This window comes from Trachypithecus francoisi, unplaced genomic scaffold (assembly GCF_009764315.1).
Source record: "Trachypithecus francoisi isolate TF-2019V2 unplaced genomic scaffold, Tfra_2.0 Lachesis_group16, whole genome shotgun sequence".
Taxonomy (NCBI): Eukaryota; Metazoa; Chordata; class Mammalia; order Primates; family Cercopithecidae; genus Trachypithecus; species Trachypithecus francoisi.
In genome coordinates, this window is record NW_022681461.1 from 3248921 (window position 1) to 3312544 (window position 63624).

Here is a 63624-nt window from a genome sequence, read left to right on the forward strand (position 1 = left end):
CCTGGCCAATATAACTTATATATATATATATATATATATATATATATTTTAATGGTTTAACTGGAAGTTGCTCCTAAGGGCATACAGCAAATCAAGAAATATTCAAGAAAGTCATGGTAAGAACAGCTAGAGTCTGTGGCACTTAAACCGGGGCACACTCTCTCCATCCCCTAACCCCAGCTCAGAGTTTTTGGTAGCTCCATTCTGGGTAGTTGTGGCCATGAAGACAGGGCCCCCTCTCCTTCAGCTCCTAATCAGGGGATATGGCGTATCATAGGAGGGACAGGTTTCCAGCATTCCTCATCCTCTTTCATTCCAAGTTGAAGAGACTAAATTCCTGGTGAGACTGAGACCTTCCCCTACTCAACACCTACTCCTAGGGTGGAAGCTCTACCCCAGCTGAACACACCAGAACAACTAGGCGGAATATCAACAATAGATGACTTAACTCTCACCAACTAGTTCTAACAGAACACTCCATCTTTAACAATGGAAAAATACACATTCTTCTCAAAAGCACATGAAACATTTTTTGGGATAGACCACATGTAAAGTAATCAAACAAGCCTCAGTAAAAAAGATTAAAACAAAGTATGTCTTTGACCATAATTAAGTAAAATTATAAATTAATAACAATGAAAAATTGGAAATTCACAAATATATAGAAATTTAAAAATACATTTTTAACCAATGGGAGAAATGAAAATGAAGCCACAACATACCAAAACTTAAGGGATGCAGCTAAAGCAGTGCTTAGATAGAATTTTTTTTTTTTTTTTTGAGATGGAGTTTCGCTCTTATTGCCCAGACTGGAGTGCAGTGGTGCGATCTCTGCTCGCTGCAACCTCCGCCTCTGGGGTTCAAGCAATTCTCCTGCCTCAGCCTCCCAAGTAGCTGGAACTACAGGAACCTGCCACCACGCCCAGCTAATTTTTTGTATTTTTAGTAGGGACGGGGTTTCACCATGTTGGCCAGGCTGGTCTCAAACTCCTGACCTCAGGTGATCCACCACCTCGGCCTCCCAAATACCAGGGATTACATGGGGGAGCCACTGCACCTGGTCTTAGATAGAAATTTATACCTGTAAATGCCTACTGCCGCGCGGTGGCTCACGCCTGTAATCCCAGCACTTTGGGAGGCCAAAGTGGGCGGATCACCAGGTCAGGAGATTGAGACCACCCTGGCTAACATGGTGAAACCCCGTCTCTACTAAAAATACAAAAAATACAAAAATTTAGTCGGTGTGGTGGCGGGCGCCTATAATCCCAGCTACTTGGGAGCCTGTGGCAGGAGAATGGCATGAACCTGGGAGGCGGAGTTTGTAGCCAGCCGAGATCCGGCCACTGCACTCCAACCTGGGCGACAGAGCAAAACTCCTTCTCAAAAAAAAAAAAAAAAATGAAGAAAGATACCAAATCAATAACCTAACCTTTCACAATAAGACACTGGAAAAAGAAGAGCAAACTAAAAGCAAGGAGAAGGAAGGAAATAATATAGTGTAGAGTTAAAATCATTGAAATAGTGATAGTAATAATAAAGAAAAGAAATGCAGTCTAAGTAGTTTATTTGAAAAGATCAAGGAAATTGACAAACATGTAGCTAGAATGAACAAACGAAAAAGATGAAACTAAGTAACTAAAATCAGAAATGACAAAGGGGACATTACTACCAACGTTAGGGAAGTAAAAATGATTAAAAGGAAATACTATAAAACTGTTTGCTAGGCCGGGCGCGGTGGCTCAAGCCTGTAATCCTAGCACTTTGGGAGGCCGAGACGGGCGGATCACGAGGTCAGGAGATCAAGACCATCCTGGCTAACACAGTGAAACCCCGTCTCTACTAAAAAAATACAAAAAACTAGCCGGGTGAGGTGGCGGGCGCCTGTAGTCCCAGCTACTTGGGAGGCTGAGGCAGGAGAATGCCGTAAACCCGGGAGGCGGAGCTTGCAGTGAGCTGAGATCCGGCCACTGCACTCCAGCCCGCGACAGAGCGAGACTCCGTCTCAACAACAACAACAACAACAACAACAACAAAAACTGTTTGCTAACAAATTAGACAACTTAGATGAAATGAACACGTTCTTGGAATGATAGAAATTACTGAATCTGACTAAGGAAGAAATAGAAAATCTGAACATACCGAAGTATCAGGCCGTTCTTGTGTTGTTGCAGGGGAATATCTGAGGCTGGGTAATTTGTAAAGAAAAGAAGTTTAATTGGCTCATATTTCTTCAGGGTATACAGGCACTGCACCAGCATATGCTTGGCTTCTGATGAGGCCTCAGAAAGCTGATAATCATTGTGAAGGCAAAGGGAGAGCGAGTGTGTCACATGGTAAGATTAGGAGAGAGAGGGGGAATGATACCATACAACCAAATCTGACATGAACTCAGAGCACAACTCACTTATCACCAAGGGGATGGTGCTACAGCATTCTTTATTATTATTATTATTATTATTATTATTTTATCATCATCATCATCATTATTGCAGGGAGCCAAAGGCCCACGGGACATGACCAACTCAGCATTCTGCTGGAGGTTATGTGATCAAACCACAAACTGTTTATCATGAATGCAGGATGTGGGCAAACTCACACTGCCCTGCCACCAAAAGGTTTGCTGAGAGACATTCCCTGGCGTGGGGTGCCTTGCAGTTACCTACTGAGAAAATTAGCGCCTATTGTTCAAAGGCTGCAGTCTCACAATCCTGCTGTGAACCAAAGCTGTCTGATAATTACCGAGCCACCGCCCCTGGCCTAGCCCGTTCTTGAGGGATCCGCCCCTGTGATCTGCTCACCTCCCACTAGGCCCCACTTCCAACATGTGGAATCACATTTCACCATGAGATCTGAGGGACAAACATGCAAACCATATCAACCTATAACAAGAAAATAGATAGAATTCATAATGAAAACACTGCCCACAAAGAGAAGCTCAGTCCCAGATGCCTTCACTGGTGAGCTCTACCAAACACTTAAAGATGAATTCAGGCCGGGTGCAGTGGCTCACGCCTGGAATCCCAGCACTTTGGGAGGCTGAGGCAGGTGGATCGTTAGGTCAGGAGTTCGAGACCAGCCTGACCAAGATGGTGAAACCCCGTCTCTACTAAAAATACAAAAATTAGTCGGGCATGGTGGCAGAAGCCTGTAATCCCAGCTACTCGGGAGGCTGAGGCAGGAGAATCGCTTGAACCCAGAAGGCGGAGGTTGCAGTGAGCCAAGATTGTGCCACTGCAGTCCAGCCTGGGTGACACAGTGAGATTCTGTCTCAAAAAAAAAAAAAAGAATCCATAGCAATTCTTCACAAATTCTTCTGAGAAACGAAAGAGGAGAAAACGCTTTCCAACTCATTTTTTGAAGCTAATATTGCTTCGATATTAAAATCAGAAAAAGACATCACGAGAAAACTACAAACCAATATCTCTTATGAAATAGGTGCAAATCCCTCAATTAAAAACTAGCAAGCTAAATCCAACAACATAAAAAAGGACTAAATACCACATTCGAGTGGAATTTATCCAAGAAATTCAAGATTAATTTAACATCCAAAAATCAATGTAATGCATCATATTGGTGGAACAAAGAACAAACCCCACAGGATTATCTTAATATTCAGAAAGAGCATTTGACAACATTTAAGTGGTTCTGTTCCACTTGAAGATTTATATCTTCAAGATGAAAACATTCAACAACAAACTAGGAGGAGAAGGTAACTTTATTGTGATGGTTAATTTTATCTGTCAGCTGAAGTAGGCTAAGGGATACCCAGCTAGTGGGTGAGACTTTATTAATGGCTCTGTCTGTCTGTGAGGCTGTTTCTGAAAGAGATCAGCATTTGAATCAGTAGATGGAGTGAAAAAATCACCCTCACCAGTGTGGGTGGGCTGCATCCAGTCCACTCAGGGCCCAAATAAAACATAAAAGTAGAGGAAGGGTGAATTCTTTTTTTTTTTTTTTTTTGAGACAGAGTCTTATTCTGTCCCCAGGCTGGAGTGCAGTGGCACAATCTTGGCTCACTGCAACCTCCGCCTCCCGGGTTCAAGCAATTCTCCTGCCTCAGCCTCCCAAGTAGCTGGGACTACAGGTGCCCGCCACCACGCCGAGCTAATTTTTGTGTTTTAGTGGAGACGGGGTTTCACCATGTGGGCCAGGATGGTTTCAGTCTCTTGACCTTGTGATAGGAAGAGTAAATTCTTTCTCTCTGCTTGAGCTTGGATGTCTGTCTTCTCCTGCCCTCAGATATTAATGCCCCTGATTCTTGGGCCATCAGGTTCAGGCCAGTACTTATATTATCAGCCTTCAGACTCAGATTGAATCATACCACTGGCTTTCCTGGTTCTCCAGCTTGTAGATAGTAGGTCATGGGACCTTTGAGCTTTCATAACCAGGTGAACCAATTCCCAAAGTAAATTTTCTTTTATGTGTTTTATATATGTACATATAAAATTGGTTCCGTTTCTCTGGAGAACCCTAATACAGATTTTAGTGCTGAGAGTGGTTTTAGTGGAACAGAATTTTTTTTTTTTTTTTTTTTTTTTTTTTTTTGTTGTTGAGACGGAGTCTCGCTCTGTCGCCCGGGCTGGAGTGCAGTGGCCGGATCTCAGCTCACTGCAAGCTCCGCCTCCCGGGTTTACGCCATTCTCTCGCCTCAGCCTCCCGAGTAGCTGGGACTACAGGCGCCCGCCATCTCGCCCGGCTAATTTTTTTGTATTTTTTTAGTAGAGACGGGGTTTCACCGTGTTAGCCAGGATGGTCTCCATCTCCTGACCTCGTGATCCGCCCATCTCGGCCTCCCAAAGTGCTGGGATTACAGGCTTGAGCCACCGCGCCCGGCCAGAATTTTTAAGATGAGTTTTCTGAATTGGTTCTGGAATTGGCTGTCCAGTATGAATTGATTTAAAGATGTTAATAATTCTATTTCCAGTGGTAAAGAGAGAGCACTGATAATCCGTGGCATGTTCATATAGATACACAAAATATCTACGTTGGATACTCTCAATCAACCACGTATAAGAAGCAAGGAGATAAGTGACTTTGTATATGATACTTTCAAACATTTTTGGAAAACTAAAGAATATAATGATGTTGGCTAATGCTAATGTCACCGGACAAAGTGGTGAAAGAAAAGGACACACTCAGGGATTTGAATTCCCAGGTCAAGTGCTGCAGACATGATCCAAGAGTTTCTAGGCGTACCCTGAAGGAGAGCCTTATGTCCTGCAGGCACAGGGCTGAAATTGCTGAAAAATCAAATGCAGAACCTCATTCTGTGATTGGCTGAATTACGGCGCAAGGTGAACTCCAAGCCACGTAGGTGTCTACTCTTAAAGTGAGGACATTGGAAAAGAATGGAGTTCTGTAAACCTGGATGACTTCAATAAGGCTAGAGACATTGAGCCTCCAAACTCTGATGAATCTTTCTGCCAGTGGAAGAGGTCTCCCCAAACCCAGTGGCGTTGGCCTCCAAACCTGCAGTGATGTTGGTCTTTCCACGTCTGCCTGAGGGGATTAACCTTGCATTGCCTGAGGAAGTGGTAAAGACCTATCCTGAGGCAGTTGTCTTGCAAGACACTGCTGGTTTTCCTCAAGACCCATATGCACCACCCCTTTTCATTTCTAAACCTATACCTAGACTGAAGTCCCAGCAGGTCCCTAAAGATGAGGTACAAAGTGTAACCCATGAGAAGGTATACTATATTCCAAAAGAACTGCTTGATTTTCTAGTTTAAACAAGCAGAAAGCAGGGAACATATTCAGGAATCAATATTAAGGGTGTGGGGTAACGGGGGAAGGAACAGAAAGTTGGATCAAGTCGAATTCATTAATATGAGCCCACTAAGCAGAGATTCTACACTTAATGTTTCAGCTCAGGACTTAGAAAGGGCTCTCACAGTTTGGTTGGTTGGCTGAAATATGGATCCAAAGATTGACCACTGTGAGTGAACTGGAAACATGCAACTTCCCTTTGTTTATTTGTTTTGTTTGCTTGTTTTTGAGACGGAGTCTTGCTCTGTCGCCCAGACGAGAGTGCAGTGGTGTGATCTCGGCTCACTGTAAACTCTGCCTCCTGGGTTCAAGCGATTCTCCTGCCTCAGTCTCCCAAGTAGCTGGGATTACAGGCGTGTGCCACCATGCCTGGATAATTTTTGTATTTTTAGTGGAGACTGGGTTTCACCATGTTGGCCAGGCTGGTCTCGAACTCCTGATCTCAGGTGATTTCCCCACCTCGGTCTTCCAAAGTGCTGGGATTCCAGGCGTGAGCCACTGTGCCCAGCCATCATCTGTTCATTATTCTTATTTTCCCTGCCCTCTTTTGAATTGACTATTTTTAATGATTTTATTTGTCTTTTGTTGGTTCATTGGGTATATGTTGGTTGTGTTATTTCAGTTATATCTTTGAGTTTATATTACACATCTTTAATTTACCACAATTTACCTTCAGTGGTATTATACTATTTACACAAAGTAGAACCTTACAACAGTGTGCTTCCATTTCAACCCTGGCCTTTGTGTTATCATAGCTATGCATTTTACTTCTATATATATCATAAACATCACAATACCTTCTTATTACTTTAAACAGTTTATTATGTATTAAAGCTATTTAAATAGAACCACAGCTTTTACATATTCTTTCTACTGTTTTTCATTTCTCTGTGTGGATCCCTATTTCCATCTAATATCCTTTTCCTTTTGATTGAAGGACATCCTGTTTTTTCACTGGGTAAAAAATTCTAAGTTGATACATTGGCTTTTTTTTTTTTTTTCAGTGCTTTAAAGATGTTGCTCCTTTTACCTTGCTTTTTTTTTTTTTTTTATTTTTAATTTTTGAGATGGAGTCTCACTCTGTTGCCCAGGCTGGAGTACAGTGGCACAATCTCGGCTCACTGCAACCTCCACCTCCTGGGTTCAAATGATTCTCCTGCCTCAGCCTCCTGAGTAGCTGGGATTACAGGCGCACACCACCACTCCCAGCTAATTTTTGTATTTTTAGTAGAGACAGTGTTTCACCATGTTGGTCAGGCTGGTCTCGTACTCCTGACCTCATGATCCGCCCGCCTTGGCCTCCCAAAGTGCTGGGATTACAGGTGTGAGCCACTGCGCCCGGCCACATTTTTTATTGAATGAAATCTGCCGTGATCTTTGTTCATCTGTACATAATATGTCTCCTCTTTCTGGCTTTTTAAAACAAGTTTCTTTATAGCTGCTTTTAAGCAGTTGTACCTTGGTGTCGTTATTTTCATGTTTCCTTTGTGTGGGCTTCACTGAGATGCTTTAATCTGTTGGCTTATAATTTTCATCAAATATTTTTCATAATAATAATTTTCATTTGAGTAATTTTATCCCTGTTTTACCTTGAATAGTTTCCCCTTCCATGTCTTCAGGCTAACTTGTTTTTCCCCTGAAATATCCAGTCTGCTGCAATACCAACTGTGTCAGTCAAGGTCCTCCAGAGAAATAGAACTAATAGGATATATATATGGATACATGTATACACAGGATATATAAAGAAAAAAGTAATAGGATAGGAAAAAACTAATAGGACATATGTGTGTGTGTGTGTATATACATATATATTCTATGTGTTCGTCTGTTTATCAAGAGGGAGAGAGGTACTGATTTATTTAAGGGATTGGCTCATACAATTGCAGGGCCTGGCAAGTCTGAAATCTGTAGGGCAGGCAGGCTGAAAATTCAGGTAAGAGTTGATATTGCAATCTTGAGTCTAAAATTCCTAGGGCAGGACAGCAGCCTAAAACATCAGGGAGGATTTCTGTTAAAGTCTTAAGGCAGAATTCCTTCTCTGGAAACCTTAGATTTTGCCGTTAAGGCCTTCAACTGATTAGATGAAACCCTCCCACATTATGGAATGCAATTTCCCTTAAAGTCAACGGACTGAAAATGTTAATCACACCTGTAAGATGTCTTCATGGTAGTATCTAGACAACTATTTGACCAAGTAATTGGTCATTATAGTGTAGCCAAGTTGACATGTAAAATTAATCATCATGCCATCCAGTATGGCATGATGTATAGAAAAACTCTTCTAAGCCTGTAATCCCAGCACTTTGGGAGGCCGAGACGGGCGGATCATGAGGTCAGGAGATCGAGACCATCCTGGTCTACACGGTGAAACCCCGTCTCTACTAAAAAAATACAAAAAACTAGCCGGGCGAGATGGCGGGCGCCTGTAGTCCCAGCTACTGGGGAGGCTGAGGCAGGAGAATGGCGGGAACCCGGGAGGCGGAGCGTGCAGTGAGCCGAGATCCCGCCACTGCACTCCAGCCTGGGCGACAGAGCGAGACTCCGTCTCAACAACAACAAAAAAAAAAAAAAGAAAAGAAAAACTCTTCTAGAAGTGTTTCCTGTAGTTTCTTGAAGTTGTAGTTATAATAAATGTTTTAATGCTCTTATCTTGGTTTTTCTTTTCTTTTCTTTTTTTTTTTGAGACGTAGTCTGGCTCTGTCGCCCAGGCTGGAGTGCAGTGGCACGATCTCGGCTCACTGCAAGCTCCGCCTCCTATTTTTTTCTTTTTTAGACAGGGTCTTGCTAGGTTGCCCAGGCTGGTCTGGAACCCCTAGGTTTAAGCAATCATCCCAATCGTTTTAAGCAGCCTCCTAAGTAGCTGCAACTACAGACACATGCCACTGTACCCACCTTGTGCCCTTACCTTTTCATTATATTTTCTGTGTCATTTCTATTGGTTGATTTTTCTCTTCATTTTGGGGAATGTGTTATTTGCATGCTAGCATTTTTTAAATTGGAATTCTAAAATCCAGGGTCTCGGGATGGAAGCAGGGCTAAGAATAGAAAAAAAAAAAAAATCCCCAGTTTTGCCTTATTGGATGCTGGATAGTTTTGTATTCTTTTAAATATTCTTGAGCTTTTTATCTGGGATGCAGTTAAGTTACTTGGGAACAATCTGATCCTTTCTAGTCTTGGATTTAAGCTCTATTGGGTGAGACCAGAGAAGCATTTAGGTTGATTTTTGCCCCACTAGAGGCAAAACCGTTCTGAGCACATGACTTGCTGCCGTGTGAATTCACGTTTCCACTCTGTCTGCTGGGAACAGGCGTGACAGTGTTGATGTTCTTTTTGAGCTCACAGTATTGCTCTCTAACCCTTTCTAGTGTTTTTTACCCCTAATTTTGAGGAGTTTCCTCACGTGTACATGCTGGTCAGCACTCAACTAATACCTGAGGAAGAGGACTCTGCACATCTCTGGCGTTCTCTCTCCCTTTCTGGACTCTGCTCTGTGAACTCTAGCTGCCTAGGCCTCCTCAGATTCCCAGTTCCATCTCCTCAAGTTGAACTCCGTGCTCCACTTGAGTTTCCCTTCTCCGTGCTATGACTTGGAAATTCTCTCCATCTGCGGGAAGTTTAAGGGCTCGCCTGCATCATTACCCACGTCTTGGAGATCACTGCTCTTCATTGTCTGATGTCAAATGTCTTCAAATGTTTCATATATTCTGTCCTTTTAAATGTTGATTAAGGTGAAAGGCTAAATCTGGTTCCTGTTATTTCATTTTGAGAAGAAGCAAATAGGAAGTAACTTAAAAATACCACTTTTATCAAATTCTTAGAAAAAGAGTATGTCTCATTTTGCAAAGACTTTGGTACGTTTCTGAGCATATTATTCTCTTACACCACATCTGTAGTGTCAGTTACTTAGGAGGCTGAGGTGGGTGGATCACTTGAGCCTGGGGAGGTCGAGGCTACAGTGAGCCGAGACTGCACCGCACTCCAGCCTGTGTGACAGAACAAGACCCTGTCTCAAAAAAAAAAGAAAAGAAAAGAAAAAAAGAGGCCGGGCGCGGTGGCTCAAGCCTGTAATCCCAGCACTTTGGGAGGCCGAGACGGGCGGATCACGAGGTCAGGAGATCGAGACCATCCTGGCGAACACGGTGAAACCCCGTCTCTACTAAAAAAAAAAAAAAAAATACAAAAACTAGCCGGGCGAGGTGGCGGGCGCCTGTAGTCCCAGCTACTTGGGAGGCTGAGGCAGGAGAATGGCGTAAACCCGGGAGGCGGAGCTTGCAGTGAGCTGAGATCTGGCCACTGCACTCCAGTCCGGGCGACAGAGCGAGACTCCTCCTCAAAAAAAAAAAAAAAAAAAAAAAAAAAAAGGAAAAAAGAAAGTAGAAGGATGGTTACCAGAGGCTAGGAAGGGTAGTAGGGGGTGGTGGTGGATGATTAATGGGTACAAAAAATAGAAAAATAAATAACACCTGGTATTTGCTAGCACAACAGGCTATAGTAAAAAATTTAATTTTACATTTAAAAAGATGAGTATAATTGGATTGTTCCAAACACAAAGGATAAATGCTTGAGGTGATGGATACCCTATTTACTGTGATGTGATTATTATGTATTGCATGTTTGTAATACATAATATTACATCTCAGGTAACCCATAAATACATCCACCTACTATGAACCCACAAAAATTAAAGGTACAAAAAGTTAAACTGACAAAAAAATAGGGGTGTAGCCAGACGTGGTGGCTCACGCCTGTAATCCCAGGACTTTGGGAGCCTGAAGTGGGAAAATTGCTTGAGGCCAGGAGTTCCAGACCAGCCTGGTCAACATAGCGAGACCCAGATTCTTCTTCTTCTTTTTTTTCTTGAGAAGGAATCTCACTCTGTTGCCCAGGGTGGAGTAGTGGCGCGATCTCGGCTCACTGCAACCTCCACCTCCTGGGTTCAAGCAATTCTCCTGCCGCAGCCTCCTGAGTAGCTGGGACTACGGGCGCCCATCACGACGCCCGGCTAATTTTTGTATTTTTAGTAGAGACGGGGTTTTACCACATTGGCAAGGCTGGTCTCGAACTCCTGACCTCTGGTGATCCGCCCGCCTCAGCCTCCCAAAGTGCTGGGATTACAGGCGTGAGCCACTGCGCCCGGCGGCGAGACCCAGATTCTAAAAAAACAAAACAAAAAATTAGCCGGGTGTGGTACTATGCACCTGTATTCCCAGCTACTCAGAAAGTTGAGGTGGGAGAATTGCTTGGCCAGGAGTTTGAGGCTGCAGTAAGCTATGATCACACACCACTGTACTGCAGACTGGCCGACAGAGAAGACCCCTTCTCAAAAAAGAAGTAAGTAAATAAAGTACAGGGATGCAAAATCACAGATGTGAATTTGCAGGATGGAGGACAAGTAACATCTTTTTTAAAAAAAAATTAAATTAGAAGGACCGTATAAAAAGTTAAATAGAAAGACTTAGTGCTCACCTGACCTCCCTTCTCATGGACCCGAAAGTTAGATTTACTTTCTGATTTTTCACAATTTCTCCTGGATGCTGCGGTCCCGCCCCTCGCGGCATTCTGGATGTTGTAGTTCCTCGCTCCAGGGCATCCACGGTAGGGTAGTTGCGCGCCCCGGGGCAGTCTGGGTAGTGTAGTTCCGTGCCCAGGGGCGGTCCAGCTCGCGTACTTCCGCGTCCCGCCATCGTCTCCCGGTGCGTGGTGAGTGTCCTTTCACAGTTCTGGTGAGCTAGGCCAGAGGTGGTCTCCGCTTCCGCGGCTCTTCCACGGGAAGGAAGATCGGGAAAGCTGGCATGGGCAGTCCATGCTGTGGCCACATGTTCCATGGTGTTTGAGTTTCGGCTGTGGGGTCTGGGCGTGCGCCGTCCACCCCGGAGAGAGGTCTTGGCGGAGGTCCTCTGGTGGGGAGGGGGCGTTGGCGTTGTTGCGTGCTTTTGGCGGGACTTTGGGCCCAGTATCTTGACCTGGAGGGGCCAGTGCAGGCCTGGGACCCACTTCCCGAGCTACTCCGCAGGTGCGTCCCCGGTACTTCAGGGGCCGTTGAGTGGGCTCTGCCTGGGGTACCCAGACAGCATCCTGCCACCAGCATAGCGCCATTCCGTCCCACCAGCATAGCGCCATTCCCTCCCATCATCGCGCCTCGGAGGTCTCTGGGCCAGCAAATGTGGCTTTAGGGGACATGATATCCTTGGTTGGAGCAAACTTCTCATTAGTGGGAGGCACGCGGCTTGGGCATCAGTCGGGTTGTTTATTTATTAAATTTTATTTATGCATCAGTCGGGTTGTTTATTTATTAAATTTTATTTATTTATTTATTTATTTATTTTTGAGACATAGTCTCTCTCTGTCGCCCAGGCTGGAGTGCAATAGCGCATTGTCGGTTCACTGTAGTCTCTGCGCCCCCCACTCTCCCACCCGCCGGGTTCAAACAATCCTCCTGCCCCAGCCTCCAGAGCAGCTGGGATTACAGGCGCCCGCCACCACGCCCGGCTAATTTTTTGGTCTTTGTTTTGTTTTTTGAGACAGAGTTTCGCTCTTGTCGTCCAGGCTGGAGTGCAGTGGCGCGGCCAACCTCAGTCCGGTTGTTTATTAGGACTCCTGTGGCTGGCTGGTGCACCGTGGTGGTGATGGTGCAGCTTGGCCGCAAGGACTGGGGTTTGTGGGGGAGGACTGTTTGTGGATAGACATCCAGACTTGGTCTTGATAGTGGGGGGACCCCTAGGGCCGTGCGACTCAGGGTCAGTAGCCTTAGGGTCTGGGGCCCTGCTGCGCCTTGGTTAGTTGAGAAGGGCTCGGCTGGAGTTAGACATCCCTGGGTTGTGTGTTACATGGATGCGTACTTGTGTCCAGATTGTCAGCGTCTGCAGCTGTGTGGCCCCCTCGGACTTTGGGACTCTTCCGGGAGCATGGGTTGCAACAAGTAGAATGGTGCCCATAGGGCCAAGGAACATTTTTCTCAAGCCCCAGGGGGCTGTTGAATGACTCCTTGAATTCCTGGAGGTGGAGGAAGAAGTTGGGTGGAAGGCATCCAGACGTACATTTTTTTTTTATTTATGAGGTGAAGTCTCGCTCAGTCGCCCAGGCTGGAGTGCAGTCGTGTGATGATAGCTCACTGCAACCACCATCTCCTGGGTTCAAGCAATTCTCTGCCTCAGAGTAGATGGGACTACAGGTGCCCACCACCACGCCCGGCTAATTTTTTTTGTATTTTTAGTAGAGATGGGGTTTCTTTCTTTCCTTTTCTTTTATTTTCTTTCTTTCTTTTTTTTTTTTTTTTGAGACGGAGTGTCGCTCTGTCGCCAGGCTGGAATGCAGTGGCGCGGCGTGATCTTGGCTCACTGCAGACTCCACCTCCCGGGTTCAAGGGATTCTCCTGCCTCAGCCTCCCGAGTAGCTGGGACTACAGGCACGTGCTGCCACACCTGGCTAATTTTTGTATTTTTAGTAGACAAGGGGGGGCGAGTTTCACCATGTTGACTAGGATGGTCTCGATCTCCTGACTTCGTGATCTGAAAGTACCGGGATTACAGACGTGAGCCACAGCGCCCAGCCCGCGCCCAGCCCGAGATGGGGTTTCACCATGTTGGTCAGGCTGGTCTTGAGCTCCTGACCTCGTAATCCATCCGCCTCCGCCTCCCAAAGTGCTGGGATTACAGGCGTGAGCCACTGCGCCCGGCCAAGACCTACATTCTTATTTCTAACTTTTCAGTATGAAAACATTGCAAAGATATCCAGAAGTAGTTATGAAGTTCCATGGATTCATTACCCAGCTTCACCACTTATAAATGACTGACCTGTCTTCTTTCCCCCAAATCTGCAACCCCAAGTGTGGATCTCTTTGGAAATTGTCTCTTTCACTAGGGGTCTATACCAGGATTTGCTGTCTTGAGTGACCCTTCATAGTGTGAGTTCAAATCCAGGTCTCTCCCTTTGTCGCTGTCACTTTGAGCAAGGTACTTAACCTCGTGGAGCTGCTGTGAATGTAGAATGAAGTAAAACTTGTGTATGACACTTCTGTGATGTAGTGCTTTAAAACAAAATTCAGATGTCATATCATTTCACCTGTAAATGGCAAAAACCACCATTACTTTTGCACCATCCTAATACTTCAGTATACATCTTTCATAAATAAGGAATTTAAAGAAAAACAACTTCAGCATTAACGATCATACTCAACAAAATTAACCGAACTTATTTAATATCACCTATACAGGCTATGTTGTTTCCCTGTTTATCTCAAAAGATGCCTCACTACAGATGTTTGTCCACTGCAAAGCTTTCCTGAGTTTTCTCTGGCAGAATTACTTCCAGTGTCCTTTTTAGTTGCAGAGCACTTTATTACATGAGGACTCCACGGCTTGCATGGTACATCTCAACTGTCCGACTGTCCCAGTGGTTTTGAGATAGTTCTTTGAGGGGACAGGCACCTTGTCTGGCTCCTCATGGGTCACTGACACAGTGCTTGGCACCCACCTGGACTGTGCAACTGATTCACTCTGAGGGTATGAGGAGTTGTCCTTTTTGCCTGGAAAAGGAAGTTCATGGAGGATAGAAACTCAGATGGAAAAAGGGGGTTAGGCTATTACTAGGGAAAGCCTAGGGTGCCAAGATTGTGTGTGGATCTTATCTGCGGTCAGCGGGATCTACTGCCGGGTTCTGACAAGAGAAGGGTCATGATTTCTTTTTTTCTTTTTTTTCTTTTTTTTTGACACAGAGCTTTGCTCTGTCGCCCAGGCTGGAGTGCAGTGGTTCGATCTCGGCTCACTACACCCTCTGCCTCCCGAGTTCAAGCGATTCTTCTGCACCACCATGCCCAGCTTTTTTTCTTTGTATTTTTAGTAGAGACCGGTTTTACCATGTTGGCCAGGATGGTCTCAGTCTCCTGACCTTGTGATACGCCTGCCTCGGCCTCCCAAAGTGCTGGGATTACAGGCGTGAGCCACCTCGCTTGGCCGAGAAGGGTCATGATTTCTAACTGCCCTCATTACCCTATCTCTCTGTTCCCTTTTACAGTGAAAGTCATCAAACCAATTGTCTGCACTTGATGAATGCAGTTCCTTTCTGTGCATCATCTGTTTAATTTCTAAATATTGCGGGGGGAGGGTTCTAGATATACTTACTGACTTCTTATTTAATTCCATTCAGGTCAAAGAACAAATGATGTAGAATGTCAGTCTTTGCAAATGTATTGGGAGTTATTTCCCAACCCAGCATGTAGTGTGAGTTGGGGAATGTCCCATAGGCCCTTTAAAAGCATGTGCGTTCTGTTGTGCAGTGGTGTACTAACATCAGTTTGGTCAAGTCAGTTATTATGTTCAAATCTTGTTATTTCATTATGGATTTTTTTTTCTAGTTATTTTATCAACTGTTGTGGCAGGGTGTTAATTCCAACTAGGACTATGGAATTTGCCAGTTTCTCCACTGAATTCTGTCAATTTTTGCTTCACATATTTTGAAGCATTGTTACTATAAGGTGCATACACATTTATCTTTGTTATATCTTCTTGATGAATTGACTGTTTTATTATCATGAAACATCCCTTTGTATCTCTGGTAATACTTTGTCTTGAAATATAGTTTATCTGATAGTTATATACCCATTCCAGTCTTGCTATGTTTACTCTTTGCATGTTCTATCTTTTCTCATTCATTTTCTTTCAACTGACCTATGTCTCATATTTAAAGTCTTTATATTGTAGACAACATATCGTTGGGTCTTGCTTTTTTTTTTTTTTAATCCATTCTGGCAATCTGTGTCTTATTTATTTTTAGAGATGAGGTTTTGCTATGTCGCCCAGGCTGTTCTCCAACTCGTGGGCTCAAGCAATCCTCCTGTCTCAGCCTCCCAAAGTGCTGGGATTACAGACATGAGCCACCGTGCCCAGTCTGTGCCTTTTAATTGGAATGTTTATTTCATGTAATTATCGATACAATTAGATCTAGGTCTCTTTTACTGTTTTTTTTTTTCTTCCTCTGTTCCTATTCCTGCCTTCCTTGGGCCAATTGAACTTTTTTTTTTTTAACATTCTAATTTAACTTAATTCAATATAATTTAATTGCCACTTAGCTATACTGCTTTGCATTTTTACTTTATATTTTTAGTTGCTGCTTTAGAGATGACAGTATACATTTGTAACTCTTCACAGTCTATGTGATCTTGTACAACTTCATGTAAAATGAGGGATCTTGTAATTCTGGTACTTGTACCTACCTACTCCTTCATTCTATGTATTGAATCTTCATATGCTGTCAATCACAATGCAATTTTAATATATTTGCTATAAACAGTCTTTTATTTTATCTTTTTGAGGTGGAAGCTTGCTCTGTCGTCCAGGCTGGAGTACAGTGGCACAATTTTGGCTCACTGCAATTTCCGCCTCCCGGGTTCAAGCGATTCCCCTGTCTCAGCTTCCCAAGTCACTGGGATTACAGGCATACACTAACATGCCCAGCTAATTTTTGTGTTTTTAGTAGAGATGGGGTTTTACCACGTTGACCAAGTTGGTCTTGAACTCCTGGCCTCAAGTGATCCACCCACCTTGGCCTCCCACAGTGCTGAGATTACAGGCGTGAGCCACTGTGCCTGGCCTCAGTCATGTATTTTAAAGACATTAGGAGAAAAAGATAGTTTTTTTGGGGTGTGAACATTATTTATCATTTCTGGTGATCTTCAGTCACCACAGAAAATCCAAGTTTCCATTTGGCATCATTTCTCTTGGGTTTGCAGAAACTCTTACAGGGCAGTTCTGCTGGCAATAAATTTTACTGGTTTTCTTTTACTCGAAAATGTCTTTGAAGTCTTTTTAAAAATCAGCTTTATTACAAAATCACAACTCTTAAGTGTACAATTTGATGAGTTTTAAGTAATGTATATTGTTGTATAACTGATTTGCTCCTTGTCACCAAAGTTTTGCCTTTCCTAGAATTCCACGCAAATGAAATCATATAGTATGTATTCTGTTTCTGCCTTGTTCCTTGATCAGTAGTTTATTCCTGTTCCTTTCTATTGTATTCTGTTGTATGAGTCTGCTACCTTTTTATTTATCCATTCTCCTTTTTCTGTTGTTTTTGATTGTTAGGTATAGTAATTAATCCACTGTGACCATTCTTGTACAATTCTTTTCTTTTCCAGGGTTCATTTACTAGGCTGATGTGTAACTCTTTCTGTGCCCTATTTTTTTAAAAATATCTCTTGGGTACTTTGGGAATTGCTAGATCATATGTATGTTTAACATTAAAAAACCTGCCATACAGTCTTCAAAAATAGTTGTAGCATTTTACAGTTGTGTTCCTGGACCAAACTGAGGGTCAGGCTGCTATTTCTCCTGGCCCAATAACGTGATGCAGATGAACTGGGGAGGAAGAGAGTTTTTACTTCTATAACTGGTTACAGGGAGAAGGCCTGGGAATCGTCGCAAAACTCAAAATTACAAAGTTTTGCCAGGCGCAGTGGCTCATGTCTGTAATCCCAGCACTTTGGGAGGCTGAGGCAGGCGGATCACTCGAGGTCAGGAGTTTGAGACCAGCCTGGCCAACATGATGAAACCCTGTCTCTACCAAAAATACAAAAATTAACCAGGCTTTGTGGCAGGCATCTGTAATCCCACCTACTTGGGAGGCTGAGGCAGGAGAATCACTTGAGCCTGGGAGGTAGAGGTTGCAGTGAGCCAAGATCGCCCCTTTGCACTCCATCCTGGGGAACAGAGTGAGACTCTGTCTCAAAAAAATAAAATAAAATAAAATAAATTACAAAAATTTCCAGAGCTTATATACCAAGCTCTATCTCTACGTGTAAGTGTGCCTTCATCTAAAGACATAAGTGATTAACTTCCTTTAATCTATAAGGTCTGAGTCCTGAAGACCTTCCTCTGGAGCCTCAGTAAATTTACTTAATCTAAATGGGTCCAGCTGCTGGGGTGATTACTCTTATTTTATCTCCTGCTAAACCATGGAGGTTTGGGGAGTTCCCTCAGATCCTCAATAAACTTGTTTGTGGAGGCCTAGGGAGTTTCTTCAGACCCACAATAAAACTTGTTTAATCCTAAATGGGTTCTGTTAAGAATTCCTTAGTTATTTACAAAAATTAGCCGGACATGGTGGTGCTTGCTTGTAATCCCAGCTACTCAGGAGGCTGAGGCAGTAGAATTGCCTGAACCCGGGGGCAGCGGTTGCAGTGAGACAAGATCACAGCATTGCACTCCAGCCTGGGTGGCAGAGAGAGACTCTGTCTCAAAAAAAAAAAAAAAAAAAAAAAAAAAATTGTTATTTTGTCATGCTTTAAGGCCTGGGAAAGGCCTAGGCAAAACTCTTGATGGGCTTTTGTTACATCCCAGCCTTTGTATAAGGGCACTGGCTTTTAATATTTAACTTAACCACACAGTCAGTACTGAAACAGTTCTTAGTGAGACCTGACCTGCCACAATTCCCACTGTCAATCTGCACATGATTTCTGTCATGCTTGTATATTTATTTATCACGAGAACTGTAGGGAGATAGGGCATCATAATCTTTCTGGCTACTTCCTGCCGAGTTGTGGTCATTGTTGCGGAGCACCGAACGCAGCGCTGGAGTGGAAGAGTTCAGTTTGTTCCCAGTAGCACTCTCTATTTTGGGGGCTTAGAGGCAGTGCCTGCTGAAACATAATAGTATGCAACAGCAACACACATACATAGGCTGCTGCTGTTTTCTTCTGGAGTTTAAGTTGTCTCGTCTTCAGTTCACGGGGCTTCAAGAAAGCACAGCTTAGTTTCAGTGGTTTCAAATTAGGAAAAATGGGGAAAAAGGAAAAGAAGGAGGAAAAATTTGAAAATAGTATTTTGGAGACCTGTAGACAGAAAAATTAGAATTTAATCCAAAGTGTAGAATATAATAAAAGCTGAAAAAACATCAGGTGTAACTAGAATTTAACAACAGGTGTACTCTAGTTTTTGAAACATAATTTTTCTGTCTCCAGTTTCCCATTTTTATTAAAAGATAAATCATGGTAGGACGGGTTTTCTTCATTGTCCTTGGTCTAATTATTTGTGTACAGTGCAGGAAGAATAATTATATTTCACGTGGGCGTTTTAAATTGGCTTTGATAGGACTTTGTTTCATAGAAGGAATGTGAGATAAGAGTTTTTAACGCCAAGCCCAGCCATGGATTTGTATCATCAGATACCTATCAGTTAGGTGAATACCTCTCCTCTTGAGGCTCTGGGGTAACCTGGGGTTCCTGGCCTGTCAGAAAGTGATTACTTACCACAGATCAGAAGCCCCATACAGGGACTCTGTACACAAAATATGAGGCCAGTTTCCAAGGACTTTATTGGCTTTATAAGTGAAGTTTGATTCGTTAAAGGAGAGCACATCATTCCAGTTAAAGCCTTGGCAAAATAACCAGTTTTTCCAATTGTGTCCTGTTACAAAATAAAACAGATTCTTATTGCACTTATGCAAATAACTGTATTGCCACAAATTAAGAATACTCACAGATAGGTTCCAAATTTTAGAGGAACCAGGTAGAGAGGAACAAATATGCTCCAAATTTTGTTCGTAGGCATATACTTAATTGTTACAAGCTGTTAATAGCTCAAAAGAAAAGTTTCCTTGACACTGAAAAGCAAAACAAAGGACTAGCAATATTTTAAGCAAAACATCAAAAAGATCACTCCAAGCTCCTATTAGTTCAGTTCATGCAGTTAATTGCTGTCCTGCTTGATATTAATGAACATTTTAGCTTGTCACGAGTCCTGAACATTTTTCCTCTATTCTGATGTCACAAGCTCTAAAGTTATCGGAAACCTGCATTCAAGAGCACCTATTAGAGCTTTACAGCTGATTATAAAACTGCCTTCTTTTTTTCTTTTTTTGAGATGGAATTATACTCTTGTTGCCCAGGCTGGAGTACAATGGTGCGATCTCGGCTCACCACAACCTCCTCCTCCCGGGTTCAAGCGATTCTCCTGCCTCAGCCTCCTGAGTAGCTGGGATTACAGGCATGTGCCACCACACCCAGCTAAATTTTTTTGTATTTTTAGTAGAGATGGGGTTTCTCTATGTTGGTCAGGTTAGTCTCAAACTCCCGACCTCAGGTGATCCGCCCACCTTGGCCTCCCAAAGTGCTGGGATTACAGGCGTGAGCCACCATGCCCAGCTTATAAAACTGCCTTCTAAAGAGGACCAAAATAAGACAACAATTGTTTATGGATGACAAAATGTTTTAGGGTAGCCATAGTTAAAGACACAATTGACAAGGAAATCTGTTAACTCTGTGGCACAAAATAATTTAACATAACAATTATAATTATTACTGATAATGTACACTAAGATATATCAGAATTATAGCAGTTTCCCATAACTTTGGAACACATACCAGTAACATATTTATACAAATATAGCCCAAAGAAAGCCAAACATGATTTCATATTTAACAATGCTTTCTGTATAATTTTTATACCAAATCAGCCCAATTTCATCTTTACATTCATGTACTATTAATGTTGGCTGGGCACAGTGGCTCACGCCTGTAATCCCAGCACTTTGGGAGGCTGAGGCAGGTGGATCACGAGGTCAGGAGTTCGATACCACCCTGACCAATATGGTAAAACCCCGTCTCTACTAAAAATACAAAAATTAGCTGAGCATGGTAGTGGGGCCTATAATTCCAGCTACTCAGTTGACTGAGGCAGGAGAATTGCTTGAACCAGGAGGCAGGGGTTACAGTGAGCCAAGATCATGACACTGCACTCCAGCCTGGGGGACAAAGCGAGACTCCATATCAAAAAAAAAAAAAAGAAAAAAAAATTCCAAACAAAGACATTTCTAAGTGTTAAATTACACATTTTCTTAAAAACCCCAGAGTAGCTTTTGTTGTAATAGCTGTTACAGAATTCAGTCAACTGAGAAGAAAAAACTTTTGCTCAAAAAGACAAGGTCCTAGGAGAGAAATAAACAAAAACATGAAGGCCTTTAAATGCAAACATGCACAAATACATATACATATCCTGGATGTTAGCTTTTATTTAAACCGACTCTCAGCCATTGAGCTCCTAAAAAAAAAATTGTTTTTCTTCCCAGAGGCCGGTCAGCAGGAAGGAACCCAATACCTCCCATTATCAAGTTTACATGGCATCAAAAGGAATAAAACAGATACACAAACAAGTGGAGACAAATTTTGGACAACAGAAGGGGAAGTGCGCTCAGGCAAAACAGACTCAAAACCAACTCAAAACCTGATCTCACCCAAAATGCAAAGGGAGTATATGAGCGAGCCCTTTCGCTTCCCTTGGTGGTACCGGACAAATGGCTTAGCAAGCCCAGACAGGAGAACAGTAGACTCCCGACATACCGTCCGGTCACCTCACCCTTGGAGCCCACGCACTCCTGATCTCCATGTTTTCCTGGTAGTGAAAGGGACATGCAGATTTGCGCATGCATGAACAGCCCTCAGGAGGGTCCTCGGGGGAAACTTCACCCAGTAGCTGCTGGAATCCTCCTGAAGACTGTCTCCTTGCAAGCTGCCAGCCGCTGAACGCAGCACTGTCCTTATCTCCTTGCCAGCTCGCCAGCTTTGTTCCCTGTCGGGCTGCTATTTCTCATGGCCCGTTAACGAGATGCAGATGAACTGGGGAGGAAGAGACTTTTTATGTCTGTAACTGGTTACAGGGAGAAGGCCTGGAAGTTATCGCCAGACCAACTCAAAACTACAAAGTTTTCCAGAGCTTATATACCTAAGCTATATGTCTACATAGAAGTGTGCATTTATCTAAAGACGTAAGTGATGAACTTCTTTTACTCTATAACTAAGGTCTGAGTCCTGAAGACCTTCCTCTGGAGCCTCAGTAAATTTACTTAATCTAAATGGGGCCAGGGCTGGGGTGATGACCCTTATCTTGTCTCCTGCTAAATCAGGAGGTTTGAGGAGTTCCTTCAGGCCCCCAATAAACTTGTTTGTGGAGGCCTGGGGAGTTTCTTCAGACCCACAATAAAATTTGTTTAATCCTAAGTGGATCCTGTTAAGGATTCCTTCATTATTTTGTCATGCTTTAAGGCCCAGGAAAGGCGTAGGCAAAACTCTTGATGGGCTTTTGTTATATTCCAGCCTTTGTATAAGGGCACTGGCCTTTAATATTTAAGCACACAGTCAGTACTGAAACAGTTGTTAGTGATACTTGGCCTGTCACAGTCCTACCAGGGTCATATGAGAATTCTGTTGCCTCACTCTTGCCAACACTGGTATTGTCTGTCTTTTACCTACCCTGATTGATGTTAAATTATTACATTTATCTGGTTTTCTTTTTTTACTTCTTTTCTACTCTTTCTTCACTTTTTGTATTCTTTATATTTCCTAAGTGTTGAATTAAATGGTGAGATGAGATATCCTTTGCCTGTTCCTGATTTCAGGGAAATCATTCAATATTTTGCTATTAAGTATGGTGTTAGTGCTATGTTTTTGTAGATGCTTATTTATTAAATTGAGGAAGTTTCCTTCTATTGCTAATTTGTTAGGAGTTTTTTTCATGAATAACCATTGAATTTTTTCATATATATTTGCAACTACTAAGGTGATTTTTCTCCTTTATTTTATTTTATTTTATTAATTTTGAGACAGGATCTCACTCTTGCCCAGGCCAGAGTGCAGTAGCATGATTATGGCTCACCGAAGGCTTAAACTCCTGGGCTCAAGCAATCCTCCCACCTAAGCCCCCTGCATGGCTGGGACCACAGGCACGTGCCACCACGCACAGCTAATTGTTGTGTTTTTTGTAGAGATGGGGTTTCTCCATGTTGCCAGGCTGGTCTCGAACTCCTGAGTTCAAGCAATCCACCTGCCTGTGTCCCCCAAAGTGCTGGGACTACAGGAGTGGGCCAGGGCACCTTTCATTTTGTTAATGCAAGTAATTAAATTGCTTTTCAAATGTTAAACTGGCCATGCTCAGTGGCTCACACCTGTAATCTCAGCACTTTGGGAGGCCGAGGCGCGCAGATCACTAGGTCAAGAGATCGAGACCACCCTCGCCAATGTGGTGAAACCCCGTATCTACTAAAAATACAAAAATCAGCTGGGTGTGGTGGTGCATGCCTGTAGTCCCAGCTACTTGGGAGGCTGAGGCGGGAGAATCGCTTGAACCCAGGAGGCGGAGGTTGCAGTGAGCTGAGATTGCGCCACTGCACTCCAGCCTGTCGACAGAGCAAGACTGTCTCAAAAAAAAAAAAAAAAGTTAAACTAATGTTGCATTTCTTGGATGGGCCTCATGTGTTCCTGTGTCATCCTTATAACCTATTGCTGGATTTGACTTTCTATTTTTTTTTTTGAGACGGAGTCTTGCTCTGTCGCCCAGGCTGGAGTGCAGTGGCCGGATCTCAGCTCACTGCAAGCTCCGCCTCCCGGGTTCACTCCATTCTCCTGCCTCAGCCTCCTGAGTAGCTGGGACTACAGGCGCCCGCCACCTCGCCCGGCTAGTTTTTTGTACTTTTTAGTAGAGACGGGGTTTCACCGTGTTAGCCAGGATGGTCTCGATCTCCTGACCTCATGATCCGCCCGTCTCGGCCTCCCAAAGTGCTGGGATTACAGGCTTGAGCCACCGCGCCCGGCCTATTTTTTTTTTTTTTTCTTTCCTGGCGACTTTCTATTATTTTTAAAGGACTTTTGCAGGAAATGTATGACTTTGTCAGGTTCGATGTCTGGATTATGTTGGCCTCATAAAGTGAATTGGGAAGTACTGCCTTCTCTCCTACTTAAGTATTTGACAGAATTTATCTGTGAGCCTGAACTTCTGGTTAAAGTTTAAAATCATGATTTTAATATCTTTACAGATGTAGGGCTATTCAAAATTACCATTTTAGTTTTGGTAAACCTTGTGATTAAAGGAATTTGTTCATTTCACCAATTTGGGGACTGTCGTTTTTATTTTTAATAAGAATCTCTTATTGTCCTTTTAATGTATGTAGGATCTGTAACAATGTTTCCTCTTTCCTTCCTGAGCTTGGAAATTTGTCTTTTTAAATTTTAATGTAATCACTTTTCCTAGGGGTTTAGTAATTTTTTTGGAGGGGGTTGTAGGAGCTTTGATCTTCTTATTCTTTTTTAAAATTATTGTGGCAAATAAACCACTAACATATATTTATCCTCTGAATGCTTTTTTGAGTATACTGTATAATATTGTTAACTATGTACAACAGAACTCTAGAACTGAAATCTTTTACCTATTAAATAGCAACTCCTCTTCCGCTTCCCCATCTATTAGCAACTACTGTTCTACTTTCTGTTTCTATCAGTTTAATTACTTTAGTATTCATATTAGTGGGATCATGCAATATTTTTCTTTTTGTGACTGGCTTGTTTTATTTAGTATAATATCCTCAAGGTTCATCTATGTTGTAGCATGCGCCAGAATTTCCTTCCTTTTAAAGTCTGAATAATATTCCATTTGTATGGCTAGACTACATTTTCTTTATCCGTTCATACATTGAATGGATACATCTGCTTCCAATTCCTTTGGATATGTATCTAGAAGTTGCATTACAGGATAATATGATAGTTCTATTTTTAATTTTTTGAGGAACCTTCATACTGTTTTCCATAGTGGCTACACCATTTTACAGTCCCACTAAGTTCACTAAGGTTCTAATTTTTTACATCCTTGTCAACACTTATTTTCTGTTTTTGTGTGTGTGTGTGTGTGTGTGTGTGTGTGTGTGTGTGTTTTGTAGTGGCCATGCAAATTGGGATTAGGTGATAACCTCGTTTTGGTTTTCATTTGCATTTCCCTGGTAATTTGTGATGCTGAACATCTTTTCATATGCTTCTTGGCTATTGGTGTATCTTCTTTAGAGAATTGTCTATTCAAGTCCTTTACCCATTTTTCATCGAGTTGTTTGTTACTGAGTTGTAGAAGTTCTTTATATATTCTACATTTTAGCTCCTTATTTGATATATGGTTTGCAAATACTTTCTCTCATTCTGTAAGTTGCCTTATCACTCTGTTGGCCGCCTTCTTTGCTGCAAAGAAGTTGTTAAGTTTGATGTAGCCCCGTCTGTCTATTTTATATTTGTCTCTTGTTCCTTTAGTGTCATATTCCAGAAATCATTGTTAAGACCAACCAATGTCATGAAGCTTTTTCCTGTTTTTTTTTTTTTTAGGAGTTTTATAGTTTCAGATCTAGGGTTAGCAATTTTAATATTTTTTGCAAACACTCTTTGACTTTTTAATTCTCTATAATTTCATTTCTATTTCATTATAGTTTCCTCTTTATTATTTCCTTTCTTCTTATTTTGGGTTCTTTTTGCTTTTCTTTTTTTAGCTTCTTAAGATGGGAGCTGAGTTATTTTTAATTAAGACTTCTTTTTTTAAAGCACATTCATTTAAACCTATAACTTTCCTTCTCAGAACTGCCTTATTACCGGCTGTATTCATTTGCTAGGGCTGCCATTACAAAGTACCACAGAATGGGTGGCTGTAAACAACAGAAATTTTTTCTTCACAATTCTGGAAGATAGAAGTCCAAGATCAAGGTTTTGGCAGGGTTGGTTTCTTCTGAGGCCTTTCTCTTTGGCTTGTAGCTGGTCATCTCCTCCCTGTGTCTTCACATGGTCTTCCCTCTGGAACTTTTTATGTCCAAATTTTCTCTTCTTTTTTTTTTTTTTTTTTGAGATGGAGTCTGGCTCTGTCACCCAGGCTGGAGTGCGGTGGCGCGATCTCGGCTCACTGCAAGCTCCGCCTCCCGGGTTCTCCCCATTCTCCTACCTCAGCCTCTGAAGTAGCTGGGACTACAGGCGCCGCCACCACGCCCGGCTAATTTTTTTTGTATTTTTTAGTGGAGACTGGGTTTCACCATGTTGGCCAGGATGGTCTTTATCTCCTGACCTCATGATCCACCCACCTCGGCCTCCCAAAGTGCTGGGATTACAGGCGTGAGCCACCGTGACCGGCCAGAATTTTTTCTTATAATGACACCAGTTATATTGGATTAGGGCCCTTTCTAATGACCTCATTTTTACTTAGTTATCTCTTTGAAGACCTTACCTCCAAAGACAGTGACATTCTAAGGTACTGGGGGTTAGGATGTCAATATATGAATATGGGAGACAAGGAATAATTCAGCCTGGAACAGCTCCAAGTCACAAATTTGGTAAGTTGTGTTAAGTATTAATAGGTTTATTAGAATCACTGAGTTCAGAATATTTTCTCGTATCCCTTGGAATTTCTTCTTTGATTCATATCTCCTTTAGATAAGGGCTGCTTAATTTCTAATGATCGAGGTTTTAAAAAATATCTTATTGTTATTGATTTCTGCTTTAGTTCTATCTTGGGCAAATAATATACAGACGTTCTTTGACTTACGATAGGATTATGTCCCAATAGACCCATTGTAAATTGAAAATACTGTTTAAGTTGACAATGCATTTAATACACCTAACTAACCTGCTGCACATCAGAGCGAATCTAGTCTACCTTAAATTTGCTCAGCATACTTACATGAGCCTACAATTGGGCAGTCATGTGCCCACGGTGGTTGGGGCACAGCTTGGGTTTGTGTATTTCAGGGAGGCATGAGACATCAATCAAATACACTTAAGAAATACATTGGTTTGGTTCAGAAAGGACAACACCATCTGGCAACACGGTCCGCTATAGAGCATGGGTTATTTGCCTTCACGATCGTGTGGCTGGCGCGGAGCTGTAGCTTGCTGCTGCTGCCCGGTATTGCAAGCCCTGGAAAAGATTAAAATTCCAGATCTGAAGTAGGGTTTTGAGTGCACATGGTGCTTTATGCCTTGTAATCCCAGTGCTTTGGGAGGCTGAGGCAGGAGAATCGCTTGAGGCCAGAAGTTCTAGACTAGCCTGGACAAACAGTGAGACCCCATCTCTATGAAAAAAAAAAAAAAAGCCAGGCGTGGTGGCACACATCTGTAGCCACAGCTACTCTGGAGGCTGAGGCAAGAGGATTGCTTGGCCCGGGAAGTTGGGGCTGCGGTGAGCTATGATTGTGCCACTGCATCCAGCCTTGGTGACAAAGTGACACTACCTCTCAAAAAGTAAATGAAAAAGAAGTATGGTTTCTACTGAATGTGTATTGCTTTCACACCATTAAGACATCAAAAAATTGTGAGTCGAACCATTGTAAGTTGGGGACTGTACTCTTTAAATTTTAGTCCTTTGAAATTGGAGATTTGTTTTATATGCCTCAGTATTGCATCTACTTTGGTGAATATTTTGTGTACACCTAAAGGATATGTGTTCGGTACTTGCTGGGTTTGATGTTCTGTCAATGTCCATCAGATCAGTGCTGTCCAGTAGTGTTTTCCAGATCATCCATTTCCTGACTTACTGTCAATTCACTCTCCCATTAACTGAGTGAGGTGTAACAGATTTTCTTAACTATGATTATGCATTGGTCTATGTCTCTTTTTCCTATGCTGTCATTTTTCTTCCTGTGTTTTCTCTCAGTCCATGGCTTGTCTTTTCATTGTCTTATCAGTAATGTAAAATAGGAGTCATGAAGGGGGGCATCCTTGCCTTGTTCCTGATCTTAGCGGGAAAGCATCTAGTTCCTCAATGTGATGTCAGCTGTAGGCTCTGCACTCTCTCTCTCTTTTTTTTTTTTTTTTTTGCGACAGTCTCACTCTGTCCCTTAGGCTGGAGTGCAGTGGTGCAATCTCGCCTCACTGCAACCTCTACCTCCCGGGTTCAAGTGATTCTTCTGCCTCAGCCTCCCAAGTAGCTGGCTGCCCGCTACCATGCCCAGCTAATTTTTGTATTTTTGGTAGAGACGGGGTTTCACCATGTTGGCCAGGCTGGCCTTGAACGCCTGACCTCAAGTGATCCTCCCGCCTCAGCCTCTCAAAGTGCTGGGACAGCAGGCGTGAGCTACTACATCTGGCTTGCACTTCCTTTTTATTTAAGCATAGCCACAATTATTTGCAGAGGACATTGGTTAGACCATTTTTAACCTAACTTATAAACAGTATAAATTGTATTGAACTTAATTTTTTTGTGTTATCTATGATAACATTTTTAAAATGTTATCTAGTATCTAATCATGTGCAGGTTTCCTCAATTGCCTCAAAACTGTCTAAACAAGGTTCACACATTACAGTTGATTGGGGTCTCTCTTTTTTTTTTCCTTTGAGATGGAGTCTTGATCTGTCGCCCAGGCTGGAGTGCTATGACACGATCTCGGCTCGCTGCACCTCCACCTCCCAGGTTCAAGTGATTCTTCTGCCTTAACTTCCGGAGTAGCTGGGGTTATGGGCGTCCACCACTATACCCAGCAAATTTTTTGTGTTTTTAATAGAGATGGGGTTTCACTATGTTGACCAGGCTAGTCTTGAACTCCTGACCTGGTGATTTACCCGCCTCGACCTCCAAAGTGCTGGAATTACAGGTGTGAGCCACTGTTCCCAGCCAATTTTTGTATTTTTAGTAGAAACGGGATTTCACCATCTTGGTCAGGCTTGTCTTGAACTTCTGACCTCGTGATCCATCCTTGGCCTCCCAAAGTGCTGGGATTATAGGCGTGAGCCATTGCGCCTAGCCGATTGGTGTCTCCTTAATTCTCTTTTTATTCTGTAAGATCTGTAAGAGCTCTTTCTATTGTATTTTTTCTACTGTATTTTTAATGCTATTCACTTGTTGAAAGTGTTGCATTTTTTGAAAATTGCAAACATGTTAGTTCACACCACAGAACGTTTGTATCATTTCTTAATGACTGTTCCCTCCATATCCAGAATATCAGGATCATACTGTTGACAAAAAGAGTCAAACTCTGTAAAATATTTTTAGAGATTTATTCTGAGCCAAATATGAGTGGCCATGTCCCGTGACACAGCCCTCAGACGATCCTGAGAACACCCAAGGTGGTCGGGGTACAGCTTGGTTTTATATATTTTAGGGAGGCATGAAACATCAATCAAATCTGTTTAAGAAATACATTGGTTTGGCCGGGCGCGGTGGCTCAAGCCTGTAATCCCAGCACTTTGGGAGGCTGAGACGGGCGGATCACGAGGTCAGGAGATCGAGACCATCCTGGCTAACACGGTGAAACCCCGTCTCTACTAAAAAATACAAAAAACTAGCCGGGCGACGTGGCGGGCGCCTGTAGTCCCAGCTACTCGGGAGGCTGAGGCAGGAGAATGGCGTGAACCCGGGAGGCAGAGCTTGCAGTGAGCTGAGATCCGGCCACTGCACTCCAGCCTGGGTGACAGAGCGAGACTCCGTCTCAAAAAAAAAGAAATACATTGGTTTGGTTCAGAAAGGCAGGACTACTCAAAGTAGGGGGGGCAGATTCCAGGCTATAGGTAAATTTAAACATTTTCTGGTTGACAGTTGACAATTGGTTGAGTTTATGTGAAGACCTGAGATCAACAGAAAGGAAATGTTCAGGTTGACATAAAGGATTGTGGAGACCAAGTTTTACTGTGCAGAGGAAGCTCTGAGATAGCAGACTTCAGAGAGAGCAGGTTGTAAAATATTTATCAGACTTAAAAGGGTGCCTGGCTCTCAGTTGATTATCTCTTGTATCTGGGAAGGAAGGAAGGAAAACAAAGGAGAAAGGGGATGCTCTATAGAATGTGGATTTTTCCCACAAGAGACTTTGTAGGGCAATTTTAAGGTATGGCAAGGAAATATATTTTGGGGTAAGACATTTTGATTTTCTTCCTTGTTATGCCACAGTCAGATTGGAAAGTAAGTCATGATATACAGGGTTAAATAAAACTCATCAGACGAGAATTTATGGTTTGTAGGGCACGAATCCCCAGACCCCTTAGGTAGGAATTTGGGCAAGATAAAAAAAAAATCAGAGCTTTGTCCTCAAAACCTAACACTATGAACAACAATTCTCATCACATATTGAATCGTCTCTTGTAGTCCGCTTTTCTCATTCATTTGTGCAAGACAGGATCCAGTCAAGACCTATACTTGTCATCTGAAGAATGATTTATTTCTTAGGAAATATTTTCATTAAGAAAAAATCTACCCCTACTTCTCCCTTCTTAAAAATCTCTTCATGAAATTGACTTGTTATAGAACTAGGTCAGTTACTGACGGCCTGTTCCTAAATTCCAAGTCACATTTCAAATTTTGGTACCTAATTTTTGATACGTGAGTGGAGGGAAGGGTGCAGCTCGGGTCATATAGGATACTCAGGTTATGGCCTCCACCCTGCTTCACGTCTCCCTCAAAACCAGGAACTTCTGCTTTGGACTTCCTAGAACCTGTCCTTTGGCCTCAGGGTAAATGTGGATGGGATGTTTTTGTTTTCAGTATGTTGAGGCTTTTTCTTTTTCTTTTCTTTTCTTTTTTTTTTTTTGAGACGGAGTCTCGCTCTGCCGCCCAGGCTGGAGTGCTGTGGCCGGATCTCAGCTCACGGCAAGCTCCGCCTCCCGGGTTCCCGCCATTCTCCCGCCTCAGCCTCCGAGTAGCTGGGACTACAGGCGCCCGCCACCTCGCCCGGCTAATTTTTTTGTATTTTTTAGTGGAGACGGGGTTTCACCTAATTTTTTTGTATTTTTTAGTAGAGACGGGGTTTCACCGTGTTAGCCAGGATGGTCTCGATCTCCTGACCTCGTGATCCGCCCGTCTCGGCCTCCCAAAGTGCTGGGATTACAGGCTTGAGCCACCGCGCCCGGCCTATTTTTCAACATGAATGCTCATTTGAGGGCACTCTGAGGCCTTTTTCTTTTAATGGAGTCCACACAAAGTCTCACCCAGCTGCTGGAAGATGGGGGCTCCATTCCCCAGCTGGAGTTTGGATGTGAGCCTGTTGCTGGCTCCGCTCTGTGGGCTTTATTTGTAAGACACTGGCTAAGAATGGGCTTCACTAATGCCCTCTGCAACCTGCCTTTGTTGCTTCCCTGTTGCCCTACTCCCTACTGAATTGGGAGGCTGGACAGAGTGTGAAGGGTGTTCTTCCCAAGTACCTCTCTCACTTCTTATCTCTTTCCCCAGATTTGCCTCTGCAACTTGACTCTTCTCTAGGAAGAGCACTCCAGAGAGCAGGGATATGGCGCCAGGACTCCTGACCACCAGGGAGGAGGTAAGTCCTGAAATTTCTTCCTAGCTATTGCAGGAAGGATTCATAATAGTTTCTTGTCCTGAAGGCTGCCTTCTTGGTATTAGGCAAAGCCTATCTTGATCTTATAGGTGTGACTCATCTTATCTGGAGCTTTCTCTCAGTCTTATTTGCTGCATTTATGACTCAGGTATTTACCAAGGAGTTAACTGTACCATCACATCCTGGGCAGTTAAAACAAAAATACAGGACATCCATGTGTATGTGCCCAGTGACTCCGAAGGCCTACAAAAGTATAGTGGCTCACACCTGTAAACCCAATACTTTGGGAGGCCGCAGTGGGCAGATCACCTGAGGTCAGGAGTTCGAGGGCAGCCTGGCCAACATGGTAAAACCCCGTCTCTACTAAAAGTACAAAACTAGCTGGGCATGGTGATGGGCGCCTGTAATCCCAGCTACTAGGGAGGCTGAGGCAGGAGAATCACGTGAACCCAGGAGGCTGAGGTTGCAGTGAGCCGAGATCGCGCCACTGCACTCCAGCCTGGGTGATAGAGTGAGACTCCATCTCAAAAAAAAAAAAAAAGTATAAGAAGGCTCTCAAAAGACAAATTGTCTGATTTGCCCCTGAAGGGTTTTGCAAGCTGAAGAGTTCAGGGAAGAGACTGCTGTGAAAATGGCACAGGACAGTGGCGCATGCCTATAATCCCAGATACTGAGGAGGTTAAGGCAAGAGAATCACTTGAGCTCGGAAGGCGGAGGTTGCAGTGAGCTGAGAACCTGGGCGACCGAGCGAGACTCCATTTCAAAAAAAAAAAAAAAAAACAGAGGAAAATGGGGCAGGAATCCTATCTCTTCTCAGAGACGAGGTGACTGGCAGGCTATCCCTCACCCTGTGGGAAGCTTTCAACAGCCAGTGGTCTTTGGCCCCATTAGTCTTCTGTGTATAGGTGAGGGCTCTAACCTGCTATTTCTGTGTGGTGCATGGATAGATTTAGTTTTGCAGGCCCGTACTTTATAAAGTGGGTTTGCTATACTTGAAAATTGGAAGATTATGCTTAAAGGTCCAGATTGCCTCCTTCTCTGAAAATAGATTATTCCCCACTGGCTAGGCAGCATTTGAACTTGATGTAACTGAATGGAATTAACACTGACAACAGACATGGCTGTCAGGCAGGGCATTTTTGTATTGATTTTATCAATTAACAAAATATTTATTGTCATTTTTGCTAATTCAGTTTTGCTTTGTGCTATAAGTGTGTCAAGTATAGAATGTTTTGAGAGATCTGTATGTAATCATATTCCGGGGCTCACGGTGGATATTTGCATATTTCTGGATACATTAAAAATAGTTTTGATATTATCAGAATGTCACTGAGAGCTGTGAGTCCCTTATTTGTTACACTTTTGAGAGAAATCTGTAACACCTTTGAGAGAAAATATGTATGTAGCACAGGCAGTTCAGGATTTTTTTCCAAGGTAATAGGAGACTTTTCTTCTGTATGTTGCACTTTACTGTGTATATTAACAGAGAAGCATTCTTGCCAAACATGGAATACTGGCTTATGTTTTCTGTCCTTACTCTTTCACTTTCTGTGGAATCTTTAGCAGGCCCTAAACTTTATCTGTCTGTGACCAGCTTCTCTCAAAATACATTTTTGTTTGTTTTAGCCATTTCTTTGTGTTAGAAACAAAATGCTTGTTCCTCAGTGCCGCAAAGAAATAGCACTCAAATGTAAATTTGATTTTCTCAGCAAGGCAATTTTTACTTCTGTAGAAGGGTACAACTCGCGAATGGAGTAATGGTGAGAGCACACCTGGACAGGGGAGGGGAAGGGGTTCTTATTCCTGACGCAGGTAGCCCCTACTGCTGTGTTGTTCCCCTGTTGGCTAGGGTTGGACTGCACAGTCTAAGCTAATTCCGATTCGCTATTTTAAAGAGAGCAGGGGTACCAGCCAGAGTGGTGGGGTGGGTAGTTTGACAGGAAGGGCAGTTACTCAGGATGATTCAGGCCAGAGCAGGTGACCAGGGGTGACTCAGGTCAAAGCAGGTGACCAGGGGAACAGATGTGAACTACTGATTATAACTGGTGGGAAAGTTGTTTACTGAAACCAGAGGCAAGGGGGCGAAGAGAACCAGGAAGTTAAACTTTAAAATGGAGAATCAGAGAATAAGAGAGCTGAACATACTGACATACTGATTCTTTGAAGAGAAACTTGGAGTTCACTATATCTAACGTTTGTGAAAAATTGATGAAAAGATACAAGCATCTAAGAGGCTTAGCTTAGCTTTTTAAGACAAAGCTTCCATACCTAGAATAGTGTCTCTTAGTCAAAAAATACTCATTGCGTAAAGGGAAAGAGGTTTGTTTGTTGTGATGCATGTTATTTTAAGCATTGAAATTGCGTATTTTATGATTTTTAAAATTGCGTTTCCTGGTACTTTGTTATGCATCAGATCTGAATTATGTAGAAAAACCTGACCTATATGTAACATGACATTTAGGTATTTTTCCTAAGGGCTTTTGCCTGAGAGGAGAAATTGTAACATGCATTATAGTTGTAACATAGAAAGGGAGCTGGTAAGCACAGTATGTGAGCTAATAAGAAACTAATTAGCACCCTGTGAACCCAGAAAACCTGAGACAGGTCCCAGTTAATTTAGAAAGTTTATTTTGCCAAGGTTGAGGATTGTCAATGAAAAGAGTCAAACTCTGTAAAATATTTTTAGAGTTTTCTGAAACAAACATGTGTGACCATGGCCCATAACACAGCAATAAGGAGGTGCTGAGAACATGTGCCCAAGGTGGTCGGTGTACAGCTTGGTTTTGTATATTTTAGGGAGGCATGAGACATCAATCAAATACACTTAAGAAATACGTTGGTTTGGTTCAGAAAGGCAGGACAACTCAAAGCAGGGGTTTCCAGGCTATATTTAAACATTTTCTGGTTGACGGTTGAGTTTATCTAAAGACCTGGGATCAATGGAAAGGAAAGTTCAGGTTATGATAAAGGATTGTGGAGACCAAGTTTTATGGTGCAGAAGAAGCTCTCAGATAGCAGACTTCAGAGAGGAAGCAGGTTGTAAAATGTTTCTTATGGGACCTAAAAGGGTGCCTGACTCTTAGTTGATTATCTCCTGGATCTGGGAAGGAAGAAAAAAAGGTAAATAAAGGGGAAGGGGATTCTCTATAGGAGGTGGATTTTTCCCACAAGAGACTTTGCAGAGCAATTGTAAGGTATGGCGAGGAAATATATTTTGGGGTTAAATATTTTGATTTTCTTCCTTGTCTCATAATGTTATGCCAGAGTCAGATTGGAAAGTAAGCCACGATATATAGAGTTAAATAAAACCCATCTGATGAAAATGTATGGTTTGTAGGGTATGACTCCGCAGACTCCTTAGATAGGAATATGAGCAAGATAAAAAGAATCAGAACTTAGTTCTCAGGATGCTCCCATGACAGCCTCAGGAAGTCCTGACAACATGTGCCCGAGGCGGTTGGGACACAGCTTAGTTTTATACATTTTAGGGAGACATGAGACATCAATCAATGTATGTAAGAAGTATATTGGTTCAGTCTGGAAAGGTGGAACAACTTGAAGCAAGGGCTGGAAGACTTGAAGAGGGGTTCCAGGTTACAGATGGGGGACAGGGACAGTTACATTCTTTGAGTTTCTGATTAGCCTCTCCAAGCGAGGCAATCGGCTATGCATCTATGTCAGTGAGCAGAGAGGTGACTTTGAATAGAATGGGAGGCAGGTTGGCCCTAAGCAGTTCCCAGCTTGACTTTTCCCTTTAGCTTTGTAATTTGGGGGCCCCAAGATTTATTTTCCTTTCATAACCCCTTCATTGAATCTTAAATTTTTTTAAAATGTTTGTTTTGTGCAGGAGACTTTGTTGGTTTAGGAACAATGATACCTACAGCATAGCATCAATTTGTGTAAGATATTTGGTTTATTTAGGGGTTCACTCCTCATTGGAATTAAAACTTTAAAAAAATTTTTTTTGTTGAGATATTCACATACCATACAACCCAACCATTTAAAATGTACTATTCAGAAGATTTTATTATAGTAACAAAATTGAGTGACCTTCACCGTCATGTTTTCATCACTGCCAAAAGAAACCTCATACCCATTAGGAGTCATTCCCCATTCGCTCCTCTCCCAGCCCCTGGCAACCACTGATCTGCTTTTTGTCCTATGGATTTACCTCTTCTAGATATTTTATATACATGAGGTCATACAATTTAACAAAAACGAAACATGTATCATAAAAAATTACAGAGTAGGGGTGTTGACTCATGCCTGTAATCCCAGCACTTTAGGAGGCTGAGGCGGGTGGATCATGAGGTCAGGAGATCAAGACCATCCTGGCTAACACGGTAAAACTCCATCTCTACAAAAAATACAAAAATTCGCTAGGTGTGGTGGCGTGCACCTGTAGTCCCAGCTACTCGGGAGGCTGAGGCAGGAGAATTGCTTGAATCTGTGAGGTGCAGGTTGCAATGAGCTGAGATCATGCCACTGTACACCAGCCTGGGCAACAGAACAAGACTCCGTCTCCAAATAAATGAATACATACATACATGTGGAGTAGGGAAATCCAGGCCTCTGTCCTTCCCCAAAAACAACTAAAGAGCTGGCAGAAACTGTCAGAATCAACTTTTGTAAAATTCTGGAATCTTGTCAAAACTGGAAGACTTGGTGAAGAAATAAGCTGCTGCTTAGTGGTGAGAGTACTGTAGCATTTCAGACTGCCTGGCTACCATCAAGTTGCCTTTCTCCCACCTGTCCATGAGGAAGCCCAGGCACAAAGACTTTAAGTCAACTTTCTTAATAAGCACAAAGAACCAAGGAAACTATGGACATGGAACTAAAGTAAATGAAGTCAACAATTTTCAACAGAGAATATCAGTATAGAAAACTTATTTTAAAAGGTATACTATGAGGCTGGGTGCGGTGACTCACACCTGTAATCCAGCACTTTGGAAGGCTGAGGCTGGTGGATCACCGGAGGTCAGGAGTTTGAGACCAGCCTGATCAATATGCTGAAACCCCATCTCTACTAAAAATACAAAAAAAAATTAGCCGGGCATGGTGGCGGGCACCTGTAATCCCATCTGCCTGGGAGGCTGAGGCAGGATAATCGCCTGAACCCAGGAGGCAGAGGTTGCAGTGAGCCGAGATTGCGCCACTGCACTCCAGCCTGGGCAACAGAGTGAGACTCTGTCTCAAAAAAAAAAAAAGGACTATAACTACGTATAAGTAAGTTATTGAATTAGTAATATATTGAATTAGTATATTGTAAGTATATTGAATTAGTAATAAAGTAAGTGTATTGAATTAGTAAGAAAAATCCTCCCGAGGGTCGGGTACAGTGGCTCACACCTGTAACCCCAGCACTTTGGGAGGCCGAGGCAGGTGGATCATTTGAGGTCAGGAGTTCAAGGCCAGCCTGGCCAACATGGAGAAACCCCATCTCTACTAAAAACACAAAAATCAGTCAGGTATGGTGACACGTGCCTGTAATCCCAGCTACTCAGGAGGCTGAGGCAAGAGAATCGCTTGAACCTGGGAGGCTCAGGTTGCAGTGAGATGAGATCGTGCCATTGCACTTCAACCTGGGCAACAGAGTGAGACCCTGTCTCAAACAACAACAACAACCACAAAAAGTCCTCCCAAGAAAAAAAGCCCATGACCAGATGGCTTTGCTTGTTAATTCCACCAAACATATAAAGAAGAGTTAACACAAATCTTTCTCAAAATCTTCTAAAACATTGACACTGCAAGAAAAGAGGACTATAAGCCAGATATCCTTTATGAATATAGATAGAAGAATCCTTACCAAAAATATTATCAAATTGGATTCAGCACTGTATTAAAAAGATTATATTATTGCCAAGTGAGATTTACTCCCAAAATGAAAGGATAGTGCAACATATGAAAATCAGTAAGGTGGTATACCACATCAATGGAATGTGGGATAAAAACCCCACAGTCATATTATTCGATGTAGAAAAACATTTGACAGAATTGAACACCCTTTCATGATAAAAACACTCAGTAAACTAGGTATGGAAGAAAACTCCCTTAACATGATAAGGGCCAGGTATGAAAACTCCACAACTAAGAAAAGGCATCCAAATTAGTTAGGAAGAAGTAAAATTATCTCTTCACTGAAAGCATGATCTCATATTTACAAAACACTGGAGTCCTCTGCTGTGGTATGAATGTGCCCCCCAAAATTCATGTGTTGAAACTTAATCACCAATGTGATCCAATGTGATAGTATTAAGAGGTGGGCCTTTAGGAAGTGTTGTGGGCGAAGCCTTCATGAATTGAAATTTGTGACCTTATGAAAGGTTAGTGGTGGGCCGGGCACGGTAGCTTTTCACTGTGATCCCAGCACTTTGGAAGGCCAAGGCAGGTGGATCACCTGAGGTTGGGAGTTCTAGACCAGCTTAGAAGCAGAGACTGGACCCTTACTAGACACTAAACCTGCTGGCACTTTGATCTTGGACTTTCAGCCTTCAGAATTGTGAGAAATAAATTTCTATTCTTTATGAATTAGTCTCAGCAAAAAAAATTTTTTTTTTTGAGATGGGGTTTTACTCTTGTCACCTGGGCTGGAGTGCAGTGGTACGATCTCGGCTCACTGCAACCTCTACCTCCCAGATTCAAGTGATTCTCCACCTCAGCCTCCTGAGTAGCTGGGTGACGCCTAACCCAACGCCCGGCTAATTTTTATATTTTTAGTAGAGGTGAGGTTTCGCCAAGTTAGCCAGGCTGGTCTCAAACTCCTGACCTCAGACGATCTGCCTGCCTTGGCCTCCCAAAGTGCTGGGATTACAGGCGTGAGCCACTGCACCAGGCAGCAATTTTTTTTTATAACAGCAGGAATGGACTAAGTCATCTACAGAGAAAATTGTTAGAGCTAATGAATTAAGCAAAGTTGCAGGATACAAAGTAAACACACAGAAATCTGTTGTATTTCTGTACATTTACAATGAACTATCTGAACAGGAAATTTTAAAAAATTGTAACAGCATCAAAAAGAATGAAATACTTAGTGATAAATTTAACCAAGGAAGTAAAGACTTGTTTATAGAAAACTGCAAAATACTGCTAAAAGAAATTACAGAAGACCTAAAAAATTGGAAAGACTTTCCATGCTTGGAATGAATGAGAAGATTTAATATTGTTAAGATGGCAGTACTACCCAAAATGATCTATAAATTTAGTTCAATCCCAATCAAAATTCCAATGGTGTTTTTTTCAGAAATAGACTCAGACTGAAATTTATATGGAATCTCATGGTACCCTGAATAGCTAAAACAATCTTGAAAAAGAAAACAAAGTTGGAGGACTCACACTGCCTGAGTTTAATACTTATTGCAAAGCTATCATAATCAAAATAGTGTCCTACTGGCATGAGGATGGATACGTGTAGATCAGTGGAATAGACAGTCCTGAAAAAAATCTCACATATATAGTAAATTGAATTTTTTTACAAGGATGGATGTAGAGATCATTCCATCAGAAAAGGGCAGTGTACAAATGGTACTTGGACAACTGGATGTCCACAGTCAAAAGAACACGCTTGAGATAAATGAAAGAATTAGAATGCCTCAGCAAGGAAATAGAAGGTTTTCAGAATAAGTATAAGGAAATTTTAGAACTGAACTAAAAAGCTAGGGGACAGACTTACCAGTATATTAGAGGTAACAAAGAAATCAGTGAACTAGAAGACAGAACAGAGAGAAAATAGAGTGGAAAGAAAAATGAATAGAGCCTCAAGAATTGTGGGAGTACAACAAAAGATACACTATGTCTTTGGAGTTTGGAAGGGGAAACAAAGGAGGGAAGGGCTGAAAAAGTACTCGAAGAAATAATGGCCAAAAGTGTCCCAAATATGGCAGGAAACAAACCTACAGATTTTAAAAGCTCACTGAGTAAATTTGGAACATGATGAACCCAATAAATCTATGTCAGAATACATTACAAGTAAACTTCTGAAGACTAAAGATGAAGAAAATCATCCTGAAAGCAGCCAGATAAAAATTATGTTACTTATAGGAGAAAAACAATTAGAATGCCAATGGATTTCTCATCAGAACTGATAAGAATTGACTGGACGCCGTTGCTCACGCCTGTAATCCCAGCACTTTGGGAGACTGAGGTGGGCGGATCACCTGAGGTCGGGAGTTCGAGACCAGCCTGACCAACATGGAGAAACCCTGTCTCTACTAAAAATACAAAAAATTAGCCAAATGTGGTAGTGCATGCCCGTAATCCCAGCTATTCGGGAGGCTGAGGTAGGAGAATCGCTTGAACACAGGAGGAAGAGGTTGCAGTGAGCCGAGATGGCACCATCGCACTCCAGCCTGGGCAACAAGAGCAAAACTCTGTCTCAAAAAAAAAAAAAAAAACCCAACAGTATAGCTTACTGTGCCTAAAGTGTATAAACAATGTGGTTTATGCTGGACACTTGCTTTCTTTATGAGATCTGAGATTTTAATATGTGCTAGGCAGAGGATGTCTGTTGACTAGCCCCACTGAGACTTCGGGCACTGAGTTTCTAATGGGTTTCTCTGATAGACAACATTTAACGTATCACAAATTATTACTGAAGAATTGCAGAGTCATGTGTGACTCTGTTGAGAAAGAATTCTTGGCATTTTGTGTCTGGTTTCCTCCAGATTTGTCTCTCAAACCATTTCCCTTTTCTGATTTTGTTTTGCGTCCTTTCGCTACAATAAGCATAGCCATGAGTATAACTACATGATGAGGTTTATGAGTCCGTCTAGTCAATCATCATACTTGGGAGTGGTACTGGAGTCTCATACGGTTTGGTTCTGTGTCCTCCCTCAAATCTCAGGTTGAATTTTAATTCTCAGTTTTGGGGGAGGGTCCTGGTGGGAAGTGATTGGATCAGGGCGTTGGATTTCCCCCATGCTATTTTTGTGATAGTGAGTTCTCACAGATATGATGGGTTTTTTTGTTTTTTTTTTAGGTTTCAATATTTTATTCAACTTTTTTTTTTTAACTGATATTAACTACAGCATTTGAAGGGGAGGAGTTAATTCCACACAAAATGCAAGACACTAAAATGTACCCATTAAACTACTAAAAAACAAATTGAGTGGTGAGAATACGACAGAAGTCCAGTTTAGATTCTGAGTGTTGTCACCATGTGATTACAATCACACAGACTCTTCCAAGCTTCCAGCTGGAGCTTCTGGAAGCTACTTCATAGTCTGATGCAAGGGCAAAGAAACACACAAGGAATAAGTCCTGAATTACTGGTTTCATCACATCTACCCTCTCCACCCCAAAATGGCAGAGAAGACACAGTGAACCCACCCTGCAGTCCTTTTAGTGTGAAAGAGGTGAGGATGAGCTGGGGTGGGAACAGGTCATGACGCTGTGTCTGAAAAGGTCCCTTTCAGGTGAGTTTGTACACACAATCAGGCAATGAACCTCTCATCAATTAAGGTTGGGAAACCAAGGTTCCATTCTCAGTAAATCAGAATTTCATTCGTTTACTCAATATCAATTTACAAAGTACCTACTACATATTACCAGCTTCCACTTACAGCCATTTCTAGATAAAAAAGAAACTTGGCATCTCAGAGGGGCCACCATGTTCCCTCCAAGTCTACCACTGAAAGAACCTTTTTTGAATTGGGTTTCTTCTGTACCCCTGAAAGGGCACCATCTTAAAGCTGAATCATCTTTAACTTGGGGGTCTAACATGATATGTAGCAATACTTGCATCCTAGACATACAACATTAAAAGATACACTAAATTCTGAAGGTTGCTATACTGCGAAATTGTTTTGTTTGTTTAGAAACGGAGTCTCGCTCTGTCACCCAGACTGGAGTGCAGTGGCGCAATCTCCATTGCAACCTCTGCCTCTCAGGTTCAAGCAATTCTCCTGCCTCAGCCTCCCGAGTAGCTGGGACTACAGGCATGTGCCACCACACCCGGCTAATTTTTTGTATATTTAGTAGAGACAGGGTTTCACCGTGTTTAGCCAGGATGGTCTCGATTTCCTGACCTCATGATCCGCCCGCCTCGGTCTCCCAAAGTGCTGGGATTACAGGCATGAGCCACTGTGCCCGGCCAAAAATAGTTTAAAATTAAACAATACAGTGTTCATTTATGTTTGAAATTCCAGTCCTCAACCAAGCTTGTGACCACCAGCATTGACATTCTTGCCATCCAGGAGAGCTGACAGTGTCAGTTTGATACCTGGCTTTAGGGTCTGAGTGTATCTTAAACCTCTCAGGCTGGAGTTGTTCACTTTAGCTGAGAAGCAGGCATCGGGGTCGATCAGATACTTGGCTGCTATTCCGAAGCTAGTGTTGCTGTTTCCTGCTGTCCAGGCGAGATTGATAGTAGTCTCCAACTTGTTGTTCACCTTCTGGTAAATGGAGCTGCCAAACTCTGTCCTATCGTTCACTTTAGTGTGAAGCTGGAATTCATCAGTCTTGTAGCCAACTGCACTGTTCCTCTGGGTCACTCGGGACTTTGCATTCTCAACATTCATCTGGTAGCTGGCCAGCCAGCCCTCGTAACCCAGCACCAGAGCACCCTGGGTTGAGGACCCAGCAATGTCAAAATCCATGTCTCAGCCCAGGTTAATGCGCTCCTGCTTGTACCCTGTTTTGATTTTAGCATTTTTTCCCCCAGTGTTAGGTGAGAAGGATGAATTGAAAGTCACCTTCAGTTCATGTGTGAGCTGATCCTCCACGGTAACCTCAGTGCCCGCTGTGTTGCCAGTGTTCTATTTCTCTGTCAATGTCAGGCCATATTCAGTCCATCTGTACTTGGTTTCCAGAGGGCCTGTCACTTTGGTGGTCTCACTGTTGGCTGAGCCTGAGCTTGTAAATTCCAATCCATTCTTTTCTTTTGTTTTCAAATCAAGTTCTATTCAGCCACATCCATAGCCCTTGGTGAAGACATCCCTGGCAGATTTTCCAAGATCTCATACGTGGGTGGCCCAGCTATCTTCTCAGAGGTGGCGGCAGCAGGCTCAGAGGCAGCTATGGCAGGGGCTGTGGTGCGGAGGCAGATTTCCCTCATGCTCTTTTTGTGATCATGAGTTCTCACAAGATCTGATAGTTTAAAAGTGTGTAGCACTTCCCTCTCTTGCTTATTTTTTCTCCTGCCACAATGTGAAGATTTACTTGCTTCCCCTTCATCCTTCCACCATGATTGTAAGTTTCCTGAGGCCTCCCATCCATGCTTCCTGTATAGTCTGTGGAACTGTGAGTCCATTAAACCTCTTTTTTTCATGAATTACCCAGTATCAGGTAGTTCTTTATAGCAGGGTCCCCCGAAACAATCAGGAAGAAAAGAACATGGTAAGAAAGACGTATAGGGTAAATAAATGTAGTAGGCATTGCTATTCTACATGAATTTTCTAAACTTGTTGATGGCGGAAGCAAAGATTATCATATAGTCTGATGTGGATTTGAATGTATATAGAGGAAATACTTAGGAAAATTATGTTTTTAAACAGAAGGAGTAAGGGGATGTAATGGGAGGTAAGTTCTGTACAATTATTCAAACTGGTAAAATGGGCCAGGTGTGGTGGCTTATCCTCTAATGCCAGCACTTTGTGAAGCTGAGACAGGAGGATTGCTCAAGCTCAGGAGTTTGAAACCAGCCTGGGCAACATAGTAACACCCCATCTCTAAAAAAAAAAAAAAAAAAAAAAATTAGCTAGGTGTGGTGATGCATACCTGGTCCCAGCAACTTGGGAGGCTGAGGTGGGAGGATTGCTGTAGACTGGGAGATTGAGGCTATAGTGAGCCATGATCATGCTGCTGCACTCCAGCCTAGGTGTCAGAGTGAGACCCTGCCTCAAAAAAACAACAAAATAGCAAACTGGTAAAATGATGACACCAGTAAATTATGATAAGCTATATGTATGTAATGTAGCACCTAGAGCAACCACTTAAAAAGCTATACAATGGCAGGGCATGGTGGCTCACACCTGTAATCCCAGCACTTTGGGAGGCCGAGGCAGGTGGATCACCTGAGGTCAGGAGTTCAAGACTACCTTGGCCAACGTGACGAAACCCCATCTCTACTAAAAATACAAAAATTAGCCGGGTGTGGTGGCGGGAGCCTGTAATCCCGGCTACTCAGGACGCTGAGGCATAAGAATTGCGTGAACTTGGGAGGCGGAGGATGCAGTGAGCCGAGATCGTGCCATTGCACTCCAGCCTCAGCAACAGAATGAGACTGTCTCCAAAAAAAAAAAAAAGCAAAAAGCTATACAATGAAATACACTAAGAAACACTGTAGGCAAATCAAGACAGAACTATAAAAAAGTTTGAGTAACCCATGAGAAAGTTGTAAAGAAAACAAAGAGGCAAAAAGCCCAGAGAACAAACAGAAATAAAACTGAAATGGCAGACATTCCAACCAATAAGAACAGAATACATATTCTTTTCATGTGCCTTTGGAAACATAGATGAAGGTAGACATATTTGGGGCCATAAACCAACATAAAGCAAAAATTTATTTTGTTAAATTTTTTTTTTCTAATTTAAATCATGTAATGTTGGTCATATCAATAGGCTAAAGAAGAAAATTGATTTTTTTTTTTTGAGACGGAGTCTTGCTCTGTCGCCCAGGCTGGAGTGCAGTGGCCAGATCTCAGCTCACTGCAAGCTCCGCCTCCCGGGTTTATGCCATTCTCCTGCCTCAGCCTCCCGAGTAGCTGGGACTACAGGCGCCCGCCACCTCGCCCGGCTAGTTTTTTGTATTTTTTTAGTAGAGACGGGGTTTCACCGTGTTAGCCAGGATGGTCTCGATCTCCTGACCTCGTGATCCGCCCGTCTCGGCCTCCCAAAGTGCTGGGATTACAGGCTTGAGCCACCGCGCCCAGCCGAAAATTGATTATTTTATCAGTTAATGCAATAGGAGTTTGGCAGAATTCAACAACCATTTGTAAACAAAACTGTCAGTACAATAGGAACAGGAGAATCTTCTAAAAATCTGCAGCTAACATTCTTTTTAGAATTTTGGTAATACATAACACAAAATGGACTGTTTCGTAACCTTTTACAATTCAGTGGCATTAAGGACATTCACATTGTTGTACAACCATCACCACTTTCCAGAATTTTTTCATTATCCCAAAGAGAAATTGTGTATCCAATAAACAGTAACTCCTCATTCCCACTCCCCCCAGTCCCTGGTAACCTGTGTTTTACTTTGTCTGTATGAATTTGCCTATTTTAGGTACCTCAGGTAAGTGGAATCATACAATATTTGTCCTTTTGTGACTGGCTTCTGTCACTTGGCATATTTTCAAAGCTTATCTCTTAAAAGCATCCATCGGAATGTCTTTCCTTTTTAAGGCTGAAAAATGCTCCATTGTATGTATATACCACATTTTCGTTATTCATTCATTTTCATTCATTCACATTTTCTTTATTCATTCAGTTGATAAACATTCAGGTTGTTTCCAGCTGTTGTGAACAGTACTGCTATGAACATTGGTGTACAAGTATCTGCTTGAGTCCCTGCTTTCAGTTTTTGGGGGTATATTCCTAGGAGTGGAATTGTTGGATCAGATAGTAATTATATGTTTAATTTTTTGAGGAACTGCCGAACTGTTTTTCATAGAAACTATTGTTTTATATTCCCATTGGCAATGTGCAAGTTTCCAATTTCTCCACACCCCACAAAAATATGTTTTTCTTTTTTCTGGTAGTAGTTATCCTGTTTGTGGAACAGTATTTATTTTTTATTTAATTTATTTTTAATTAAAACTTTTGTTAAACGTCTACTCTGATTCTGGTCTATGGAACAGTATTCGTTTTTTTTTTTTTTTTTTTTTTTTTTGAGATGGAGTTTTGCTCTGTTGCCCAGGCTGGAGTGTAGTGGTGCAATCTCAGCTCACTGCAACCTCCGCCTCCCAGGTTCAAGCAATTCTTTGCCTCAGCCTCCCAAGTAGCTGGGACTACAGGTGCGCACCACCACACCCAGCTAAGTTTTGTATTTTTAATAGAGATGGTGTTTCACCATCTTGGCCAGGCTGGTCTTGAACTCCTGTCCTCGTGATCCACCCGCCTTGGCCTCTCAAAGTGCTGGGATTACAGACGTGAGCCACTGCATCTGGCCAGAACAGTATTCTTAATGGTGAAAGATTAAATGCTTTCCTTCCACAATTGGGAACAAACCAAGGTTATATCTGTTCTTACCACTCTCATTCAGCATAGCGCTGGAAGTTCTAACCACATTAGCAAAGAAATGAAACTGTTCCTATTTGCAGAGGACATGATTGTCTATGTAGAAAATCTCAAGGAATGAAGGGAAAAAAAGCTTTTAAAGCTAAGTAAGTTTAGTCCGGTTGCCATGTAGAAGATAAAACAGACAAACAGTTGTATCATATGTCATAGCATGAACATACGGTCACTGAAGTTAAAATACAATACTATTAAAATTACTAAAAAAAAGAAGAAAGCTGAAGAAATTCTTAGGTGTAAATCTAACAAAATGTGTAGGGTCTGTTTGCAGAAAATCACAAAATGTTGATGAAATAAATCATAGACTGTCTAAACAAATGGAGAGACATACTATGTTTATGGATTTGAAGATCCAACATAGTAAAGATGTAAGTTCTCACCAAATTGATATACAGGTTTAATGGGAATCCTATCAAAATTTCAGCAAGGGCTTTTGGAGATATAGACAAGATTATTGTAAAATTTGCATAGAAAGGCACAGGCTGTTTTAAAATAGCTAAATCAACTTCTAACATGAAGAATAAAGTGAGAGGAACTGGTTTACCTGATTTCAAGTCCTGCTGTGTAGCCGCAATAATCAAACGTGTGTTCAATCAGTACAACAGAGAGCCCAGAAAGAGAACCAGCATCAGTGTATGGAGGGGATGAATAGTCTTGAACATATGGAACCAGGTTTCAGGTTAAAAGCAGGATCTATAAATCTGACTTGGGTGCTCTAGGACTGCTTTCTTTTTGCCTTGACTGTGGTTAGTGGCTTAAGTTGGTCAGTGGGCATGGCTGGCTGTTGAGTGAGCAGGGATGTGTTTGTGTTACAGGCATTGATGGCCTTCCGGGATGTGGCTGTGGCCTTCACCCAGAAGGAATGGAAGCTATTGAGTTCTGCTCAGAGGACCCTGTACAGGGAGGTGATGCTGGAGAACTACAGCCATCTGGTCTCCCTGGGTAAGGCTGGCCTGTTTAAGGTTTCAGATTCTGCTTGTGGGCATTTTAATCTCTTACGTAGCAGCTGCCATGCTTCTGACTCAGAAAGAAAAACGGTTTTTTCCCCTATTCCCCCAGAGAATGCCTGACTTTAGTAGAGCAGTTTTATGTGTGCGTGTGTGTGTGTGCGTGTGCTGTGAGCGTGTGGTGTGTCTGACACTGCATTTCAGGCCTGTTTACCTTGGCTGGGCTCCTCCTCTAAGGTTATCTTCCTTCAAAAGGAGGAATATTTTTATTGACTCAAGCACAGGGTAGAATCAACATATTGCTTTTAGGTCTAGGATCCCCTGCCTGTATTCATCCTGTCTCAGCATTCATTGTTTACTCCACCCCTACACCTCCCTATCACCTTCCGGGTTTATTGCATTCCTGGGTTGGCTCTGAGTTCTGAGATAGCCTCTTAAACCACTAACTCAAGATCACCTTGTTTTTTGTTTTTTTTTTTTTTTTTTTTTCTGTGAATAGGAATTGCATTTTCCAAACCAAAACTCATTGAACAGCTGGAGCAAGGGAACGAACCTTGGAGAGAGGAGAACGAACATCTTCTGGACCTTTGTCTAGGTGAGTGGGGAACCCTGGGCAGGCGAGGGTGCAGGACAGTGAGGAGCTCAGCAGGTAAGGAAGGAGGGGCTGTTTTTGAGGTGCTAGGAGGAAGTTCTTCTTCAGGCCTCCTAGGCCACTGGTAAAGGCTGCATGGCACTGCCTGCCTTCCACACTGTGTGCCTCCCCCCAGGAGAGGGCACCCCTGGCATTCCATCTCCTTCCTCTGTCAGGGAGCCTCACTCCTCACTTGGCTTCCTGTCTCAAGCACATTCAGGATTTCTCCATTCTTGGGCTCATGTGGTTGGCGTGATCTTCAAAACAGTACCTGTCCTTTGAGACTAAGTCCTCTGCCCTGGTTTTTTTTTTTTTTTTTTTTTTTGAGACAGAGTCTTGCTCTGTCGCCCAGGCTGGAGTGCAGTGGCAGGATCTCGGCTCACTGCAACCTCCACCTCCTGGGTTCAAGTGATTCTTCTGCCTCAGCTTCCTGAGTAGCTGGTACTACAGGTGCCCGCCATCATGCCCAGCTAAATTTTTTTGTATTTTTAGTAGAGATGGGGTTTCACCATATTGGTCAGGCTGGTCTCGAACTCCTGAGCTCAGGCAATCCATCTGCTTTGGCCTCCCAAAGTGTTGGGATTATAGGCATGAGCCACTGTGCCCAGTCAGTTTCTATTCTTAACCTGATAGCTTTTTTGTGCATCATTTCTATCCTGTAAATTCTCATAACTCTGTTTCTTTTATCATAGATTATTTAAGATTACAGCAAGGTATGAAAAACTGTACAATGAGTAGGGTTGGGGCAGCCCTATAGCCTGAGAGATAACATGTTATAAAGCCAGGTAATAGCCCCATACTTTTCCTGATTGTGTCCTGTTCCTCCGCCTCTGTTTTCTGAGTTAGCATTCCATGACTGCCTTTATCCTTTTATTCCATCCAATGGGTTCTTCATTCATATAGGGTGTTGTTTTGCATGTCTGTAAACTTCTCTGCACATAATATTATTGTTTCCAACTTTTTGACTATGAAATAATCTTGCTCTGTATTCTTGTATGCCTCCTTGGGAACACGTGCAAGAGTTTCTCTTAAGATATATACCAGCCGAGTTCGGTGGCTCACGCCTGTAATCCCAGCACTTTGGGAAGCTGAGGCAGGTGGATCACAAGATCAGGAGTTCGAGACCAGCCTGGCCAACATAGTGAAACCCCATCTCTACTAAAAATACAAAAATTAGCCGGGCATGTTGGTGCATGCCTGTAATCCCAGCTACTCGGGAGGCTGAGGCAGAATTTCTTGAATCTGGGAGGCAGACGTTGCAGTGAGCTGAGATTGCGCCATTGCACTCCAGCCTGGTTGACAGAGCGAGACTCCATCCCACAAAGAAAGAAAGAAAGAAAAAAGATATATACCTAGGTGTGTAGTAGCTGGTTCACAGACATGCATAGCCTCAACTTACATAAGTTATGCCAACTTGTGTTCTGAAGTAGGCATGGCAGCTTATGCTCCCAGCAGGAGTCTATGAGAATTCTTGTGGCACATCCTCACCAGTATTTGGGATTGTCAGACCTCATGTTTTATCCATCTATTCAGCTGGAAGTGAAATCTCAGACAGGTTTTTAAGTTGCTTACTAGTGAGCATGAGCATCTTTTCATATGTTGCTTGGCCCTTCCTGATTCCCCATCTGTGATTTGACCATTCAAGGTATTTGCCTACTTTTCAATGGATCTATTCTCTTTGTTATTGATTTGTAGAACTCCCATATAAATTATGGAAACATTTAGGTTTTAATCTAACCAGAATTAATTTTATATGAATACTGGGAGATAGAAATTAATTTTTGCTTGGTTTATCTTCTTATTTATTTTCATGGTTTCCTGGCATTTTATTTTTGTTTTGTTTTTTGCTTTTAAATATAACTATCTAGCTGGTGTTACACTGTGTAGCAACTGAGTGCTTTTGTCTTTCTAAAAAAATTTCATTATATAAAAATGGGTTGGGCACAGTGGCTCACGCCTGTAATCCCAGATTTTGGGAGGCTGAGGTGGGTTGAGGTGGCCTTAACTGAGGCCAGGAGTTTGAGACTAGCCTGGCCAACATGGCGAAATCCTGTCTCTACTAAAAACATGAAAATTAGCCGAGCCTGGTGGCGCATGCCTGTAATACCAGCTACTCAGATGGCTGAGGAGTGAGAATCGCTTGAACCTGGGAGGCGAAGGTTGCAATGAACTGAGATCACACCACTGTACTCCAGCCTAAGCTACAGAGTGAGACTCTGTCTCAAAAAAAAAGTAAAATAATGATAAAAATGTTATTAAAATACAGTAATTAAGGTATAAGATATGTTTTTAAGGTATAATAAACTACACTTATTTAGGTGTAAAATTTGGTTAGTTTTGGTATATGTATACATGCATGAAACCACTGCCACAACTAAAGTAACAAGCATGTCTGTCATCCTTGAAAGTTTTCTTTTGCCTCACTGTAATCCTACCTCCCACTCCTTCCTGTCCTCCCCTGTACCTGGGCAACCACTGATCAGCTTTCTATAATTATAGATTTGTCTGCATTTTCTAGAATTTGTATAACTGGATTATACAGGATACAACTGGATTCTTCACTCAGCATAATTATTCTGAATTTTATCTATGATGTGTGTATCAGTAGTTTATTAATTTTTATTGCTGAGTATTCGTTTATATGGCTAGGTCACATTTTAATACTGACCTATGGAAAGATATTTGGGTTTTCATTTTTGACAAATATAAATAAAGCTGTTTTAAGCATGCAAGTTTTCGTGTGAATATAATGCTTTCATTTCTGTTGAATAAATACCTGGGACTGGAATGGCTGGGTTGTATGATGATGGATATAGTCTATATTTAACTTCTGAAGAAACTCACAAACTGCTTTCCAAAGTGGCTGCACCTTTTCGCATTCCCACGGCAGTATATGAGAGCTCCAGGTGATCCGTATCTGTCGAAACTTGGCTTGGTTATTGTATTCATTTCAGACATTCTTATAGCTGTGTAGTGAGTGGCATCTTACTGTGGTTTTGACCTTTTCTTAATGACTGATGACGTTGAGTATCTTCATGCACTTATTTGCCATCTTATATCTTCTTTAGAGAAGTGTGTTTTCACATCTTTTGCCCATGTAAAAATGTGGTTTCTTATTTTTGTATTATTGAGTTTGAGAGTTCTTCAGATATTCTATATAGAAGTCTATTATCAGATGTATGATTTACAAACTTTTTTCTGTGGTTTACTTTTTATAATCTTACTAGTGCCTTTCAAAGAGAAATTTTTAACTGGGATGAAATCCAGTTTTCAATTTTTTCTCTTATGAATTACAGTTTTGGTAGTGTATTTAAGACATTTTAGGCCGGGCACGGTGGCTCAAGCCTGTAATCCCAGCACTTTGGGAGGCCGAGACGGGCGGATCACGAGGTCAGGAGATCGAGACCATCCTGGCTAATACGGTGAAACCCTGTCTGTACTTAAAAAATACCAAAAACTAGCCGGGCGACGAGGCGGGCGCCTGTAGTCCCAGCTACTCGGGAGGCTGAGGCAGGAGAATGGCGTAAACCCGGGAGGCGGAGCTTGCAGTGAGCTGAGATCCGGCCACTGCACTCCAGCCTGGGTGGCAGAGCAAGACTCCGTCTCAAAAAAAAAAAAAAAAAAAAAGACATTTTAGTCTAAACTAAGGTCAAAAAGATTCTCTTTTTTTCTTTTAGTAATTTTATAATTTTTAATTACATTTAGGTCTATACGCCTATTTTGAATAAATATAAAAATGTACATAAATTCAGACTTCCGCTTTTTTAGGGGAGGAAGGGCATACAAATATCCAATTTTTCCAGCACCATTTATTGAAAAGACTACCCTTTACTGAATTTCCTATGTACTTTTGTGGAAAATCAGTTGACCATGTATGATAGGTCTATACCTGGACTTCAGAATTTTTTTCTACTCCTCTATTAGTGTCTCTATGCCAATACCACAGTTTTGATTACTGTAGGTTTATTAGGTCTTGAACTCACTGTAAATCCTCCATCTTCTTTGGGAAGCCGAGGCAGGTGGATAATAAGCTCAGGAGTTCAAGACTAGTCTGGCCAGCATAGTGAAACCCCATCTCTACTAAAAATACAAAAAAAATTAGCTGAGTGTGGTGGTGTGCACCTCTAATCGCAGCTACTCGGGAGGCTGAGGCAGGAGAATCGTGTGAACTCGGGAGGCAGAGGTTGCAGTGAGCCGAGATCACACTATTGCACTCCAGCTCAGGCAAAGTGCAACGAGACTCCATCTCAAAATAAAATAAAATATCCTCCATCTTTGCTTTTTATTTTGCAAGTTCTTTTCATTATTCTTTTTTTTTTATATGAGTTTTAGAATTAGCTTGTCAGTTTTTATCAAAAATGCCTACTGAGATTTGGATTGGGATCAAGTTGAATCTGTATCAATTTGTGGAGAACTTACATGTAAATAATACTGTGTCTTACCATATGTGAACACAGTGTGGCTCTCCATTTACATAAGACTTCTTTCATTTTTGTCGGCATTGTTTTGTCATTTCTAGTATACAGGCCTTACATATCTCTTGTCAGATTTGCCCCTAAGTATTGTATTTTTTGATGCTATTTTTAAGTGTCAATTTTCAGTTGTTTATTGATGGTACACAGAAATAAAATGGATTTATGTGTAGTGATTTTGTATGCTGTAATCTTGCAAAACTCACATCTTTTTCCACTGGAATATTTTAATACGAAGGACCTTCTCTGTATTCCAGATGGAATGTGAATGGCAATCCCTAAAGCTGCTTAAGTTCCCTCTTGCAGATATGATCTTACTGACTCTAATCAACGATACAAGGAGTTTTGCTTAGGAATAGTATGGTCAAAAATAAGAAATACATATTTTGTGATTAAAAATAGTTAACAATTGGGAGGCCGAGACGGGCGGATCACGAGGTCAGGAGATCGAGACCATCCTGGCTAACATGGTGAAACCCCGTCTCTACTAAAAAAAATACAAAAAACTAGCCGGGCGAGGTGGCGGGCGCCTGTAGTCCCAGCTACTCGGGAGGCTGAGGCGGGAGAATGGCGTAAACCCGGGAGGCGGAGCTTGCAGTGAGCTGAGATCCGGCCACTGCACTACAGCCTGGGCGACAGAGCGAGACTCCGTCTCAAAAAAAAAAAAAAAAAAAAAAAAAAAAAAAAAAAAAAAGTTAACAAATGGAATAACATATACATCACTATTCTATTTATAATCGTCTGCCAAGGCGATTATAAGGGTCTTCTGTTAAATAGTTTAATTCCATTAAATTCTTCACTTCTGTTCTGATAGGGCACTTGAAACCCTGATTCAGTTTCTTGCTATGGGTTGCTACTTGTGGGGTACATTTCTGATCATTGCTCTTAAAAATTTGTTCTAGGGGCTGGGTGCGGTGGCTCACACCTGTAATCCCAGCACTTTGGGAGTTGGGTGGTGGGTGGATCACTTGAGGCCAGGAGTTTGAGACCAGCCTGGCCAACATGGTGAGACCCTGTCACTACTAAAAATACAAAAAATTAGCCAGGCGTGGTGGGTGCGCCTGTAATCCCAGCTTCTTGGGAGACTGTGGTGGGAGAATTGCTTGAACCCAGGAGGTGGAGGTTGCAGTGAGCCGAGATAGCACCACTGCACTCCAGCCTGGGCGACAGAGTGAGACTCTGTCTCAAAAAAAAAAAAAAAAAAAAAGAACTTAGTCCATAATTACCTAGGAGTTATGGTATCAACTTACGGAAGCTGAAAGCACTGCCAATTTCCAGAGCCTTTAATTTATACCATCATGGGAATTAGTATTATCTCCAATTGGCATCCTATTTAAACCTAGAAACAAATTTTTTTTAAAAAGTCAATTTGTATAGTTTTAACAGTTTTGGATAAGAATATGCTTAAGCCAAAATATGTATAATCCCTGAAACATCTTTATGCTAATAAGTCATCTATTACTAACCTTCAAATGTTGAACTTCTCCTTAATTCGCCAGAGTTTTTAAAAATCCTGGATTGTTGAGCAAAACAATGTGTGCAGTGTTGTGCAATGCTATTCGGGGTATATACTTGGCTGCAGTCTGCCCAGAGGCTAGAGGATAGCACCCTCGTTTGCCAGGAGGGCAGCATCAGGGATTCCTCTTCTTCAAGAGGACTTAAGAGTGTCCGTGCAGCAGTTCAGGAGACAACTCACATCAGGCTGCTGTGGAAGCTCCCTGGCCTAAAGCCTGTTCCACACAGGAACCAGTATCTCTTGCTACAGCTTATCTGATTCGTGGGTGCCCCTTACTTGAGTCGCCATAGTCAAGGAAGCCCAAAATATGGCTCCCGTTCAGATATTTAGATCTTATTTATAGCATCTTCAGGATCGTAATCAGTCTGTTACTTACTGCAGCTCAGACACCAAGTTCTTGGCTCTTGCATAAACAGCAGGCCAAGCAAATGTTTCTCAGGCAAGGTTTCATAGGCATGAGCTGGAGCAAAAGCAAGAGAGCAGCGCCCAAGAGAGGAGGATCAATGTGTAACTCTACTTGCAGCAGTTTATAGAGCCGAAGCTGCCTGTGATGCTTTTTTGAACTTTTTAGTTTGGCTGATAGGACTAATTTGTAGTGTGGGTTTTCTGTGCTGCAATAGAGCATGTAATGTGCCCTTGTGGGTTGGAAGAGAGGTCTTTGTTGTGAACATCTGAAGAAAACTGCTGGGCAGGTATTGCAATCCACAGGCACCTGTGGTGATTCTGACCGAGACTTTCTCTCTAGCAGAGCCTAGGACAGAATTCCGGCCCAGTCTTCCCCACCTGGTGGCCTTTTCTAGCTCGCAGCTCCTCAGACAATATGCACTAAGTGGTCATCCCACACAGATCTTCCCAAGCTCATCTGCAGGAAGTGACTTTCAACTAGAAGCTCCAAGATGCTCTAGTGAAAAAGGAGAAAGTGGAGAGACAGAAGGCCCCGACACCTCATTAAGAAAGAGGCCAAGCAGAATTTCTAGGACATTCTTCAGCCCACATCAAGGTGACCCAGTAGAATGGTTGGAAGGGAACACAGAAGGAGGAATAGACTTTCGCCTGGCCCAGAGGATGAGTCCTGGGGGGTCAGACACAATGTTGAAGGGAGTCGACACCTCAGAATCTGGAGCAGTCATACGTGGAAACTACAGACTGGGACTTAGCAGAAAGTCAAGCCTGTTCAGCCACCAGAAGCATCATGTGTGCCCTGAATGTGGGAGAGGCTTTTGCCAGAGATCAGACCTTATCAAGCACCAGAGGACACACACCGGGGAGAGGCCATACCTGTGTCCTGAGTGTGGGCGTCGGTTTAGCCAGAAGGCCTCCCTCTCCATACACCAGAGGAAGCACTCGGGGGAGAAGCCGTATGTGTGCAGGGAATGTGGGCGACACTTCAGGTATACATCCTCCCTCACTAATCACAAGAGGATTCACTCCGGGGAGAGGCCCTTTGTATGTCAGGAGTGTGGGCGAGGCTTTCGCCAGAAGATAGCCCTCATTCTCCACCAGAGGACACACTTGGAGGAGAAGCCCTTTGTGTGTCCCGAGTGTGGGAGAGGCTTTTGCCAGAAGGCATCCCTCCTCCAGCACCAGAGCTCACACACAGGCGAGAGGCCCTTCCTGTGCCTCCAGTGTGGGCGTGGCTTCAGGCAGCAGTCACTCCTCCTTAGTCACCAGGTCACACACTCAGGGGAGAAGCCTTTTGTCTGTGCCGAGTGTGGGCACAGCTTTCGCCAGAAGGTCACTCTCATCAGGCACCAGAGGACACACACCGGCGAGAAGCCTTACCTGTGCCCCCAGTGTGGGCGGGGTTTTAGCCAGAAGGTCACCCTCATTGGACACCAGAGGACGCACACCGGGGAGAAGCCCTACCTGTGCCCTGACTGTGGGCGTGGCTTTGGTCAGAAGGTCACCCTCACCCGACACCAGAGGACGCACACCGGGGAGAAGCCTTATCTGTGCCCCGAGTGTGGGCGCGCCTTTGGCTTTAAGTCGCTCCTCACCCGACACCAGAGGACGCACTCAGAGGAGGAGCTTTACGTTGACAGGGTGTGTGGGCAAGGACTCGGCCAGAAGTCACACCTTATCTCTGACGGAAGGACACACTCGGGAGAAAAGCCCTGCGTTTGCGATGAATGTGGGCGCGGCTTCGGCTTTAAGTCTGCCCTCATCCGGCATCAGCGGACCCATTCTGGGGAGAAGCCGTATGTCTGCAGGGAGTGTGGACGTGGCTTTAGCCAGAAGTCTCACTTGCATAGACACAGGAGGACCAAGTCTGGTCATCAGCTCCTACCCCAGGAGATCTTCTGACCTGTCCTTTCCCCGTGATCATCAGCTCCTACCCCAGGAGATCTTCTGACCTGTCCTTTCCCCGTGAATGGGAAGCTGGCAGAAATCACTAGTAAATGCTTCCGTTTCCTGAAATGGGATGGGAAAAAAAAATGTTGCTTTCTTTCATCGATCATGAGATAGTTGAATTTTGGTTTACCTTCTATATTCACAATTTGTCTTGGCTTGCTAGGGATTCCATAACAAAGTACCCCAGGCTGGGTGACTTTAACAACAGAACTCTATTTTCATATTTATGGAGGCAGAAAGTCCCAGATGAAGGTATTGGTAGGTTTGGCTGCTGCTAAAGCCTCCCTGCTTGGCTTGCGGATGGCTGCTTTCTTTTTCCTGTGTGTATGCTTTCCTGGTGTGGCTTCCTCCTCTTGTAGGGATACCAGTCATTCTGGAGAGAGCCACAGCCATATGGCCTCATTGAACCTTCATAACCTTCTTAAAGGCCCTATCTCCAGATACAGTCACACCACGGGGTTGGGACTTCAACATGAATTTTTGGGAAACCCAATTTAGTCTATAACACTCCACTACCAAAGTTCAGGTCCTTCAAACATACAAAATACATTCACAGGATCCCGACAGTCTCAAAATTCTTGACCCATTTCAACTTCAACTCTAGATCCAAAATCTCATTTAAATATCATCTAAACCAAGCATGAATGAGACTTCAGGTACAATTCATCCTTAGGCAAAATTCTCCAGTTGTGATCCTGTGAAACCAGACAGATTATCTGCTTCCAAAATATTATACAATAGTGGGACAAGCAGAGGCTGGACTTCCCCGTTCCAAAGGCGAGACATGAGAAAGAAATAAAGAATGATGGATCCTCAGCAAGTCTCAAACCTGGCAAGGCAACTTCCATTAGATTTTAAGTCTCGAGACTAATCCCCTTTGGCTCAGTGCTCTGCCCTGTGGGCCAACTGGATTGGCAGCCCTACTTTTTGGCTCACGGGAGCTGCAGTGTTGCTTCCTTGACCCTGGGCAGTGGCTCCTGGCCCACTGAAATTGAGGAGGAGACACACTTGCCCTCTAGCCCTGTGCTCTCTGGGCCCATTAGAACCTTTGAGAATCACATTCTTCCCTTTTCTTGTACCTTCCTGTAGAATCCCAGAAATCCAACAGCCTGCCTTCATTTTGTCCTGTCTGTCTCTCTCTTCAGTTCAAGCTGGCAGCATTTCTGGTGAGACGGTTCACTGGTTCCATTCAGACCTATACTAATCTCTTTATCACGTGGTTGTCCAGCCACACCCTAGTGTTCTTTCGAGAACATACTTTCTCATTTTTTGCAATGCGGACAGGCTGAGAATTTTCCAAATCTTTAAGTACTGGTTCTTTTTTGCTTAACAGTTCCTTTAATTTATCTTTCTCCTCTCACATTTTACTATAAGCAGCAAGGAGAAAACAGGCTCCACTTGCATCATTGTGTAGAAATATCACCTGAATATTCTGCACTGCCTCACTCACAATTTCTATACTCCACAAAACACTAGAATGCAATTTGGGCAAGTCCTTTGCAAGGATTCCAGTTTCCCGTTACCCATTCCTCATTTCTGTCTGAGACCTCACCACAATCACCTTTAAAAAAAAAAAAAAAAAAAGAACACATTTTGTAGATACGGGTTTTTACTATGTTGCTTAGGCTGGTCTCATACACCTGGCCTCAAATGATCCTCCTGCTTTGCCCTCTCAAAGTGGGAGCCACCACACCCAGCCCAGAACCTTTAACATCTACATTCCTACCAACAGTGTTTTAAAGGTCATCCAGGCTTTTCCTAACATGTGCTTCAAAACTCTTGTAGCTTCTTTCTACCAAGAACCCAGTTCCAAGCCACTTCCACATTTCAGGTTGCAAAGCATCCCTATTGCAGTACCAAAATCTGTGTTAATTTGCTAGGGCCAACGTAAGAAAACAACAGACTGGGTGCCTTAAGCAATAGAACATTTAGCTTCTCACAGGTCAGGAAGCTGGAAGTCCTAGAATGGGGTGTTGGCAGGTTTAGTTTCTACGAAGGCCTCTCTCCTTGGCCTGCAGATGGCTGCCTTCCCTCTGTGGTGTCACATAGCTTATTCTTTGTACACACACTTTCCTGATGTCTCTCGTTAAAAGGACACCAGTGATATTGGATTAGGGCAACACCCTAAAGACCTCATTTTAACCTTACTTACAACTTTAAATGTCCTGTATGCAAAAACAGTTACATTGGGGATTAGGGCTTCAACATATGAATTGGGGTGGGGAGGGACACAGTTTAGTCCATAACACTCTGACTTCTGGACTTCCAAAATTCGTGTCTAGCCATGAGCACCTGCCACAGAGTGCTCTCCTGACCATTCGTTTCCTTTCTCCATAAGTGTGAAGATGGCAGAAACCAATAATAGACGTTCCACTTTCCTGATATGGAGTGGAGAAAAAAGAGTTGCGTTCCTTCATTGATCACGAGAGAGTTGGTTTATGCTTTACTTTCTGCACAGCGGTCCTTTGTACTTTATGATCTTTTGTTTTAATAAACTGCTTCTCTACAAAGCTGCATACCTGGCGGTGTACCTCATTCACTGATACTTTTAGGAGAACCCCAAGGCATTCAGCCTCTTCAGAGACATGGAGGAATTACTCTGCGTATTTATTCTAGACTACTGTCCTATGGGACAGGGATATTACGGTATTCAACCTCACCTCTTCCTAAGTCTTCCAGTGTCTGTGATGAGAGATGCTGGCCACGAGCTCAACTTCCCTGACGCCAGATTGAAGGGCATTTATTCACATTCCTGTCATGTTAGCTATGCCTGCGTGCCAGTGATCCAGCCCGTCAGCCACAACCTTCCTTAAAACTCCAGTCAGGAGCTAAGACTCTGAAGCCACCCACCCTTCTATCCAGCCCAAGACACTGCCCCTTTAGCTATAGTCCCTCCTGTTCCCTGATCCCCAGAGCCCAAATGCCCTAGATCCTGACAAATGCCTACATCAAGACTGGCCCTGGCCCTGTTCCTTCAGCACCAAGTGTTTACTGCATGGGCAGTCTCCCCAGTGCTTGGAGCCACTGCTGGCTCAGAGGGGTTTTTCACCAGAATGAAAAGAAAGAGATTTTAGTTTGGGAGAAATCGCCTTGGGAGGATAGATGAAAGAAGAATGACAGATGGGGGTCACTGACGCAGCATCTCAGCTGGAGATGGTCTTCGGGTTAGCTTTGGTGGGATGCCCTGAGAACACTGGGGACAGCCCTTATCAATACATTTTCACTGAAGCCATTTTGCCTCAGTGAGTTATCCAATAGCCAGAGCTGAAGTCACAAGGGAAGCAGGGTGTGCGTGCGTGTGTGTGTATGCACGCGTATGTGTGGTGTGGGGTCATTTCATGCCAGCAGTTTAAAAATTTCTACTGAGAATATAAATAGAAATCATAACCATTCCAGCATGTATATTGACCTTTTACTTGAAAGTGTTTTTCCATAATGGAAGTTTCTATGGCCATTCACCCAAAATGGACCTGATAAATGATATATAAATAAAAAACAGGCCCGGCGCAGTGGCGTACTCCTGTAATCTCCACACTTTAGGAGGCCAAGGTGAGTGGATCCCTTGAGGTCAGGGGTTCGTGACCAGCCTGACAAACATGGCAAAACCCCATGTCTACTAAAAATACGAAAATTAGCCAGGTGTGGTGGTGGGCACCTGTAATCCCAACTACTCGGGAGGCTGAGGCAGGAGAATCACTTGAACCCGGGAGGTGGAGGTTGCAGTGAGCCAAGATCATGCCATTGCACTCCAGCCTGGGTGACAAGAGCAAGACACTGTCTTAAAAAAAAAAAAATAAAGTGTGTGTATATATATATATTTATATATCTTATATATATATAAATGGAACTTTTAAAAAAAAATCTCTGCTAGATACATCTGAAACTTCTCTTTTAGATAAAAATGGTGATGAAAGAAGGGGAAAAGAATGATTTGATTGGGTTAATAGAGAACCACACCCGAAATGACTATCAGTGTTTTATAGAAATAAGAAATCTATGCTGGCCGGGCGCAGTGGCTCACACCTGTAATCCCAGCACTTTGGGAGGCCGAGACGGGCAGATCACGAGGTCAGGAGATCGAGACCATCCTGGCTAACACAGTGAAACCCCATCTCTACTAAAAAATACAGAAAATTAGCCGGGTGTGGGTGGCGGGCGCCTGTACTCAGGAGGCTGAGGCAGAAGAATGGTGTGAACCCGGGAGGTGGAGCTTGCAGTGAGCAGAGATCGTGCCCTTGCACTCCAGCCTGCGCGACAGAGCAAGACTCCGTGTCAAAAAATAAAAAATAAAAATAGATTCAGCTATAGGCCTTTTGAAAAGAAAAAACATACCGCAAAAACATCTTCTTTAGGGTTATTCCGTTTGAACTCTGGAATATAATAGAGCTGGCTGTTAATACCTAAAAGCAGCACAAAATGAAATGTAAAATTAGTGACTCTAGGCCGGGCACGGTGGCTCATGCCTGTAATCCCAGCACTTTGGGAGGCCAAAGCAGGCGGATCACCTGAGGTCTGGAGTTCAAGACCAGCCTGACCAACATGGAGAAACCCCGTCTCTACTAAAAATACATGGTGGTGGGCACCTGTACTGTAATCCCAGCTACTCAGGAGGCTGAGGCAGGAGAATCACTTGAACCCAGGAGGTGGAGGTTGCTGTGAGCCAAGATTGCACCATTGCACTCTAGCCTGGGCAACAAGTGTGAGACTCTGTCTCAAAAAAAAAAAAAGTGACTCCAATTTTGGTGACATTGGATTAAGGTAAAATGTTTAGGAATAAGTTTAATAAAGAATGTTCGAAACCAACAAGTAGAAAACTGTAAAGCACCACTGAAACCAGAAATAGACTTCAATGAATAGAAAGGCATCGTCTTCTCTTGGTGAGAACATCTCAATATGATGAAGATGTCAATCTCACCTTATAGTTAACAAAATTTTGCAATCTCATTAAAAATTCTCACCAGGTGTAGTGGCTCACGCCTATAATCCCAGCACTTTGGGAGGCTGAGGCGGATGGATCACCTGAGGTCGGGAGTTCAAGACCAGCCTGACCAACATGGAGAAACCCCGTCTCTACTAAAAATACAAAATTAGCCAGGCGTGGTGGTGCATGCCTGTAATCCTAGCTACTCGGGAGGCTGAGGCAGGAGAATCGCTTGAACCTGGGAGGCGGAGGTTGCGGTGAGCCAAGATCACGCCATTGCACTCCAGCCTGGGCAAAAAGAGCGAAACTCCGTCTCAAAAAAAAAAAAAAAAAAAAAATTCTAATGAGTTTTTTTGTTGACATGGATTGTAAGTTAATCCTAAAATCCACATGGAAAGTTAAAGAATTGCAACAAAATTGCTGCACAGGAAGTGCTTTAGAGGGACTAGCCCTTCCAGATTTGAAAGCTTTACAAAGCCTCTGTAATTTAAGCAACATCATAGCACTGGCACATGAATAGGTCAAAGTAACAAGAGCAGAATGCATTAAAAAATGCCTATCGAAAGGTGGAATATCACATGACTGTGGCAAATACTCTTTTAATAAATGGGACGTTGACTAGCCATTTGGAAAATAATAAAATTCCATTCCTCCCATCATACACAAGAATTTATAATGGGTCAGAGATTTCAATGTGAAAAAAAATATTTTTTTTTCACATTGCCAGAAGAAACATGGATACTAGAAACATGCTATAAGAAAACATGGAGGAAATAATCTTTAACCTGGTATACAGAGAGGCTTTCTCATTCTAAATCCAGAGCCAATGAAGGATTAACAAATAATGTCTACAAATACCAAATAGCGTTTGCACGGACAAAGTGTACCATAACATCAAAAGACAAATGACTACAAAAAATCCTTGTCAACATGTAAATCACCATACTTCACTGATAAAGGGTTAATCCTGAGGCCGGACGCGGTGGCTCACAACTATAATCCCATCACTTTGGGAGGCTGAGGAGGGCGGATCACCTGAGGTCGAGAGTTGGAGACTTGCCTGACAAACATGGTGAAACCCTGTCTCTACTAAAAATAAAAAAATTAGCCAGCTGTGGTGGTCCACGTCTATAATCCCAGCTACTTGGGAGTCTGAGGCAGGAGAATTGCTTGAACCAGGGAGGCAGAGGTTGCAGTGAGCTCAGGTCACGCCATTGCACTCCAGCCTGGGCAACAAGAGTGAAACTCCGTCTCCAAAAAAAAAAGAAAAAAAAAAGGGGGGGGTTAATCCTTACTTTGTAGATGTTTTAAAAATTGAGGGGGAAAAGATTAGAAATCCTATAGAAAACTGGGCAAGAGACATGCACTCTTTACCAAAAGATGTATAAATATATGAAAAGACGTTCAACTTCACTCATGGTAAGAGAAACGTAAATTACAACTACACTGAGATACCATTTCTCACCCATCAGATTGTCAAAAATTTAAAAACTTAACAGTACTCTCTACGGCTGAGACTGGAGAAACAGGCATTTTCATACATTGTTGGTGGGAATGCAAAATGTTTTAAGTCCTATAGACTTAAAGTTGGCAGTATTTAATTATATATACACATACCTGTTGACACAGCAAGCAAGTGCACTTCTAAGAATTTATCCCTTAAGAGTCACCTCCAGGCTGCATGTGGTGGCCCACGTCTGTAATCCTAGCACTTTGGCAGGCCTGGATGGGCGGATTGCCTGAGCTCAGGAGTTCGAGACCAGCCTGGGCAACATGGTGAAACCCTGTCTCTACTAAAATACAAAAAATCAGCCAGATGTGGTGGCGGTCACCTGTAATCCCAGCTACTCAAGAGGCTGAGGCACGAGAATTGCTTGAACCTGGGAGGTGGAGGTTGCAGTGAGCTGAGATCATGCCACTGCATTACAGCCTGGGCAACAAAGGGAAATTCTGTCTCAAAAGAAAAGAAAAGAGGCCAGGCATGGTGGCTCACGCCTGTAATCCCAACACTTTGGGAGCCCAAGGTGAGGTCGGCAGTTCGAGACCAGCCTGACCAACATGGAGAAACCCCATCCCTACTAAAAATACAAAATTGGCCGGGCGCGGTGGCTCAAGCCTGTAATCCCAGCACTTTGGGAGGCCGAGACGGGTGGATCACGAGGTCAGCAGATCGAGACCATCCTGGCTAACATGGTGAAACCCCGTCTCTACTAAAAAATACAAAAAACTAGCCGGGCGAGATGGCGGGCGCCTGTAGTCCCAGCTACTTGGGAGGCTGAGGCAGGAGAATGGCGTGAACCCGGGAGGCGGAGCTTGCAGTGAGCTGAGATCCGGCCACTGCACTCCAGCCTGGGCGGCAGAGCGAGACTCCGCCTCAAAAAAAAAAAAAAAAAAAAAATACAAAATTAATCAGGCATGGTGTCACATGCCTGTAATCCCAGCTACTCAGGATGCTGAGGTCCTGAACCCAGGAGGCGGAGGTTGCGGTGAGCCAAGATCACACCATTGCACTCCAGCCTGGGCAACAAGAGCGAAACTCCATCTCAAGAAGGGAAAAAAAAGTCACCTTCAGTGATATGAAGGTACAGGTGCACACGATTACTTATCAGCATTATTTATAGTTGCAAAATATTGGAAGTTGCTTGGACATTCAAGCATAGGAAATGGATTAAATAATACGTGATGGAGTCAAATGTAATTGTGAAAAGAATGAAGAAGATACCAGCGAACTGTTACGGAGTGATTTTTAGAAATGTTAAGTGAAAAGAGCAAAGTGGAAAAAGCATATAGAGTTTGTTACCTCTTGTATAAGAAAGAAGCGAAAATAATGCACACAGTGTTTGACTAGACCCCCTCAGTCTTGGTTGGGCAGAGTTTGTTATATGTGAGTTAGAATTACAAACAAATCCAAACACTAGTAGGTTTGTGTTTTGTAGTGGTATGGGCGAAGCAATCCTGAAACTATTTTATATGCATTATAAGATTGAGCAAATGAGTACATGTGTCTGTGTTATTGAGAGCCAGGGTTCTCGCTGTGGAAGAAAAGTCCTACAAATGAGTAATGGGGCAAACAAAAAAGAATCCTGTGAGGATGGACTGGAATTGGAAGTATTGGTGTGAACATTTGATTCCAGAGATGTGTATGTGTGTATCCACGCGTGTATATGTGCAACATGCATCTTTGTATGCATGTGTATGTGTGCATATATCTGTATGTTTGTGTATACACACGTATGCATTTTCTTTTTTTTTCTTTTTTTTTTGAGACGAAGTCCTGCTCTGTCGCCCAGGCTGGGGTGCAGTGGCCGGATCTCAGCTCACTGCAAGCTCCGCCTCCCAGGTTCACGCCATTCTCCTGCCTCAGCCTCCCAAGTAGCTGGGACTACAGGCGCCCGCCACCTCGCCCGGCTAGTTTTTTGTATTTTTAGTAGAGACGGGGTTTCACCATGTTAGCCAGGATAGTCTCGATCTCCTGACCTCGTGATCCGCCCGTCTCGGCCTCCCAAAGTGCTGGGATTACAGGCTTGAGACACCGCGCCCGGCCCACGTATGCATTTTCTAGGTCTGTCCACTGAAAAGATTTAAGAAGCACAGACACACCAGTAGCAGTGAGTACAGACGGTATCCAGATCTTAATCTCTAACACCATTTTTCGGTAATGAAAATCAGGATGACCTGAAGAAGTGGCTGCTTTCAGGACTAGGATTTGATGATCCTGGAATACTTTATCAGGCCAAAAAGGAAATGCA

General features: G+C 42.9%; 2 protein-coding genes and 1 long non-coding RNA gene across 5 annotated transcripts; 1 reads left to right on the forward strand and 2 right to left on the reverse strand.

The window, feature by feature from the left end:
* Window positions 1-11411: 11411 nt before the first annotated feature.
* ZNF169 (zinc finger protein 169) lies at window positions 11412-57464 on the forward strand. 3 transcript variants are annotated; one of them, XM_033236696.1, is made up of 6 exons: window positions 11412-11466; window positions 30699-30786; window positions 45852-45978; window positions 46483-46578; window positions 53348-54875; window positions 54925-57464. In XM_033236696.1, the coding sequence occupies exons 2-6, from the start codon at window positions 30754-30756 to the stop codon at window positions 54953-54955; spliced, it is 1815 nt and encodes a 604-aa protein (XP_033092587.1). In that variant the 5' UTR covers window positions 11412-11466; window positions 30699-30753; the 3' UTR covers window positions 54956-57464. The 3 variants fall into 3 exon arrangements, with proteins under 3 accessions (XP_033092587.1, XP_033092586.1, XP_033092588.1); XM_033236695.1 differs by having other exon boundaries at window positions 53348-57464; XM_033236697.1 differs by having other exon boundaries at window positions 53351-57464.
* On the reverse strand, window positions 18212-21373 carry LOC117098308. Its single transcript, XR_004443324.1, has 3 exons — window positions 21111-21373; window positions 19007-19163; window positions 18212-18589 (listed from the first exon to the last, which is right to left on the reverse strand). It is a non-coding gene; the product is annotated as an uncharacterized LOC117098308 (long non-coding RNA).
* LOC117098307 (voltage-dependent anion-selective channel protein 1-like) lies at window positions 40902-41476 on the reverse strand. Its single transcript, XM_033236698.1, has one exon. The coding sequence runs from the start codon at window positions 41394-41396 to the stop codon at window positions 40950-40952; it is 447 nt and encodes a 148-aa protein (XP_033092589.1). The 5' UTR covers window positions 41397-41476; the 3' UTR covers window positions 40902-40949.
* Window positions 57465-63624: the final 6160 nt, after the last annotated feature.

Bases quoted from the DNA above. Each gene is read 5' to 3' on its own strand.
- LOC117098307 (XM_033236698.1), bottom strand. From the start codon at position 41,396: ATGGATTTTGACATTGCTGGGTCCTCAACCCAGGGTGCTCTGGTGCTG.
- ZNF169 (XM_033236695.1), top strand. From the start codon at position 30,754: ATGGCGCCAGGACTCCTGACCACCAGGGAGGAG. The intron at 30,787-45,851 runs GTAAGTCCTGAA...TTTGTGTTACAG, and splicing joins TCCTGACCACCAGGGAGGAG to GCATTGATGGCCTTCCGGGA. The intron at 45,979-46,482 runs GTAAGGCTGGCC...TTCTGTGAATAG, and splicing joins CAGCCATCTGGTCTCCCTGG to GAATTGCATTTTCCAAACCA.